Source organism: Telopea speciosissima, chromosome 2, assembly GCF_018873765.1.
Source record: "Telopea speciosissima isolate NSW1024214 ecotype Mountain lineage chromosome 2, Tspe_v1, whole genome shotgun sequence".
NCBI classification, from domain to species: Eukaryota; Viridiplantae; Streptophyta; class Magnoliopsida; order Proteales; family Proteaceae; genus Telopea; species Telopea speciosissima.
This window is the reverse complement of record NC_057917.1, coordinates 63,294,791-63,348,087: the sequence shown is the minus strand read 5'-3', so window position 1 is coordinate 63,348,087 and position 53,297 is coordinate 63,294,791. Positions and strand designations below refer to the sequence as shown.

Genomic DNA, 53,297 nt, shown 5'->3' with positions numbered 1-53,297 from the left:
AGATTCTACGTACATTTTAGGATTAAGTTTTTTCTTACCCCTTACTGTTCATGGTTCGGAGTTCGGACTTCGGAATATCCTTCTCCATTCAATCAGAGGATGTATGCGATGGATGAAGAGATTCTCACTTCACCTTGTTCGGAGAGAAAATATTCAATCTTTTATCTTTTTTTCGCTTATTGTACAGTGGTCGGACCTTTGGACTGGACCAGGCGACCAGCCGACGGTAATCCAGCCACTCATCTCACAATTATGAAGGACAGGTGAAAGTGAAGACTTCTCTTACTTTTCCCTTCCTCACGGAGTCACAGACGCACAATTCTCCGAGTTCGAGTGGGTAGAAGAAGACGAGAGAAAGGAAAGATGGGTTGTGCGAGTTTCTTCTACACCCTCCTTATCACCTTCTCTGTTGCTCTAATAACTTACAACATAATCATCTCTGCAAATGCTCCCCTCAGACAGGACTTCCCTGGCCCTGGCAACCCATCTTCTTCTTCTTCTCGTCTCTTCTCGATGGACCCCATCATCAAGATGCCGTTGGATCGATCCAAGACTACTTCGCAGAAGAGGCTCTTCCACACTGCTGTCACGGCTTCAGATTCGGTGTACAACACATGGCAGTGCAGGGTTATGTACTACTGGTTCAAGAAGTTCAAGGATGGACCTAATTCCGAAATGGGTGGGTTCACCAGGATCTTGCACTCTGGGAAGCCTGATAATTTCATGGATGAGATCCCTACTTTTGTTGCTCAGCCCCTCCCTCCTGGAACTGATCAGGTATCTCTAATATTTTTCGTTTTTTTCTCCTGTTTTACTTCAACCTTGTTTTCCATTCCTCTCCCCCCCCCCCCCTCTTGCTTGGAAGTTAAATTATGGAAATTTTATATCCCTGTTACACGGAAAAGTGGAAGTTTTATTCTGCCTTCAAATTCCACCGCCCCCTCTCCCCCTATTGTTTTGGTTGGAACTTGCAGTTAGTTTGTTTTAGTTTTATTTTCAGGGGTATGAATAAGATATTGTGGTGTCCTTCTAGTAACAATCCTGTTTTTTGGAAATTAGGTTTTGAGGTTTCTGTTTCTTATTTTGCTTCACTTCTTTAGCATAAAGATAGAACCGGTTTGGGTTTATATGTTGTAAATTGTAAGACATCCTTAATCAACCTGAATTAGAACATCAATGACAGACAACAACAATAACAATTCAGCCTTATCCCAACTCAATGGGGTTGGCCACATGGATCCTTGCCCTCCAATCAGCTCTGTTTGAGGTCGTACTTGGTACAAGGCGTAAACTATGCATTTCTTTCCTCACCATGTCTCCTAGGGTCATTTTTAGGCCTGCCCCAAGCTCTTTTAGTTCCTTGAATCTGAATCAGTTCATTCCTCCTTACTGGAGCATCCCAACGCCTCTGCTGAACATGGCCATGCCATCTCAAACAACTTTTTCATAGCTTATTATGAATCGCACCAGCTGAAAATAATTAATGGAACCTAACTAAAGTAAAACATTTTGTGATGAGAAATCATTAGTGGCTGTTCCACCTCAATACCCCAAAAAATTTGTAATAACCTAAAGCATACCGGCCAGAAAGTATTAATGGAACATGACTAAAGTAACGCATATTTGTGATGAGAGATTATTAGCGGTTGTTCCACCTCAATACCACGTTTGCAATAACACATATTTGTGATGAGAGATTATTAGCGGCTGTTCCACCTCAATACCATGTTTGCAATACATCCCAATGCACCAATCCGTCAGTAACCTCATGCAGGAAGACTGAATTACCAAAGAGGAAAATGGATCACCTCATTGGAGTTACAGTACATTGGAGGAAACGTCTAGCAACTATTTGGTGTGATAAATTAAGAAGTGCATCTACATGTGAAGATGCAAGGTTGCTTATTTGATGGAGTCAGTAGGTGTCAGTACTGAGTACCTCAGACCTGTGTTGCAAACCCCTCTTCACTCACTAATTTCGTGACAACTCTACACCATGGTAACTTTTAAAGATCATAATTTGGGGCAGTGATTATTACAGTTCATCTTTCTATGCTTCCATCATATGCTTAACTGGATTAGTGCTAGTTTAATATGCTTGGACATGTTGGAATTAGTCAGATACTTCTCAGATATGCTTGGGTTGAACTTTTAATTCGGATTAGATTGCGTATTGTTTCCCATATTGATGCTGGTAGGTAATTATGTATACTCATTTCATAATGTCAGGGGTACATAGTCCTCAACAGACCGTGGGCATTTGTACAGTGGCTTCAGAATGCTGACATTAAAGAAGAGTATGAAATGTTTGATCCGGGGCTAGATTTGATTATTGTTCTTCAATAATTTATTTTATGTTCGAGTATGCCTTACCAAATTTTGGATATGAATGTCAATTTTTTTGCACACAGTTACATACTAATGGCAGAACCAGACCATATTATCGTTAAACCTATACCAAACCTATCGACGGACGGGCTTGGAGCTGCATTCCCTTTCTTTTATATCGAACCTAAAAAATATGAGTCTGTTCTCCGAAAGTTCTTCCCTGAGGAGAAGGGACCTATCACTAACATTGATCCCATTGGGAATTCTCCTGTCATTGTTGGGAAGGTATGTCCTTCAATCTGGGGTATTTGCTAGGAATATTTTTTCCTCTTCATGTTTGCATTATGTCTTGACGTTTGTATCAATTGGGTTTAGGCATCTCTTAAAAAAATTTCTCCTACGTGGATGAACATTTCCTTGGCAATGAAGAAGGATCCAGAAGTAGACAAGGCATTTGGTTGGGTACTAGAGATGTAAGAGTTTCACCTAATTGTTCTCACGGTTTAGCTCCCCTTCTTCTTCTACTTCTTTTTCAATTATTGTACTTATCTAACGCCACATTCTTACCTGATTTATGTCATAATCTTTTTTTAAACTTATATATACAGGTATGCTTATGCTGTTTCATCTGCTTTGCATGGTGTGGGTAATATCTTGTACAAGGACTTCATGATTCAGGTGCTATGAGTTTGTTATCCCTTTCTCAATTGTTGTATAAAAAAAAAAAAATTTTAAAAAAGAAGAATCAGGACCACAAAGTATTCCAGTTATGACAAGTCAACCTGTTCTGAATCTTCTATGGTTCTAACCTCTATAGGTGTTAGGCACCGATATTTTCAAAAGCAACCTATGTGAATAGGTGTTTCTCATGACAGATGTCTTTCACCAAGAGATGGTCTTTAGATGCTAAGACAACTGAAATACTCTGTTCATGGTACACTAACTATCATCAGGCTAAACATCTAAGAATGGAATCCTTGCCAGCTTCACAGAGAATGGCAGTATGGGAAGATTGTCTAACATATCATACTCTCATATTTACTACCTAACAAGAAGTTTCCTGTTTCTGTGACATTAAAGCCTCCCTGGGATACAGAGGTCGGCAAGAAGTTCATAATCCATTATACCTATGGGTGTGACTATGACATGAAGGTACTGCCCTTATATCTGAGTTTTCACGGGTACCATGTGAAAAGTTATTACTAGTTCTATTTACATTTAAATACAAAGTTCACTTTTGACCTTGAAGTTGATGTTCACATAATAACCTCTTTGATGTATTACTTGATTGATGTCACTTAAACTGACATGTTCTGATTGCAGGGTAAATTAACATATGGGAAGATTGGAGAATGGAGATTTGACAAAAGGTCATATGACAATGTCGCACCTCCAAAAAATCTTCCATTACCTCCGGCTGGTGTCCCAGAAAGTGTGGTATGTTTTTCACCTTATTTTTCTGTGTTCTTCAACAACATTAACAGTGGCCTCTAGCTTTATTTTTTTTCTCTCCTAAGTTTGATAGGTGAAGAAAATAAGTGATCTTTAAATGAGAAGTGCCTAGCATACTCATGTTGTAGAGTTTGCTTAATCTTAATTTTTCCCTACTTTCATCGTGAACCGATCTGTATGGATCATGAAACAGCCTACTGAGAGAGAATTACTTTGGTTATTTGACGCCAACAATATGTACCTGGGTACTTCTGCATTTGATCTAGTAAAACTTCTGAGTAGTGTGTGGGAGGATCAAAATGGCTGAGTTGGTTTGAACTTCTGCTGAAAATCAAATTCCCAGTTAAGGCGCCTATATAAATGGTGCAGATGTTTATTGTCAGACATATGCTATGGTGTGTTGATAAAATGAAGGTCCATCGAAGGTTCCACCCAAGAGTGCTTCAGTTTACTTTAGGTGATCATAATGACTTGATCCACTCTTTTTTCTTTTTATGAGAACTTGATCCACTCTTTGGAGCCTTCATTATAGGATAAATGGTTTAGGAAAAGGTCCATGGAGTGTATGGCTATAATCACGCAAGTGGGTTAACTTTTTTAATAGGGTTTAAATTGGATCCATTCTATATTGAATGACTTCCCTGCAGCTCACCTATTAGGCTATCATTCTTTGTTTGGTTGCTGTCCTTGTGCTGTACCAAGTCTGTCTATGTTAATAATTTTTTGAGAAAATTGCTCTGACCTCCCCTGCCTTTCTTACAATTACTCACGCACCCCCTGAAGCTAACGGTGTTAGTAAAAAACCTGCTGTGAGCAAAATGCCCTTACTTATAAAAGGGCCAATATCAATGCAACCTTTCCCTTTCTTCTTCTTCTTCCTCCTCCTGCAACCCCACCTGCCCCCACCCCTCTGCAACCCCATCCACACAGGCCGTAACTGCAACTCTCCTCTTATTTTTCTTCTTTTTTAACCTCACCCCTCTGCAACCCCGCAATCTAAACCCTAACCAACACATGAAGACACCCATCTCGTTGTGTAGCAAAACAAAGCGACTGCTGTACCCAATCTCATGAACAGTTGCATAGCTCAAATAAAGGTAAAGAAAGCCCAGATTCATTTTCTAATGTTGAAATTGTGGTTTCTACTTCTAAGAAATACAGTGAGAAAACGGGCTTGAAGTCAAAATCGAAATCATGGAGCAGCTAAATCTGCTAACAAAATCAAAGATTGAAAAAACCTGAACCAACAAACAAACAAAAATTTGACCTTTTAAACCAACAAACAAACAAAATCAAAGATTGAAAAAACCTAACTGCTCACACAAAGAAATAGAAAGGAAAAGAGAAGGGGAACCAAGGAGGAGGTCGAAGATCTTATCAGCGATTTCTCTGGTTTCTACGATTTCAACTGTTGCTGTACTTTATAAAAATTATTTTAGTCCCAGTGACCTTCTAGGTATCTAAAATAAGGACAGGGCTTCTTCACATGTTTTTGAATGTTCTCTGATCGAAGTCCTTGTAGTTTCAGCGGTGAAGAGCAACAACAACAACAACCATAACCTTATCCCTACTCAATGGGGTCGGCTACATGGATCCTATAGAGGCTAAGATAATAGAAGAGATAAGAGAAGTAAAAGAAAGTAGAAGGAAGTGAAAAAAAGTAAAAGGAAGAAGAATGGAAAATAGGAAAGGAAAAAGTCGAAGCAGTAGTCAAAGCAGCATCCCAATGAACATTCCCCTACAAGGGGTCAGCTACACAGGTCTTTGTCTTCCAAACAACTCTATCTGCGGTCATACTAGGGTCGAGCCCCACCACATGCATATCCTTTCTTACCACTTCTCCAATAGTCATTTTAGGCCTGCCCTTACTTCTTTTAGCTCCGTCAAACTGAATCTGATCACTCTTTCTTATCGGTGCATCCCAAGGTCTCCTTTGGACGTGACCATACCACCTTAAGCGGCTCTCACGAAGCTTGTCTTGGATTGGTGTAACTCCCAAAGTGGTTCTAATACAAGTATTCCTTACTCTATCTCTCCTAATCTTGCCACACATTCTCCTCAACATCCTCATCTCCACTACACTTATCTTATCTATGTTACTCTTCTTAACCGCCCAACATTCTGCTCCATAAGTCATGGCTGGTCTTATTACTGTTCTGTAGAATTTCCCTTTAAGCTTAATAGGCATGCGTTTATCGCATAACACTCCCGATGCACCTCTCCACTTCATCCATCCTACTTTGATTTTATGGGAAACATCATCTTCTATATCACCCTCTTTGTTAATGGTTGACCCCAGGTATCTAAAGCACTCACTTTGTGGTAGCTGTCGCTCCTCAAGTTTCACCACTTCATCACTTCTCGTGGTTTGACTGAAGTTACACATCATATACTCTGTCTTTGTTCTGCTTAGCTTAAATCCTCGTGATTCCAAGCTTGATCTCCATAGCTTCAACTTTGCATTAATCCCTTCTACTGTCTCATCTATCAAAACAATATCATCTGCGAATAGCATACACCAAGGGACCTCATTTTGGATGTGTCTGGTTAAATCATCCATGATGAGTGCAAACAAAAAAGGGCTTAGAGCTGTTAAGAGCCTCAACATTAAATCTGTGATGGTAGTCTTTTTTTTGGGGGTGAAAAAAAAAACCTCTGATGTATGATTTAGTTTTATGTTGTAGGTAGTCAATTGTTGAAATGGATTGATTTTATATCCTCTTTCCTCTTTCCTCTTTCTATAATCTCGTTGTTTCTTGACCATTTGAGTGAGTGCATGTGGGGGAATCCACTGACTAAGGGCTCTGAGTCAACAGAAGGTGCTCTTCCATGGCTACCTGTCTGCCACTTGGAGCCAATATGAGCTTTTGCCAGGGATTGATTGCATGAAACTCATCATAGTTCCATGCTTCGGCCCTTGGCTATATATGCCTTCTCTCTTCCGTTGCCTTTTTCTTTCAGCCTTTTTCTGTGTTAGTAAACATTTTCAGTTTTAGGGTTCTATTATGATGTGGAAAAGTTTATGTTGGTTGATTGCCAACTAAGCTGCCATCATGTTGGTCTTAGGGCTTGTTCTGGCCTATTATGATGTGGAGAAGTATAATGTACTAATTCTTTGTTGCTATATTCAGTCAATAGTGCAAAGTGGGGGAGGGGGGGGGTGAGGCGAGACTAGTGGGGGTAAGGTATCCACAGGGATAAGTGGCGGGAGTGGGGAGTTGGACAGGGCGGAGATGGGATGTGGGACCGGCAGCAGGGGTGGGGATGGAGTTGCAGGAAAGGGGTTGGAGGAGGAAGAAGAAGAAGAAGAAGAAGAAAGACGAAGTAAAAAGACTTGAGGGGCAAAAAGGTAAAATCAACCCTATCAAGGGTATATGGTCAATAATAAATCGATTTTCAAATTATGCCGTTACCTAACCTTAAAACACTAACAGATTGGAACTGAGTGCAATGAAGTTTGTAAAGTAGGTGAGGTTTGAGTAATTGTCAAAAACACAGGGGAGGTTCGCGTATTTGTCAGAAAGGTCAGGGGAGTTCAGGTTTAAAGAACTGTCATTAAATGGCCCATTCAATCCTTTGGTGCTGAATGCAGCGCTTACCCAGAAAGTTACTGCCTTAATAGTATGTTCTGCCTTCTAACTCTTATCCTTCTAATCTTATTTGCAACTTGATTGTGACAGGTGACCCTGGTGAAAATGGTAAATGAAGCAACAGAAAACATTCCTAATTGGGGGGCATAAGGAATTTCACATTGGAGCTGTGCGGGTTTAGAGCATGAGTTGTGATGATGAATGGATACACTTCATAGTCACACATGTATCACGTTGAGCTTTTTGTGGGGTATAAACATGGGATTTGGTGCTTGGCTCATCACCACCACCTGTGTTGGGTGATGGGTAAGAAAAGCCAAACCATTGCTAGAACGGGTGATCCATCAGACAAATCTCTACCTCAGGTTGAGTTTATTAAATGACAAGATTCTGTACACCTCATTCTTTCCGTTGTAACACTACTTAAATCACTATCTTTCAGTTGTAACACCACTTAAATCACCATCGAAAGGGTGAGAGGCTCCATTTACGAATTGATTTTTGTATTTCTTTTGGAACTTTATGGTTTTATGATCCTTTGTGTCAAACAGACTAAATCCGTAGGTACATGTAGTTTACCCAGAATCAAACCCACCGATTTTTTATCGACTTTTTGTTCCAAAATTTTTGGAGAACTTGTCTGAGATGTGTCCAGTTGATTCCATACGTATAGATTGTCCACACCCTAAATTGATTTTGAGCCATGCTATACAATATCCATGGCATTATTTCATGGTGTGAGAATTAATTAAAGTCATTAAAGAGACAATATTTACTTCCCATAGGTTCCATCCAGTTCCAAAAAAAAAAATCCCCAAAAATAAACTTTTGTTTATGAAATTTGCCCATGTATTTATTCGCCATAGGCTTTTTTTGGTTGATTGTACATGAAAATGTGTATGGGGCACTGCATTCCTACCTCAGCCCTTTTCTTGAGCAGCGGAAAATACAAAAGGAGTATAAACTGAGCCTAAAAGTTTTAAGGACAGAGTTTCCCTCCACCCATGGTAATCCATTCCCCGTGGGTATGGGATAGGTGGGAAAGGGCATTAGAAGGGTATTTTTGAAACATACTAAAACATTAGGTTGGGTGGTGAACCATCCATTCTCTACGGGTTGAGAAAAACTGCCCAAAGTTTAAATGGCCAACAAAATTCTGCAAGAAAGGCTGAATGGGACGAATAGGTCCCTTGTTCACATTTCAAGTTTCAGTCTAAACTTCATTGACCAAGTATCAAAAAAAAGAAAGAACAAAAACCAGTGGAAAATTTAAAATTTTGATAGAATGTTTGATAAGAGATGGGCAGGGAAAATGACAATACATGGTATCAAGGCAACCCGTTACCATTCCCGAGATATCCATTGTACAACTAGGTGACCAAGGTGGGAAGAACTAAATGGTGACTATTGTACTAATGGAAGTTTGTCATTGTAAGGGTATTGATGTAATATCCCTTCATATGTTCTAATATAATCCTACTTGTATTAAAACTCAGGCTGTGAGGGACAATCTAATAATTAACCCATTTGACCTAAACTCTAGTTTTCCTATAAATACTAGCTGGAAGCAGCAGCCTGGGTATTCCAAACTTGATACACAAGATGTAATGCTTTAAGCAACCAATGCTTAAACCCTAAACCCTAACAGCCATTTATAGATAACTAGAGAGTAGCCACTATAGAAACCTCGAACACATCCAAAGATTTCATTATAATACCTCGACATATTCAGCCACAGGGCTTACAAAAAATGTACTGGCTACACGGAGAGAGATCAAGATTTGTTCCTATCTGTAACTGTAACAAATGACTAGTTCAAATAACGCCTACAATTTTTCGAATTGCAAAAGCATGGGATTTTCTTCCCTTCATCTTCATGGTTGAAATGGTAGTCATATGTTATCTCTTCTCCGGGGTTTATATCTCTCTCTGCAAAGAAAACAACCTGCAAGAGCACAAACCATAAGCTAATTTAAAATCTACGTATTACCAGTCACAGGAAACAATTTAGGGTAAATACAAGGTTTTGATTTCTAGCATCATAGACGAACTGGAAGGATCCAGTGAGCTGGGATACAAAATATACATGTAATGCCCAATTAGTGCATCCATGAAGCCAATCCTCCATGAAAGCACAATTTTCTGCAATTGTTTTAGATCAGACAATTTTTTGTTCAAAACCAATGAGGGAAAACACAATCACAAATGAACCTAAAATCTATTCTCAAATTTTATCAACAGAAAAATAATATTATGGGAGCTACAACAAAATCAGTTCCAGAAATTCAAAACTATGCCTTAAATAGGGTGAAATAGTGGAACAGGATTCATGTGCTAACATCAAGTAGTTGAGATGAGGCACAGTGAGTTAATAGCAACTTAAAAAAAGATGGCGAAATAGCATTAATAGTCTATCAAGAAATAGTAAAGCATCATATTAGTCCTTCATGATACCTTCTTTTCATTCCTCACTGAAATTACTTTGGCAACGCAGTTTGGCTGATCATGTAAAAGATAGAGAAAGTAAGAAATGCATGCAAGTAAATGTGTCAATGATTCAAGAGAAAGCACAGCTATGACAATTTAACAAAATGTTCCACAAGAGTGAGGGGTATGGAAGAGTAAATGTGTAACCAAGTAACGTCAACAGCCAGCATTAATGCATGGGTGGTAGAACAAGTTGATAATTTGTCATAGCTGAAGCACTCCAGGAGTTACTGTATAGTAAGATATCTGGGAAAAAGAGGATTACAAGGCAGGAATGGTTAACAAATCGAGCAATCCCTCCTTTGCGGGTGGCATCAATAATATGCTCTTTATCAATCCTAAAGAAGTAGCAAGCACTCTTGTACTGAAGCTTCCTTCCAGACTGATAATCATTTTCTCTTTTGTCAGCAACCCGAAGCCCAACAATCTCACCAACATACTCGACAACCTAGAAGAACATGATTACCTTATATTCTCAAAACCCTTATAATGTCAGGTTGTAGTACCAATTAAAGAAAACACTCCAAGAATGTTACCATTGAACCACGAGAGATGAACCGAGATGTGTAAAGACCCAGAGCATGTATACCAGATTTGTAGACAACCAAATGCTTCCATCCCTTCGCTTGTTTGTACCGGGCATATTCTTTCTGCATGAGAAAAAGGATAAAAGTTTACCAATATGAACATAACAAGACGACTGGCACACATCTTACTAAAATTAAAACTTTGAATAGTAGACATCATGATTAGCGACAAACTAATGAAAGACATCCAAGAGCCAAACAATGTGTATCCCTTCATATTCTGCATGCTTTCGTGGTAGCATTACTTCCCAAAACTGTTGGCAGAATCTCATTACACACAGAAAGCCATCTCATCTTTGATTCACCTCCTGTTTTCCAGCTCCTAGGAAATCGTCCAACAAATAATATACTATTCATCAAATCATTGACATCACAATGTTTAGAGATAAAGAAGCATGGATGAAGCAACTAGGGTCGATTGGAAGATGGAAGACTCAAGGAGTAATGATCAATAAGCTACCAGGAGGTTATGTAAACCAATGTTCGAAATTTTGGTCGAAATGACCGAAATTTCGCGAAAAAATTCGTTTAGACTAAGATCGAAACGAAACCAGGTGCAATACCTGGGTTTACCATTTTCCAGTCGAAATGCACAGTTTTGGCAAAATTTCAACCATGTTTCGGATTTCGGTCAAACCCTTTGTATAAACTGCATGGTTTCGATCGAAATTATGCGGTTTTGATGAAATTTCAACCATGTTTCGAGTTTCGTAGATATATACGCAAAATTAGGGTATCTGAAGTAAACGAAGCTTTAAGAAAGATGAAAGTAGGCAAGGCACCAGGCCCTTATGGGGTCCCAATAAAAATGTGGAAGAGCTTAGGAATCTTTGGTTATCTTGGCTAATCAAGTTGTTTAATAAGATTATGAGCACAAGGAAAATGTCAGATAAATGGAGGAGAAGCATTGGGGTCCCGATCTACGAAAATAAAGGTGATATTCAAAGGTGCAATAACTATCAAGGCATAAAACTAATGAGTCATACTATGAGGTTATGGGAGAGGGTTATTAAAACCCACCTAAGAAAATAAACTAATATTTCAGAGAACCAATGTGATTTTATGCCAGGAAGATCCACGATGGAAGCAATTTTCTTACTTAGGAGGCTCAAGGAAAGACTTAGAGAGGACAAGAAGGATCTCCAAATGGTTTTTATTGACAATGAAAAAGCATACAACAGAGTCCCTAGAGAGTTAATCTGGCATATACTAGAGAAGAGAAGGGTTTCAAGTAAATACGTCGACATAATTAAAGATATGTATGATGGTGTGGTGATTAGAGTACGAACTAAGGGGGGTCAAGGTAGTGAATTCCCAATTACAATTGAGTTACATCAACACATCAACAATCAGCCTTAAGCCCTTATTTGTTTGCGCTCATCATGGATGATTTAACCAGAGACATTCAAGATGAGGTTCCTTGGTGTATGCTTTTTGTTGATACTATTGTTTTGGTGGATGAGACAAAAGAATGGATTAATGCCAAGTTGGAGTTTTGGAGATCAACTTGCAATCAAAAGGTTTTAAGATAAGTAAAACAAAGACAGAATTTATGGTGCGCAACTTTAGTCACACTAAGACGGTTAATGAGGTGGTGAAAATTGATGAGAGGTAGATTCCACAAAGTGATTATGTTAGGTATCTGGGCTCAATCATAAATAAAGAAGATGACATAAAGGATGATGTTGTTTATAGAATTAAAATAGGATGGACGAAGTGGAGGGATGTGTCCAGAGTGTAGTGTGATCAGCATATTCCTTTAAATCTTACAGGAAGATTTTATAGGATTGTCATAAGACCGGACTATGATATTTGGTGTGGAATGTTGGGCAGTTAAGAAGTGTCAAATAGATAAACTAAGTGTAGCAAAGATGAGGATGTTGAGATGGATGTGTAGCAAAACTAGGAAGGATAAAGGAATGAACATATTAGAGCAGATTTGGGAGTAGTTCTGATACATGATAAGCTACAAGAAAGTCGTTTGAGGTGGCATGGCCATGTGCAATGGAGGCCTTGGGATGCTCTAGTACGGAGGAGTGACTTGATTCAGACTGAAGGAAATAAAAGAGCAAGGGGCAAGGCCTAAAATAACCATTGGAGAAGTGGTGAGGAAAGACATGCACAGCTTAGGCCTTGTATCATGTATGACTTTGAATAGAGCTGATTGGAGAGCAAGGATCCATGTAGCCTACCCCCATTAAGTTGGGATAAGGCTAAGTTGTTGTTTCGAGTTTCAGTATCGTTTCGCTAGTTTCAACTCCAAAGAGGGAAACTTCCTAGAAAACCTCAGTTTTTATGCTTTTTTGCCACATCACTTCTATATCTTTGTACTGAACAACCATGTATAACATTTGATAGGTATGAAATGGTTTCTAATTTTATATTTACTCATTCATAAAGCATATTTTAGTTGTTTTAATTGAATCAAGTGTGTTCTAGCAACGTATACTACCACCCTAGGGTCTAAAGCCAAACTAAAATTTTGGATGTGTTTTATTTTACAATCTAAGGGTTCCACTATGTTTAAAGGGCTTAAAACAAGGTTTCCTAGAAGTTTCGGGAACTAATTTGACCATTTGGGCTTCGAAACCATCAATCGAAACGAGCAACCGAAACCTTCCAAGTTTCCACTGAAATTCCAGGGTTTCGCGAAATTTTTCAGTTTCGAAACTAGGCTCAAAAGTGAAACCAAAACCTTAAACCTTGATGTAAACATAACAGAACATTGAAGAGAAATAGTAGCACAGAAGTGATTATTTATAGCTCGGTAATAGGACCAGTCTTATACTCTTATTGACATGATGTTAACAAATTCAATCACTTAACTCGTTCACTCCCTTGCTTCTAATCCCATGACCAATGTTCTTTAGCTTCAAAAGTGCTTTCATTTTAAATTCACTTAGAACATGTCCAAGATTTTTTAGACATGCAAATAGGCAAGGGAACATGATTACATAATTTCAACAAAAAGTTCTTTTTTTATTGTGAGGGGAGGGGGAGGGGGAGGGGGAGGGGGTTGTTGCTGGTTTGAAAATCCAAAGAAAAAAAGACGCATAGAAGGGGAAAATAAGCAAGGGTTTGATGCAGAAAAGAGAGAAAAACCTGTTGGTTTGTGGGTGCAAGTTTGTACCGAATCCCATGAAACAACTGGTAACAATCAAACAGTCCAAAACTGGGCTGACAAAAAAAAGGACAAAAAATTGAGCAGTCCTTGTTCGAACATAACAAGAGACCTCACTTAAAGGACACAAGTAGAGATCAACACAAATTACCAATACAGTGCATAACTTCTAAAGCAATCAGCCCCCTACAACCTACCAGATTCAAACACACTTGTTGACCAGTTCATTAAGCAGTAGAATAAGACCCAGAACAGAGTCCAAACCTTCTTGGGAACACTGTGTCCAATCATCCTATGAATTTGGTACGATATTGGAGGCTGTATTGATGGGCCTCAACATACCAAAGAAAAAACCAAGAAATCTATCTTGAATTTCAACTCTATCAAAGTTGCAGCCCAAAATCTACTAGTTTCAATATGTTATGTTAAAGAATAGAATAAATCCTGAAAACTCAACAATGTTGTGTATCTTGCAGGAATTTAATGGAGAAAACTCCAGATCAAGAAACCTATCTTGGGTTTCAACTCTATCAAAACTGCAGCCCAAAATCTACCGATTTCAATAGGTGATGTTAAATAACAGAATGAGTCCTGAAAACTCAACAATGTTGCGTACATCTTGCAGGAATCTAATGGAGAAAACTCAAAACAGAAATGAAGATTGAAGTGCTCGTGTTTACATTTGATTTCCATGAGAAACTCAACAGGATAGAAGAGATTGAAGTAATTAATAGCATGATTCAACAACAATTATTGCTTTTCTGGTTTAATTCCAACTAAACCAGGTCTTTTCACAGCATCCACCATGTGAATAGAATAAGGAAAGCAACAACTCTTATAGTCAAATCCAGTTCAATTTAATAGATGATCAAACATCCATCATGAATCCCACAAGAATTGCTCAGGCCCATATTAAATTATGAAAACCCTATATTCTAACTAGGGACATAAGCACACTGGGCAGAAGTCAGCCCAGCCCAAAATGTAAGGTTTTTTGGCTAGGGCCAGGCTCCTAATGCTGCCCAGTCCTCCTAGAACATCATGAGCCACAGGCTGGGTATTTAAGTTGTTATGTGGTGCGGTGGTGCCTACCTAGAGTATTATATGTGCTATAAATATAAGACAGGCCAGTGGTAATATAAGCTAAGGCATGTCACAGTTTTTTATGACATACAGAAATCCGACCAGGCCATCAGGCCCGTCCTATATTCTGATACTCTTCATTAAATGTATCTTCGTGATCCTCTTCTAGAGGCTCATCCCATAGCTTTTGTGAACCTTTCTACAGTCCTACTCATTTAGAGTAGCATAGTTTGTAGCAATAATACATCTCCATAGATTTGAAGGCATCGCCCCAAACCTCTGTCTCTTTGAGTGGCATGCGACATCCCAACTGAACAAGTGATATTTAGGTATCTTCATCCTTCCATTTCTTTGTATTTGCAGAATTATTTTAGCTATAGAAGCTAGAGAAGAGTTGAAAAGAAAAGATTAGAGAAAATAGATTGGCTTGTCTATAGTGACAGAGGCCGTTATTATTTATAGATTGGATGATGGATTACATATGGTATGCTTAGCTAAGGCCGAGTCAGAATACAGTCACAATCCTTAGCCTACATAGAATGTATCTAGACGGGCACGTAACCATTATCCTTAACACTCACCCTCACAATGGTGCATAGATATCCCTCATGCCCAACTTGAATAAAATAGGATGGAATGATTTAGAAGTCAAACCCTTTGTGGATACATCAGCTAGGTAGCCTTCTTAAGTGACAAATGGGGTGCAGATCAAGCCTTGTTCAAGTTTCTCTTTGATGAAGTGTCTATCAATTTCTATGTGCTTGGTCTTGTTGAGTTGGACTGGATTATGGGCTATATTGATTGCAGCCTTATTATCACAATAAATCCACATAGATACTTCAAGTATCACTCTCAAATCACTAAGTAATACTTTGAGCCAAATGAGTTCGCATACACCCTATGCCATCGCTCTATATTCTACTTCCGGCAGTCTTCTGCACTAGATCTAGATACTACAGGTTGCTTCTTGCTTCGCCATGTAACCAAATTCTCTCCAACGAATACAATGCCCTGAAGTTGAGCGACAATCATCAATGGAGCCTGCCCAATCAGCATCAGTAAAGGATTCCAACTTCAGATTATTGTCGTTCAACAAACAAAATGCCTTTTCCTGGGGCTGATTTCAAGTACCTAAGAATCCAGTATATTGCCTCGAGATGAGCTGTCTTCAGATCATGTACAAAATGGTTTACAACCCCTACAGCATAGGCAATATCTGGCCGGGTATGAGAGAGGTATATCAATCTCCCGCCAAGATACTGTTATCTCTCCTTATCTATTGGGTCACCTCCTTGACTTTTGAGTTGGTGATTAACTTCGATAGGAGAGTCTACAGGCTTGCATCTGAGCATTCTTGTCTCATTGAGGAGATTTAGGTCATACCTCCTTTGGGAAATGAAAATACCCTTGCTGGATCAGACTCTAAGTGGTCCTAAATCCTTGGTTTCGAACTCTATTGCCAGTTGAGTCTTCAACACAAAGATCTTTGCACCATCGTTGCCTGTACTATATCATTGACATAAACAATTAAGGCAATACGGCCATAGAGGGAATTTTGTAGTCTACACACTTTACCAATTGTGGATGGTGAGGCAAAGCCTGGAGAAATATCCATATACACCTCTTCAAGATCACCATTAAGAAAGACATTTTTCACATCTAACTGTTGAAGGTTCCATCGAAGATTTACACCACAAAATACCAGTGCTCGAATAGAATTCATCTTTGCAACAAGGGCAAACATGTCCTGATAATCAATGCCATACGTCTGGGTAAAGCCCTTGGCAACTAGTCTAGCCTTATTATCTTTCAATGGTTCCATCTACTTTCTGCTTTACAGTGAACACCCACTTACACCCTACTGATTTCTTTCCTTCAAGATGAGGAACAAACTTCCAGATATCATTTTCTTCAAGGCTTGCATTTCCTCTACCATAGCATCCTTCCATTTCAGGTTTGTGATAGCTTCTTTCCAGCCCTATGGAATAGACACAGAAGACAACGAAGAAACAAAAACACGGTAGGAAGATAATGATTCATAAGAGATGAAGCTAGAAATAGGGTGTTTGGTACAGGTTCTAAGTTCTAACTCCTTTCCTAATAGCAGTAGGAAGATCATCAGGTGAAGGAGAGTCATTACCTGGCATTTGTTATGATGGAGCTAGTTGAAGGAGCGTAGATGGACATGGTAAGTTAGAGATAGTCTTTTTTGTTCTCCAAGAATAGGTGAGCAGATCCCTTTTTCCAACAAAGCAGAGGGTTCACCCTAAACAGTGGCTGTTTGCTCCCCTGAAGTCGAACAATATCAATAACAAAAGGACTTGAAGCAATCTCTTCCTCAATACTCTCTCAATGACGAGAAGAGTGGTAGTAGGGCTCATTTTCATGAAAGGTCACGTCCATGGTGACGAAGAACTTGCGGGAAGAGGGATGATAACATTTGTAACCTTTCTGAAAAGTAGAATACCAAAGGAAGATACACAGGAAGGCCCGTGGAAGTAATTGTTTTTATATTTGTCATTTCATTTACTTAAGATATAATTCTTAAATAAGCAAATACACCCTATTTGAATCCAATAAAAATAGTTAAACAATAAAATTCCAAAAGGATAAAAAAAAGTCGACCCCCCCAGTTTGTGCTCATTGGCGTCTATAACTGGTGTTGCTTTTAATGTCTATTTTTGTTGTTCCAAGCGATATATATATTCCAGCTTGAATGTTAAAGTGTATCGTGGGTAGTGTGGTGTGTCATGGTATGATGCATGTTGTATTGTGGGTAGTACTTTAGTTAGAACTAGATTAGCTCTAGGTTAGCTTGTCAGTTGCTATTTTCCTTTTATATTTATAACTCCTTGTAAACAGACTCAGTGTCTTCTTAGGATTCCCTACCAAGAACTGTTTTGACTTGGCATAATATATATATAAGACTAGCCCACGATAGGGGATTCATCCCACCTCTCTCTCTCACAGTTCTCTTGTTCTTCTTCTTCTTCACAGGTTGTAGTTGCTAAGGTTTTGTCACATAAATCATATAATTGTAGAAGATGGCTTTTGTCTTAGACTAACATCACTGGTTTTTTCAAATTGTAAGCTAGTCCTATCATGAGTTTTTTGTTTTTTAAATTATTCAGGCAAAGAAGTTGGGGGTTATTTGCTAGGAGGTGAAGAGAGACTTTGAACCTTGGGATATGGACCAAAGTACAAACCCCACATTTCAGCAATTGAATAAAGCAAAAGTACATACTAATAAAGAAACAATATAATTTGATCCAATTAGCAGCATGGCGGTGTACTCTTTTGACATAAAAACTAAGGAAAAACTACATCTCATGTTTTTGCTCAGCTCAATCCAGCAAGTTGTTTCTATGTAAAACAATTCCTCTAAATAACTTGAACAAAGAAGTGCAAACGGCAATACTTAGCAACTTGAAAGTACCCGACAATCGTATTCAACATCTGAAGCTGGTGGCTTTAGAAACCCTCTTGTGGATGATTTTTGCCCGTTGATATGAAGCCACGCATTTATTTGTTCCTGGGGAACAAGACATCCACCATTGTCACTAGACTGCCCATGTTGATTATGTGTGAAACCATCCCTTCTGCGACCCTTGTAACCCTGTGGGGAAAGTTAAGAATATCATATTATATCATCATATGGATATTTTTCTTCTGAAGATCGACACACAGGAGGGGGTGGGAGAATACCTCTGTGCGTGCACAAGTTGTATCCTTCTGCCCTGGGCTTTCCGTTTTAGTGCCAACATGATGATCTTCATGAACACATTTGTGATGTGTTGCATGAAGCTCACATCTGCCATAGAAGCCAACCTTTTCATTATCAACACCTTCAACCTCACTTTGCAATAAACCCTGCAACAAGTACCATTAAAAGTTAACTATGGCATGCAAAAGAGCCATTTAAATGCTAAAGAGCTAAATTATTAAATTTGCTTTTTTATCGACATACATTTTTCATTCATGAAGGGGTTTGAAGTAACAAAACTATAAGAAAATTAGTCACATCATCACAAATGAAGCTCTTGTAAAAAAAAATTAACTAAATCGTTTCAACATAAGTAAATGTAGCCGACCGGCACGACCTTATTTAGTTGGGATAAGGCTGAGTTGAGTTGAGTTGTATTTCAACATAAAGAAGCTAATGGCAAACATCCCCAAAGAAGCCTAGACTGCGACAATTACAACTCAAATTAACCCCATTTGAAGGTTATTCATCAAGAACATCTCAGAAACTCTACGACTCTACAAGACTTCTAAATCTCAGTAAGGTATTTTAAGGAAATATCAAATGCGTAGCAGTGTAACTGCAAATTGAAAATCATGTGAGACAGTAGTACAGGCTAATTTGTTGCAACAAAAAAAATATCAGGTACTGGTTTCAAATCTCATTCAAGATGGCTACAGCTTCAGCTATTTGAATCAGTCTCAGAGGGCCATAAAGTTGATGGTACAAATGCTGCCCCAGCCCTAATGAACTTCATAAAATGAAGAAACAACAAGGCAGGACATATCTAACAGAGATTGTACCAGGGACCAACCATCGGTCCAGGACCCAGCAAAGAAACTTACAGGATGAGAATCATAGAGGTTTAGCCAACCAAAATTGAGAGAAGATTTGTCAGATTACTGTCATGATCTTTGATAGTAAATATTTCTATCTAGGTCCGAAGCACTACTCTGCCAAAGTTTCCTGTCTGGCTGAAATTTTTTCGATGAAGAACAACATAAATTAACATGCCACATGAAAAGAAGGTTAAAAGGTCAATATAATACTCTAGAAAGCCAAGAGTCAACACCTATAGACTTTATTAAGACTGCCAGAAATAAAAATCATCTTTGGGTGTTTAGTAATGTGTATAGCCTGTAAACACTCCAATCGGCTGATCTCCTGAGGCTCCGCATTTAAATTAATAGTTTCGTTAAGCCATCCAAGACAAAAAGACCATCTTTTTGTAATGTTCACCATATGTCTTCTACAGAAAAAGACAACTTCCACATCACAATAACAAGAAATTCAATCACTTATTGATGATTTGGAGGGGGAGAAATTATGTCTTGTGTCTAATGAGACACAGCCTACTATATTAATAATAGAAAAGAGAATATTCTAGAATGGTTACAAGACAGAATTACCCCTATTGACAATTCTACCTGTATCCATATTACAACACTCCCCCTCAAGTTGGTGCATAGATATCATACATGCCCAATTTGCACACAAGAGGATGAAACAATTTACATTTAACCCCTTAGTAAAAACATCAGCTAACTGGTCTCAAGACTTAACAGAGTGCAAATCAGTCCCTGTTCTAGCTTCTCTTTGATGAAATGGTGGTCATTCTCCACATGCTTTGTGCGATCATGCTAGACTGGGTTGTGAGCAATACTGATAGCAGATTTATTGTCGCAATAAAGCATCATAGGTAGAGGAGCATGAACAGCCAAGTCTTTCAATAGTGACTGGAGCCACATTAACTCACAAATGCCATGTAACATGGCGTGAACCTCAGCTTCAGCACTGGACCTGGCAACAACTGTCAGTTTCTTACTCCACCAAGTAACTAGGTTACCTCCAACAAAAGATAGTAACTAGATGTAGACCGTCTATCATCAAGAGAATTGGCGTAGTCAGAATTGGTAAAGGCTTCCACCCATAGGTGATCATGAGGTAAGAAAAGAATTCCCTTTCATGGGGCTGATTTTAAATATCGTAATGTATGAATCACAACCTCCCAGTGTGAAGTGTAAAGGTCATGCATGTATTGGATGTAGACCGTCTATCATCAGGAGAATTGGCTTAGTCAGAATTGGTAAAGGCTTCCACCCATAGGTGATCATGAGGTAAGAAAAGAATTCTCTTTCATGGGGCTGATTTTAAATATCGTAATATACGAATCACAGCCTCCCAGTGTGAAGTGTAAGGGTCATGCATGTATTGGCTAACCATGCCGATGGCAAAGGTGATGTCTGGTCGAATATGGGATAAGTAAATCAATTTCCCAACCAACCGTTGATATTGACTTTTATCTACAAATTCACCATTCTTACTAGAGAGACGAATACTGGCTTCAAGAGGAGCGTCTGAAGGCTTACACCCTAAAATGCTTGTCTCATATAACAAGTCTATTGTGTATTTCCGTTGAGAGAGAAACACACCTTGGTAGAACAGGCAACCTCGATGCCAAGAAAGTACCGCAGTTGGCCTAGATCCTTGATCTTAAATTCTTGACCAAGATATGACTTGAGACGAGAAATTTCCTCAGTATCGCTGCCGATAACAACAATATCGTCCACATAAACAATAAGAATTGCGATCTTAGATCCAGATTGCTTGATAAAGAGGGTGTGATTAGCATTGCTTTGTTTGTAACCAAAGGATACCATCGCACCATGGAATCTCCCAAACCAAGCTAGTGGAAATTGTTTCAACCCACACAGGACACATTTCAACTTGCACACTTTTCCATTAGTCTTCTGACTAGCAAAACATGAAGGAATATCCAAATAGACCTCTTCTTCAAGTTCACCATGGAGGAATGCATTTTTTACGTCCAATCACTGCAATTCCCACCCAAGATTGATAGCACAGGAAAGAATCACATGGATAGTGTTCATCTTCGCAACCAGGGCAAATGTCTCCTGGTAGTCAAGACCATAGGTTTGTATCGATCCACAGTCCCATACATATTTTGTTTGACAGCAAACACCCATTTGCAACTTACTGTCTTCTTCTAAGGAGGAAGACATACCAAGTCCCAAGTACCATTCTTCTCCAGAACCTGCATCTCTTCAATCATAGCTGCCTTCCCATGGATGTTGAAGAGCCTCCCGCTAGTTCTTAGGAAGAGAGACATAAGACAAAGAAGACACAAAAGCACAGTATGATGGGAAAAGAGACACATACGAAACCACCTGGGAAATAGGGTGTTGCGGACAAGTTCGAACCCCTTTATGGACAGCAATAGGAAGATCACGAGAAGGATCTGAAACAATAGGAGACTTAGGGCAGAAATTACCAGGTGATGGTGGATTTAATACAAGAGGATCTGGTTGACTAGGTAGGGTCGGTGCAACTGTTGCAGTGTCCATTTGCTTCCCACGAGGTCGACAAGTATAAACAATAAGTGTTAGAACAACTGCAATGGGTTGAGTCTCCCCTAGATAAGAAGAGGTGAAACTTCGGAACCAACAGGAGAATGGTCTTCACCAACAAGAGGAGGAATATCTTCACCAAACCATGGAGAGTCTCCCCCTAGAAGAGATGCCGGATAAAAATAAGGCGTAGCTTCATTAAAAATAACATCCATAGTCACATACATGCGGTGGAACGGAGGATTGTAACATTTGTAACCCTTCTGAGTAGGGGAATAGCCAACAAACACACATTTCAATCCACACGGTTCCAACTTACTAGGATGCTAGTGGTTTCGTGCATAACAAGTACACCCAAAGACCTTTTGTGGAATGAGAAAGGTATTCAATCCCTGGAGCGTTTGAAGAGGAGAACGAAAGTCAAGAACACAAGTAGGCATTCGATTGATAAGGTAGGCAGCAGTCAAGACAGCCTCACTCCAATATTGTGGTGGCAGATGCATTTCGAACATGAGAGACCGTGCCACCTCAAGTAAATGGCGATTCTTGCGTTCGGCTACCCTATTCTGAGCAGGTGTGTCAACACAACTTGTTTGATAAAGAATACCCTGAGTTGCAAGATATGCCTGGAACGCACCATCCTTATACTCCTTCCCATTATCACTACGGAGAATTTGTATTTTGGCATTGAATTGGGTGCAATCAAAACCGAGAAAAAGTTGAAAGCACACGAAGACCTCACTCTTGTAGTGCATCATATAAAGCCAGGTGACCCGGGTTTGACAATCAATGAAAGAAACAAACTATTTATAACCAGAAATAGAAGTACAACGGGTGGGGCCCCACACATCCGAATGGATTAACATAAATGGAGAAACTCTTCTAGAGCTTTAACTAAAGTGCCCACTAAAGGGTAGCCTAAATGTCTATGCCAAGGAAGTAAATCAGGAGAAGCAGCTGAAGCGGAAACGGTCTGATGAGCATGACGGTGAGATTGAACATCCTCGTCAAGCAAATAAAGACCACCCTGAACCCTACCAAAGCCAATCGTTTCCCCCTTTACCAGATCCAGAAAAAGACAGCGAGACAAGAAAAAAGTCACTTTACAATTTAGGTCGGAAGTGAGACGACTAATAAAAATAAGAATGGTAGCAAAATTCGGAACATGTAAAACAAAATCCAATGTTAAAGTAGGAAAGCACGTGATGGACCCCTTCCCAGAAACAGACGAAAGAGATCCATCAGCAATGCGAACCTTGTCTTTACCAGAACCATAGTTGTCACGGCGTCTAGGCGATCCAAGGCGTTGGAGAGGGGCAAAAAGCAAGGCAGCACCAACAAGCTGACCAAGGCATCCAAGGCACCCGCCAAGTCGACCAAGGCGCCTAGGCAACACTTTGACAACTACGACCAAAACAACGAGAGTACTTGGAAAAAGAGGCTGGCAGTATTGGTCAAGTGGTCAAAGGCACCGGAGTTGATAATCCAATGTTAAATTAGGAACCTGTAAAATGAAATCTAATGTTAAAGTAGGAGAGCATGTGAGGGACCCCTTCCCAAAAAACAGAGGAAAGAGATCCATCAGCAATGCGAACCTTGTTTTTACCAAAACAAAGAGAGTACTTAGAAAAGAGGTTGAAAGTACCGGTCATGTGGTCAGAGGCACCGGAGTCGATAATACAAGGACAGGAAACTGCACGATGCACAGTGACCCGCAAAATACATACCTGGAGATGCAGAGTTCGAGGGTACCAAAGTGGAGGAGGAGACAAAAGCAAGGTTAGCAGAGGCTGACGGATCCAATTTGGTTACCAAACGCCGGAGAAGCGTAGTAAGCTCATCCTGAGAGGTGGAAGGGGCCACCCACACTAGAGAGTCAATCGCAGTAGTCTTAGTATGGTTTGCCATGACCACGGTCTTTGCTAGAAGAGGCTGCGAACAACCCATGAAGCTTCCAACAAAATTCCTTGGTATGCCGTTCTTTCCCACAGTAATCATACCTGATAGGGTCTTGATCAGCAACAGAACGATCATTGGGGCGAGAAGCCCCACCTTTTGGCAGTTGGGAGGACCAAAAATAAAAGTCGATCGTTCTTGCAAGGAGGGAGGTAACATAGCAGCTTGACGACAGTCCTCTAGCTGGATCAGAGGGTAGGCCTGCTCCAAAGTAGGGAAGGGATCGTGGCTAAGTACTTGAGCACGTATCTGATCATACTCCACATTAAGCCCAGCGAGAAAATCATACACCTTTAACTTATCCTCACGTTGCTGAAAACGTGTAACATCGTCAGGGGTAGAGGCCTGAAACTTATCTTAGAAATCTAATTCTTGCCACAAACTGCGCAACTCAAAATAATATTGGAACAGCCTGAGTTCCTTCTGCTTGGACTCATGAAGTTTCTTTCGCAATTCATAGACCTGGTCATCGTTCCCAACCTGTGAATAGGTTTCCTGAGCAGCTTTCCAAATCTCAGCAGTATCCAACAAGAGATAGCCCCGAGCAAGTTGGGGCTGCATACTACTAAGAAGATAAGACATAACCAGGGAGTTAGCAAAACTCCACTTATCTTGTTCAACACCTTCAGTGGTAAGCTTCACCTTTGTGCCAGAAGATAACTCAGATATCTGCAAGAATCAATGGCGAGATAACAATATCGAGACCACATCAAATAATTGTTCCCATCTAAATGAACGGAGCATACAGGGAATGTAGGGAAGTCATCATGAGAACCAAAAACTTGCCCTTCAGATCCAGATGCAGCAGTAGAAAGATCCAACATCGTTATCAAAAAAAAGAGGGGAAAAAAAGCCCTCAATGGCTTAGAAAAGCAGCAGCGAGGGTGACGGAGATGGTGGAGGTGGTAGTGCTGACTCTCGGTGGCACTAGAAGGGAGAGAGAGAGAGAGGCGGTAGCGGTGCTAAGAGAGAGGTGGTGGCGGCGCTGGTAGAAACCGAGAAAGAGAAGAGAGAGGAGAGGCTCGATTAGGGTTGGAATCCCTAGGTCGATCACTGCTCTAATACCATGATGATTTGAGGGGGAAATTATGACTTGTGTCTAATGAGACACAGACAGCTTTATTTATTATAATAGAAAAGAAAATATTTTAGAATGGTTACAAGACAGAGTTACCCCTATTGACAATTCTACCCTTGTACCCATATTACAACACTTATCAATAAAAACAGCAGTAGATATCAGATTAATTTCCCCTTCAAACAACATTATAGTAGTTATAACTTATAAGTATGGGTAAAAATTGAGTGCAGGAGGCAGTTTTGATTTGCATCTCATGCTTGATGCTCTATAGACAACATTAAACCATAAACTGGATTAAAGTTTCAAATGAACTATGAACAAGAATATATGATAAATTGCTACTCTTATGCAGCTGAAGTGCTTTTGTAGAACACAAAAGCCTCAGCTTCTGGGGCAAGAAGAAACCTTCTGGTGTGCACACCAAGGATGAAATTGAACAGAACAATTTGCAACCCTGCACCGTATGCATGAGCCTCCTGGTCGGTTACACAGTGAGCAGACCTGTGTAAAAAAGCATTAATGATCATACAAGAAAATCAGTTAATATTAAAATAACAAACCAAGTATTGGAGCCATGATTTCTGTTATCCAACCAAAAAAAAAAGATTGATGGAGCCAAAAATGAAATAGAAAAGGACTCAAAAATATTCCATACTTCTCAGAAATTTAGTACATTTAGAAATCCACAAAATAAATTGTAGAACAGTAAACCGTTGTTTAAAAAAAATGATGGAAAATTCAATCCGTTGAAACAAACAAAGATCACCAGTTTAGGAACAAAATTCCCTATGAAAAAAATATGTAGCAATCCCGAAAATTGTATCAAGCAGAAGTATAGTTAATCACTTACGACATTTTTTCTAGAACCTTGAGCACCAGATACATCAAAAGCACTCATAGTATCAACATTTGGGCATCTTGTCCCAGGTGTCCAGAGTCCACAAACCATGTGCACCCATTGCATGATAGTTGGATCAATTACTCCTGCAGTTACAGTGTTATGCACTCGTGGATTACTTGAGGAACCATCTTTAGTGTTTACATCATCCATTTGGTGTTTCATATCCATTTTCAGCACAGCTTTAGGAAACGGTTTGGAATTTTTAGGTCTCACTGTTGGAACTAAATCAGCTTCATGCACAGAAATTAAAGCATCCAGAGCCCTAGACTCATCCTGCAAAGCTTTGGAGAGTAGATTGGAGTTCCCAGACACGGATATATTTATAGTATTCCAGGCCTTCAAAAGACTTTTGACTACACTCTTACTTCTTATTGCCCGCGTCATGGCCCCACCTTCATAACCACAGAGAACACACACCTGGGTTGCAGTAAACTATAACGATTAAAAGCAAGTATAAGCCAAGAGGACTTATAAAAAAAAAACATGCAGATCAGATTGACAAAATTAGGTCCAGCAGTAGTCACTGGACCTAATAAGAGAAAAACAGCAGCATAATAAACACATTAATAACAATAGACAAATATATGTACAGGAAAAGAATGCAAACAATTTCTACAAGAAAAAGAAATGCTCAAGTAAGCCAATACAAACCATGCAAGGTAGGTGACACAAATCCTGTTCGTGATTCCACTCCTATCTATTTCTCCCAGGTACTTTATCAATACTTCAAAACCAAGCTCCTTCAGGAGTTTCTTTCTCCTTCTCTAGCCTAAACTTGCACAATATCATTCCTCACTAGTGCATTCATCAGCCTTAATTGCATCTAGGTTACCCTTGATTACTCCTCACATTGTCACATATTAGGCACAGTTTCTGGTTTTACCATCCATCTATCACCATGGTTCAAAAGTTAGACCAAAATGTCGAGATTTTGAGGAATTATATTTGGGGTCGAAACGAAATAACTACTGAAATTTACATGTCAAAATTTCTGAAATTTTACCAAAATATTTCGGTTTCAAGGGTCAAAATCCCACTGAAATCCGAAATTTTAAAACTAATCTGTCACAACATCCTCATCTCAGCTACACCTATCCTATTTCTGTTGTTTCATGATTGCCATTCTGCTTCAAAAAGCAAGTGCTGTTGCCCTTTAATAAAATTTTCCTTAGTCCATACAACCTAGCTATGGATTTGGGTCTAGTGTGGCACATACATGATTTCCAAGCTCTTGAGGTACAACGTTGCAACTATACATGTACACATAAATGTACGTCTACGGAAGGAGATCAACAAAAGAAGCTGACTGCATCCACTTTCCACTTCCAATACAATTGCACTTTTGAGTCCTAATGAGTTGCCTTCAGGGTTTACTAGATCTTCCAACAGGATGCTAAGGGTTACACGTACTACAGGATGTAAATTTCATCCATATCAAATTATCAATACACATACTTTCTTTAGATCTCAGATCTAGCTTAACTTATATGACTCCCACCCAAATAAAAATCCATGTATATATTACCCACACACAGAAACATATAGACATGCATATGGAACAGCTTCTTATGTATCTTACCATGTAACATCCAACTTCTTGATACCTTTTTCTCCATCTTTTGAATAATTTTACCTATCTGCAAACAATCAATCATCCAAGTTCTAATCCAGCTATTTTGAAGAGGCTGCTTAATATTATCTGACAATTCCACCCTATATACGATCATATCCTCTATAAAACAATCAACAATGAAAATAAAATATCTAGGAGCCCCACAACATTTTTCTATTTTAGCCCTCTACCCCTTGGCATAGGTGGTAACATCTTGTGGAAGAAGGTTGTTTTTGCTTTGATTTAAAGGTGGAAAAGAGAAGAATCTTTCATAACAAGTTAAGGCTCTTATATCAAAAAGGAGTGGCTATTGATCCCTTATGCCATAGAGCATTTAGTTGAGATATTAAATGAGGTAGAGTACTTGAAGTTTCATTCAAATCGGGACTCTATTATTTCAAATGATGGTGCCACCTAGCCAGTGAGTGAATGGCTAGCCACCAGATGTCTTTACGAACTGCCAAAGCTACGTAAGAAAGCTCAATGAAGAGATTCCATACAACTGCTGAGAACTTAGGGAATAAGGACCACAGATTTGCAGTTTCCTCCTTCCCAAAATACAACTATCTATAGCCAAAATACCATCTCATAGTTGAACTAGGGTTGGTAGCTTCTCAAGTGGTGCCACCCAAGTAAAAGCCACCACTTAAAGAGGACAGTAGACAGTAGCAACCTCATTTATTGCATACAAATTTATTCCTTTCTAGTCCTTCCCATACCATCATCCTGTATCTGTCAACTTGGCTATATAGATTTTGGAACATCACATTACATTAATCTCTTCAAGAGGACTCCTCCAGAATACAGCATTCAATAGAATACATGCATTCATTAAAAATTGCAAGTTTATCTAAACTTAGGCAGAAGTTTTTCAGTCTTCCCCACCCCCCAACCCAATTCTGCACTCTTTCGGACTTCGAACTTTACCCTAGCCATGAACACTTTACAGCTGTCCATGATGTTCTTCCAAACTCCCACCATATGCAAGAAACCATCCTTCTTGGACCCAACCTCCAACAGGACACTCCGTACCACTACTGTTCTCCAAAGGCAGAGAATTCACAGTTGAACCCCTATAGCCATTTGCTAACTAATACCCACCAGCCTTTAGGCCCTAACTATCAAGTTTCAGCTAAATATACGAAACATCCTCCTCCCTATGAAGCTCTTCCATCCTCATAGCTAATTATGATAGTATGATGGCACGTTCAAGATAGACACCTAGTAGATCAGTATGCCAGATAGAATGATTTTACTGTTATACACCGTCCAAAAGGTAGATATCTTCTACTACAACCAGGAAATTTTTGTTGCCATCATCTCTAACACCAGATTTCAAACAGAGGTTAGACATGGATTTAAACACCATTAGGATCCACAGAAAAATAAGAAATTCACCCAACCTGCACCCAAACACCTAGATGCAATCTCCACGATCCTTATCAGCACAGAAGTACACCTGACAAAAGAGCTCAATCTTTAAGTTGAGCATGAGCCCTAAAACAGCTTTAAAATTTCTGAGAATAGCTCCCACCGCCATTGCTCGTGCTAATTCCAGGCCAAGAAGACTAGGTTACAAGGGTATCATCTGCATCCTAGAGATGATTGATCATAGCATGGCCTTGAACTCCAGCTTGTACATAAATGGTTCTTTGAATCATCTTGGAACATATCTGAAAATTAAGAACAGAAATGACAAGGGATAGGAAGTTTGTGGCAAAGTGATATAAATAAACCTATTAGCAACATAGACCCCCTATGACTCTAATTATCCCATTTTGCTACCTTGCAGAATATAGGATGAGTAAACAAAATCAAACATGTTTACTTCAAATCTAGCAATTTTAACACAGGTTACAAGAAAAGTTTTTCTTTTCAGTGTTAACTGATACTTCCAAAAGGACCTGTGGATACTAACAATATTTTCCAGGTGGCAGGACAAAGTATAAAAAAAAAACACTTAATTTGAGTGAAACTAGTAATGAAATCAGGAACTGTAGGGGGTAATGAAAGTACACAACCATATTAAGGGAAATAAATTTTAAGTTCCGTACAATGCGCTCAGAACTCGTCCTGCATGGTCTGCAGCTCCAATGACCTTTGGGTACTTTTGTGACACCATAGCAAGCCTGATGCACCTGCTCACAATGATTACCAATCCATTTAACATGAGGACAACGAAAAGAAACCATACTCAAAATAGAAATGAGTTTGGTAGCAATATACTCTGATGGAGCAGCGACCACACTCTAGCAAATCATTCATTTCATCTTTATTTGAGCTTCCACAAACACAGCAGAAAGCATTTACCTCCAAAACAGAGGCCAGGTACTTGTGGTCTTTAATGGATCTGAATCATACCAATGGGGGTAAATCAGATATAGTTGACTTTAGCTAAAGAATGAAGTTAAAAACATGAGAAATTAATAGAAGAATCTTTCTATTCATTGATTCAAAACCATATTGCTTACTTCTTGGCATTTACTTGACACAGTTCACCTGTGCATTCTTGACTATCTTCAGCATCCTCTAAATACAACTTCCCATGAGATCTACATTTGGTTTGCAATGTACATTTTGAAACCTTTGTACGACAAAACTTTGCAGAACCAGGATTCTTACCTAAGTCCATATTAAATCAAATGGTCAGAGATGAATAGGAATAACTGTAGTGCAAGGGATAATGGGAAATATAATAGCCATGTTGACCCTTAATGAGTAGATCATAGCACTTCCAGATATTTTTGTTTCTGCTAAACAATCCTGCACGGTAACCAAATTAATAAACAGGAGCCTAACCGGCTAACCAATGGCACTAACAAGACCAAATGAAGAGAAAATCTCAAGAGCTATCCTACTTCCAAAATAGAGCTTCAGGAATGGGATACACGAATCAACCAATACCTCTTCTTGTTAACTCATGAAGGCTACGCCTGCGAGTTTCCTTAAATCCTGGCTTCACTAGAGCACTAGACAATCTGTGTGGGTCACCATGTTCTATGTGATCTTCGTCATCTTCTTCTTTTTGCCACATGGATAGCTCCTCAACACAGTCTTCATTTCTACTGAAGCATGCTTTCTTTGTTTCCAACATAGAATTCCCAGGCTCCAAATCATCATTTATGACAGTTTTTTTACTTTCATTGTCTCTTTCTTTCTTCAAAACAGATACTTTAGTGTCGCATCCCTTGCTTCTTAATTTTGATTTCTTTGTCTCCAACATGGAAATCAGAGCAAGTTCTTCATTTTCATTGATAGTACATCTCCCTGTCCCAGCCTTCTTAAGAATCATGCTAAGAGAAACAATTTTTGGTGGCTTTGCTAGACCTTCAGCCAATTTTTCATTAAAAATAATGCCAGAATTTCCACATATTATGGGCTTTGCCTTTTTGACACAAGTATCCATGTGGGGACTGGAGAACCTTTTTATACAGCCCACTGAAGAGTATTTTGCAGCTTTATCAGTTTCCACGTGACTCGTGTCCTGCCCGTGGAACTGACTACTCATATTTTCAGAACCCCCCCATTTAGCCTTTTTTATACCTGAAAGTTTAGGTACTTCAATTAAATTAGAGCTTTCCTTCAACTGTTTCTGGTTATCATCTTCAGACTCCCTATGATGGACATCAAGTCCCTGCAGACTTCTCTTCTGAGTGAGAGTCTTGGAAGAAGGTATTGAAGAGCGTTTCCGTTTGAGACTAGAAGATCTACTAGTATGCGTACCACATGTAGGAGGTTGAGAAGAAAACTGTATCTCTTTAGATGAACATGAGTGCAGCTCAGTACCCCCAGCACATTTGGGTAACTGAAATTGTACCGAAGAAAGACCAGAGGGAGGAAAGGATGCATCCAGACTCCTCCATTTCATTACCTTCTTTTTCTTTCCAGTTTTCACATCCCTCTCAAATTCTTTCATATGGTTGATGTTGTCATGAAGTGAACACCCAGACATGTGTTGAATTGAAACCTTCTTCAATCTCAAAGGGTTCCTCATTTTAATCTCATCAACATTTGATGATTGAGTTGGTAAGACTGAGGATCCTCCCTTTGTTGAATCAACTTTAGCAGTAACAAGAGGAGTGTGAGCACTTCTTCCACTGTCTAGTGCATCATCAGATGACCAGCATTTTTCAACGCCAGATCCTTCATCAACAATGTGATCAGTCACATATCCAGGATCGACAGTACAAGAATCCATATTGTTAACTTCAATTGATACCTCAGTGACTGCGGGGGCAGAACACCCAGAACAAATATTTGACATTTGTTGCTCTTTAAGGGGCTCAGCTTCGTGAGAAGCACCTATATAACCTTTAGAAGCAGTCTCTACGCATTGATCTACATTTTCCCTACCATCCAGTTCCTCAGCTGGCATTCTGATACAAGTTCCATTATGAACCCCCATCACCCTGCATGAGACATCATTCCATTGGCTATCATTACAGTCCTCATTTACAGAGATTTGTCTCTTTACAGTTTTGCATTGATCGACAGCAATCACTTTTTCATGTGAGATCACATTAGCTTTATCAAATACTGATGCAACAAGGAGCGAGTTTTTGCCATCAACACTTCCAATATGTTCCTTGTAGGCACCAAGAGAAGATTCACACCTCGAGACACTTCCTGCTAAACACATTGAGTGAACACAACAGCTGCACTTTTCAGGGAAGTATGTGTGTAGTTCTTTATGAAAGCATTTTGCATGGTCTCCAGATGTAGCAATGTTGTTATTTTCAAGTCTCCCAAGTCTGAGAAATAACCAAAAGACAAAAACGATAAGCACAGGAGTGTGATTGAAGTAGCATGACGGGTATATTGACAACCATTTATCCTGCTTATCAAGCATCAACCTGGAAAATAGATGCAGATATATTTGTCAAAAAAAAAAAGTCCCCCCCCCCTTTTTCGGCATCCCGAGGTTTAGAGAGCAGGTTAGACAAGGTGTTATACAAGAGAGCATAAAGTCGACAGAACAAGTAAAAAAGAGCCATTACCGAATGCTGGTCCTGCCTATGTAGGGTTCTGGGAGGGGTGAGTTTGGAGTCGATCCTTCCCACTTTTTGCATTTTTTACGCAAAGTGGCCCCCCTCAAGACTCGAACCTGGGCATTAGCCCTGGCAGGCCAAACCTTTTACCATTGTTCTAAACACAACAAGTATCAGGGATAAATAAAGCAACATCCAATAGTAGTCACGTCACAGTACTGTCAGTACATGGTCAATATTTCCACAGGACTTCCATAGGTTCCATTTACCAGATGCACACAAGCAAGCACTACATCATGACCGGAACAGGGCCATCATGGAAAATGAATGACTAATGAGATCAAGAAAGGATGAGATTGAGAAGTGCCACTTTCTTCTCTCTCATGGTATAAGGATCCAAAATTATATTGAGAACAATTGGCTGATCCTGGGTGATCAAGTCTGGTGCATTGTTTGGATCAACTGATCCAGATCAGGATAGTTCACGACCAATTCAAACCCTTTTCTCAATCCTTGGCTCCTTGCTAACTGGTGCCTGAATAGCATTTATTCCAAAGCAATCATCAACAGTTCAGAGCTTTTAAGGCACTAAGCCAATTCGCTATATGTTATCAACTTTGAAATCTATTATATTGTCTGGACTCACTCCAGGTCTAGAAATGCTAAAACAAATTAAACAAGCTTCTCCCATCACATTGATCATCCCTTTCTTAATCCTCTTCAGTCTTCACACGATATGTATTTTGATGACAGACCACTCCTACAGTCGCCTGACATATTAGCAAATCATAGCCACTTCTTTGAGAAGGCTAGGAAATTTGAATTTCACTGCTTCCCTCTTCCTTTATATCTTTTTTTTTTTTTGGGGGGGGGGGGGTGAGGGGAGAGAACTAAGAGTAGTGGTAGATTTTATCTAAAATTCTGAGACGGTAGATTAAACAACAATAGAAGGGAAACAACCATGAAAAGCACCAAAACCTAAGACACAACAGCAGATTTGATGCAGATCAGCAGCAGGATAGGTGCTTTTTAAGGTACCAGAGGAAGAAGAAGCACTCTCAACTCAGTGCTGTAGATGACTTAAGAGTTAACTCAGTCCTTGATAGGCAATAGTTATGATGGGCTTTAGTTATCATGAGTTTACTTAGTCTTTTATTTATGTTTTATTGTATGTAGTGGGTTAGGCATGTTAATGTCAGGCCCATACTATATTATTGTGTGTACACCTCTATTTCAGTTTCCTATTATGTTTACTTTCCTTTTTAGAGTATGAGTCTTATTAACTCATTTATTTAGTTATTGTTTGAGCCACAAAACTCCCAATAATTTTGAATAAAGATTTTAATGGGTTTTTGCAACATGGAGCTGTGAGAGACGGATTCAGTTATTGTGGGAAACAGCAGCAACCTCAGTGTGACCCTGAGAGAGATCAGGTGGGAAATCTGATTATACCCCTTCTGCTACTCTTTTTCATTCTTCTTCTCCATTAACCCTTTAAGTCAGTACTGTTTTTAATTTATGGGTCAATACATCTGAGATTTCAGTCTTGATCTCAGATTCAACAACCACATGTCATTCTAAGTCTGTTCACGGTTTTAGTTTATGGTCAAGGTCAACTGATTATAGTCCCAAATTTTTGGAACTCTATACAACGATTTTCTGTCCCTGTTAAACCCTTAAATCCATGCTGCCATCTCATATTATTTGTTTTGGTTTATTATTATTGTCATTCACTATTTATCACTGATATTACACTTCAAGTCTGATCTGTCATAAGTCTACAGCATTGTTTAAGCTTTTCCATCGAGTCATAGTCCCTTCTTTGAGAAGGCTACGAAATTTGAATTTCACTGCTTCCCTCTTCTTTTTCTTTTTCTTTTTTTTTTTGGGGGGGGCGAGGGGGGAGAAGTAAGAGTAACGGACTAATGGTAGATTTTATCTAAAATTCCCAGGCAGTAAATTAAACAACAAACAGAAGGGAACACAACCATGAAAAAGCACCAAAACCTAAGGAGTAAGTGAGACACAACAGAAGATTACAACTGTGTGGGCTGGAGATTAGGCTAAACCATTCAACCCTAAAATTCATATGCTAGGGAACGTGGAAGAATGAGATAATCTTGGTCCAAGTTTCCTAACTTAGTAAACCAATTAGTTTCCCTCTTCAGACTTGTACCAAGAGACACAGTATTAACAGAGAGAATTGCTCTTTTGTCCAGTAAAGGCATCCGATTAAAAAAAAACAGAGATCTCATAACACAAAAAGCATTTAACAGAATAGCTAACCCACAATTGTTCAATGATATCCCTACGCCCTTCTCTTGATACCTTGATTCAATAGAAAGAATTGTTTTCTTTTTTCCTTTTTTCTTTTTTTTTTTTTGGGGGGGGGGGGGGGAGGGATGAATAACTGATCTACATATTTCATGACAATAACCTCACAAAAAAATAGACGCATTCCATGATTTGTAGGTCTACAGATCAAAAACGAAGGAAATTCAGTTACATGCCTCGCCCCTCATAAGAATTGAGGTGCCCATATTTAAGCAAATAGCAAGGATTCAACTAACAGTTATGACAATAGCATCCACCTTTTTTTTAACAAAAATGACAATTATGTTATTGAATTAAAGGGATAGGATGGCAACATCAAATTTATCTGAAAATCACCTCAGCAATGGGTGTTTATGCATAACAGGATCATGAGAAGGTGGACATTGAATGCCCAGGTCTTTAGAACATAATGCACTTCCTTGCGTAGCTACTGTTGAGAAATTGCACCAGGTGTTTGTACCTACATAGAAATTACTTAAATGAACACCCCATGTCACCACAAGAAAATAAGAGATCAATCATTTGGACAGCAGAATATTGTCACTCTTCGGCATCAGCACTTAACTTTTGTACAACTGTACAAATAATATGTGGCATTTACCTGTCAAATCAGCCAGCTTTTCTATACCACCAGGCAAGCCACAGTTAGAGCAAGATTGTAGTGGTTTAACTTCAGAAGCGTCCTGTTTAATGGTAAGATAAATCCCTTCCCTTATTTGTTCAGATGTCAATGGATCTTGAAAAGAACACTTTCTCTGCACTTCCATGCCAGAAGGGTTATGAATCCTTCCTTGTTCTGGATTCATTTCTTGGAAAGCAATCTCATGCTCTTGCTTAGACAACTCAGCCATGTGCCTCAAAAGAAGTAATCTCAAATTGTCGTCCAGTGATTGTTGGTTTACATCAATGCCCTCCTTGTTTGACAAAGGTATTGTTGGACTAGGTCTAGAGATTGAAGTAGCTGAAGAGACGCCCATACAAGTGGTAGACAAAGGGATACCTGGTCCAGCACTCACAGGAAAAGAATGTATGGGTCTAAGGAAAGCATTCTCAAGTTGGCCATCTCTTCGAGGGAAAGAAACCTGACCATTCGGATTGGAGGGAGTGTTAGCATCAGGCAGCATGCCAGGTGACTGACCCAGATAAGAAGAGGACAACACTGCTGAATTACTTGGAAGACAATATCCACCGATCACTCCATTAAACAGACTTGAATCCGCTGTATGCTTACCTTGAATTGTAGAGCTGCCTTCAAGTGAGAATTTAGGGCAATTATCAGTAAGTATGACCCCTTTACCCTTATCTGTATGATTATGGAGGCCCAACCAATGACTATTTAATTGCTTTTGGGTTCCATTGCTTCTGGTCCATGTTAAATTGGCTGGGTCACTTTTGGCAACATGAGATTCACCACCGGGTACCCTAGGCAAGAAATGCTCAACACTATTAACCATGTTATTAACAGTTTGAGATTGGATGGCCCCTTCAGATGGGGGTCTGAAGTGTTGAAGAAACACTGAAATTAGTGAATTCTTATCTGCATCACCACTAGATAATTCAACAGCATCTATAGCATTGCCACTTCCAAGAGCATGGTTTCTGAAGTTCAACTGGCTTTCTGCCTCCCTCTGATTGAAATTTGAAGTGTCCAAAGGCATGCAGCGGATATTTGGCCTAGATCCTTCAGTTACCCAAGGATTAACCACTGCATCAAATAATCCAGGACTATTCATCTAAACAACGATGTGCAGCCAAGAAGGAAAAAAGAAAAATTGGAGATGTCAATACAAACAAATTATACATAGTTAATGATTGGACCAGGGGAAAAAAAAAGAAATAAACATTGTTCAACTCACTGTTATTAATTACATGTCCTTGGTATGGTGCCTTCTGGGAATCGCCTAGAGTATTAAATGGCTGAGGACCCACAGTTGACAAAATTGAACCCCCCATTGTATGACTATGCTGAGATGGTTGTCCAAGCCTTAATTCAATGTTTGAGGAAATGGCTTCTCTACCCACAACAAATCCCTCCAGTGAACTGTTACATCTTCTGGCATCAGAGACAATCCCAAGGGATTTTGTACTCTCCAAACTTGGATCGGAAGTCAACAGATTGCCAGCCTTACAAAGATCAATGTAGTCAGAAATCGACCGATACCCACTGTCTTGTCGGCCTACATTAACAGCTGTGTTTGACAGCGGCAAACCCCTGGACAAATGATTTTCCTTCATTATCTGGCCATCTGCTGCCGAAGCAGGCAAGATGCTATTTGAGGTGCCAATCAAGCTATTAAAAACAAGATCATGTCCCTCCTGAGCATTCCTCTGCCATGCATTATGCAGAATAGTATTAGCTGATTTTTCTACGACACTCTGTCCTGTACGAGGATTCCTAGGAGATACAAAACTGTTCCTAGTTTGACCACACCTTGCTATCCCTCCAACTGAATCAACTGGCAGAAACATATCAGACTTAATGGACATGTTTGGCACAGTTGCCCTGCATTTCACCAAACTACCAGTTGCTGAAAACTCTTCAGGCCAATCCCATTCACTATGCTCGTCTGGAACTCTAATCTAAAGCAACAGAAAATAATCCACATCAAACGTTTTTTTAGGTGCTTCAAATAACACGACAGTAAAAGATACAGCTTAAAAAAAAAAGATGACAAACATATTAGCTAAATTGTAACAACTCAATCCAAAACAAATATTAATGAGAACTAGGAAATTAAGACAGAACTAGAGCAACAATCTCCTAACTCCATGCAAAGCTCCCCACTGATTCTGCTTTATGCCCTCTCCAACTTCAAAAAATCCTACATGCCACTACGAATCACAATTGGACCATCATGTGACTTTCTATGGTAGCCCTCTTTCTTTGTGATAATTAACAATTTTATTCTTGAAATGGAAATAGTAGTACATAGGGGTTTTACTGTAGCCACCTTTTTCCATCTATAATCACTAATTTTAGGCAGAGCGGGGAAAAGACTAATAAGGATAAAAGATTAAAACAATGCAATATCCTATATACAACCTAAAAAAGTAGTGGGCAAAAAAAGCTTCAGTAAAATACCTAACATCAAATCTCACTGTGAAAAAGAAAAACTAAAAACTAAAAAAGCTAGATGTCATGTTCTTAACTACCTCAGATGCTACTAGTTTCCATTTGTAACTGACCCTGCAGACCACAATTGATACACCATAGCTGCAGGGGGAATTGAGGATTCACTTTTCAAACTTTTGCCAGGTAGGACCCCAACCCCAGAATTCTGCTTTTTAGTTTTTATATAAAGCCAATATAAATTAACAACACATTCCATCACAGGTACCAACTGTCCTAGTCCTCATTGCACAGGTTATCAAGAAATAGCATCCTCCAAGTAATCTACTACACGTAAATCGTCATGAATAGAACTTCTGCAAGTCTGGGCAGTGGGCACACATGATAGCATAATTGTGTTACAGACTTACAACAATTCATATCAAACTTAAGAGTCACACTAAAAGAGAGGCACGATCAGGTTAAGATGCTTTTCAACCTAAAATCCAAAAGGAAAAAAAAAGGGTTGTATGAAAATATCTTACATCATGTTTCATCACAGAAAGCATTTATTCAAACATAAATTTGAAAGGTTATTAACAAGATAACATTGCACTTTTGTCGTGTAGGAGACAAACCCTGGTACATCTACTTTCTACATAAGCTGATATAATTTTAACAGCAGCTGCTGGCACCCAAGTGTGAAGTAGGATTCTCCAAGTTCTTAATCACTAGCATATTTACGTGTCTGGGCACGTATAATACCATAATTATTTTGACAGCAAGTTCTATTAAGCAAAAACAGTTAGAATAAAGAGGGGAACACATATAAACTGAAGGTACTTTTCACACACAACACACATAAAAACAAAAAAAGAGGGCGAAAGGGCGGAGGGAGACAGATGCTGCAGATAAAGATAAGAGGTTTTCTTTCTTTCTTTGACTACGCAGAGATGGAAAATTTTATTAATGTAAGAGAAGAAACAGACAATTACAGCAGCATGAGTTACTCAAAACAAAAAAAAGTTCGTCTGTTTGTAAGTTGCAACCAAGAAGATTATGGATATAATTTGTTACCATATTTTTTTTCCCCTTGAATAATAACTGTCAGTTATTTAGAGGGTCTACATATATAAATTTGCAAGAACCCCTGATTCAGGGTAACAATCTCAGTTCAGAGGGTAGTTTGGGAAATTCTCAGGAAATGATCTATGGATCTCCCAAATTCTGCTTTTACTGGTGTGCGGCTGCGTGATATGGTGGGGGCGGCGTGGCCATGACGTGATTGCTGGAGAAGGAGGTGGAGGAAGAGTGGGAGGATTTTATCCTGGACCTGGATAGGTAAGGATTGCGAGCAAGTCCCATCTCACGGAGGAGACGCTTGCAGCACTCTTCCACGGAGGAAGGCCGACAACCAAGTTGTAGTTGAAGACAGCCATGGGGCCTAGAACGGGATGAATAGGAAATCTATTTTCCCCTCAGAGAACATCTGCCCATATCCATTGATGTTTAGCCTAAAAAAAAATTCCCTTCACCTGCACATTTTGGCTGGAATACTGTAATTAGCAGCTCTGATACGTACCTTAGAATAAACAAAACCAGCAAAAGCCCTCTCACCATCAACACAATCACTACCACTGGAACGGTAGACGCGGGCTTTGTTATGAATGGAGCATGGTTCAAAAACGCGTCTCAAACAGCCATCTCGACCAGGTCGAGTTTTCCGAGTTCTCGAGATCTCGGCGAGACAGTGTACTTTTTCTTTTTTTTCGAAACTATGTTTCGGTGGGCATATGGCCACAATTGGCTCCAAAACTTTGAGGGAATCTTGATTTAGTCTTAATAAACATATTTAAAGCTTCAAATTGGAGGGGGGGGGGGAAATCCAATTTGATGTTTTGGATTTGCACCCTTGGTTGGCAGTAAAGGCCGAACCCTTAATGTAATATCGCCTATTCTACATATTGTTTGAATGATATGAGACATAATTGGCAAGTAAATTATGCAATAATGGATGAAGACACATAATCTTGAATAATTATTTAAGAAATAGTTAAAGACTTAAAGTTTCTATTACAAACCACAAGATACAGTGAAGTGTTCACAATGCATATCACATAGACCCAACCCAAGTACAATGAATAGTACATAATTCACAGTGCATATTACATAGTCCCAAGTCCCAACAATACAATACTATGACTCTAGGAGTACTGAGGAGGTCAAGATTCTAGAAATATTCGAGAGTTCTCGAAATATTCGAAATCTCGATCGAGTTTTTCAAAATATTGCATTTTTTTATTTCGCATGCTACCTCATCTCGACCAGGTTGAGTTTTATGAGTTTTCCGAGATCTCGGCGAGTTTTAGAACTATGGAATGGAGAATAAGCATTTTCCTCAGACAATTCTGCAGCTAAGAATGGCTGCCGGATCTTCAAGAAAGAGGCAAATTTAGAGGGCAAACTTCAACAAACATGCAATACATTTGGAAAATAGACTTCCATTGCAACTGTGATTCTAAATCATAGTTATCTAGGCCACCTCCAACGTCTTGAGTCGCCTAGACTCTATGACAACTATGTTCTAAATTAAAGAGCCATTCTTTTTATAACTGAAGACCCGGTTCTATCCAAACAGAAGACCCCAATTAATCCACGAAACTCCCAAGAAATTACTTTTTATCCCAGGTTCTAAGCAGTAAAGATCTCTTCAACTCGCTCCCCCCCCCCACCTACCTTGCTGCTGCCGTCGAGCACTTCAAATTGCTCGGGATTAGTAGTAGCTCTCACTCTTACTCAGCCTCTCATCAAATTGAGATTACCACCCCCACTATGTTGAATGATGAGTTCTCCAATTAATTTATCAGTAACCATTAAATGTCAAATTTTATAAACAAATTGAACAATCTAATAGATCTGCAGAGATGTCGGATTTTATCAACCGAGTTGAGGATCGAGCAATAGATAGAAATGATACTTCTCTTTGAACCTCCTGTGGAAGAATGCATCGGGACCGCATGGCTTCAATTAGGGATTTCAGATGAACAGGGAAGGATCAAGAAATCAGAAGATGGGAGACGTGGTGAATGTTCCTCGGATAGTTTAGTTTTGGTTTTGCATTTTCGAGTCATCATCTAAAGAGACGGTTTCAAATGACCATATTACCCTCAAAGGACAGTTGAGGCTGTATTTTTTTATTTTTCTGATGATACCACACTCCAAATAAAATGACACTTTACTACATTGTAGCAGAAAGCTATAACCATCTGATATAGGGTACAAAAGAAGGATACAACTTTACAACTTAAGTTGTAACTCAGTCACATACAGATTTACCCCAAAAAAAAAGCACTATAGATAGCCAGAAAGGAAATAAAGGCCAATAAGGCAATGTGAGATCCCAATACCAACCGAAGACATTTCTAAATGACATAAAATTCAAACAGACATACCCCCAACTTATGGAAGTAGAGTCGTCTCCATTGAGCAACAGTTTCTCCATTCTCTAAGCAGACAGCATCCCCAGGGTTAACAGGACGTAATCCTGAATGCTGCAAAATAACAGTGGTAAAAATAGTTTTCTATCCCATGTTAGTACATGTTCAATTCTGGACAGAGAGATGCAATTGTGAATAACAAATTTATTTGGAACCTAAAAAGATTGAAAAAAAATAGAGAGGTCAGTAGAATTTACCCCACAGAACTTAGCGATAGACATGTGCAAGTTATGACATGAGCAGATAACACCAAGAAGACCTGTGTTGCTAAGCAGTAGATACCCAGCTTTTCAAAATTAATTAAAAAAACAGTCAGATGGTATTAATGATAAAAAAGAACATCCTCGCAATTTGAAGTAGGAAGGAAGACTTGCTTCAAATACTCACTTTTACCCAAGCAAAATACAAGTGGATGCCCTCTTGTGAAAGCAGACGAGGGATCTAACATAACAGCTTTCGATTCTGATGGAAACTTTGGTGAAGACTCGATGGTTGTTTTTTTAAACAAACAAGAATTGCCAGGGTTTGCACTAGGACACCCTTGTCTCAGATTCATTCCCCTCTCATTACTGCAAACTGCATGATCAAAACCTGTCTTGGAAGAGTCTGAACTCTGAAGATTCAAGTTTGCCGGTTGAAAGTTATCACGCAAATATGAAGCACAACCATAGTTGGTAGTTGAGGCCACCCGTGATGGGACAAACTCGGCTGCATTTCCCATGTTTCCATTGTCTTGCCGCTGATTAAATTGCATAATAGGTGTAATGGGAACTCCACGACGGGCACCACTGGCCGCAATATTGCTATCATACTCAGAAAGCTTACTAGCAGCCATGGCTGATCTTGAACTTGATAATTGCTGAAACTCGCATTGCAACTGTGGTGATGACCCAGAGAGGAGGGCTAAAAATGAATTTGCCATGTCAGGCTTGCCTGACTGGCTGGAGCTTAAGTCCAGATTATTGAGCACCATGGGTTCGTGTATGACTCCACTGTCTGTAAAGCTAAATTCATGTGCACCAAAGGGATGAAAGCACTGAATTAAATTTGCCTCTGTCTGCAGACAAAAGTGATACAGATTAAGGAACAAAGTAACCATCTATAATCATGAACAATAAACGCATCACATGCCGTACAAAAGCAGAAAAAGTTACAGTGGGGTACCATGAGATGGACACTACCTTAAGTGACAGACCTCATCTAATACTGAACTAGGTGGCCAATATAACAGCACTTCAATTGCATGGATAGTAACCAGTGATACGGGATAGAGTACAAAATGTCAGTCCAATTTCATTTATGCATGCATCTAGAGGGTAGAAGGGAATGCGAATGTTTCTGATCCTTCACAATAAAATTAGCCCTATCCTGGTTTGTTTTGGACCAGAAAACCCTTCCTTTTTCACTGTTAGCTGATTCACCACAAGAAAAATCCAACCTGATAGAATGTATCTATCCAACCATATTGCCTTAAGAATGGCAACTACATAATCACTCTCTTGATGCAATAGCGGTCCAATCCAATCATGCTACAGGAACAACCCTACAACCAACAGGAGACAAGATGACCACACTCCACCACCAGCATTAATGTGATCTTCACCGGCACTATCCAGCTCTACACCTACCCAGTCAACCATGAAGGACTAGATAACTAATCCTACGATATAGCAAGAGCCATTATGACCCAATAAACTAACATTCCTTCACCATTTCGCCCAGTATTAACCACATTCCCCTGATCCTGTTGTCCATGATACCATATCCTACTATTAACCGCCATTGAGGCAATCATTCATGCATGTCATCATCAATCATAAAAAATAAAAAAAACGTTAGTAACGAGCATCACAACCCTAGATTGTCTACAATACCTGGTTCCGAGGTCCCTGCGATGGCAGCGGTGATGACGAAGGAAGCGATGGAGTCATGGACGGCTGCCAAGTGGAGCTGCATTTGATCTGCCAAGAGCTATCCATCTCAGAAAAGCCTCAATCTCTTATCCCTTCTCCATCTAAACACCTAGAAACACAGAAACTCTCGGGATTTCTCAGTCTCTCGGAAGCCTCAAACAAATAGAAAAGAAATGCAATGGAAGGATCGTCACAGAGCTTGGAAGCAACGAAAGAGCAATAACAAAGAGATAAGAAGTGCGAACGAAAAGCGATTGAGAGATTTTGGTTTGGTCCACAGCCGCAGAGAGAGAGAGAAACTAGTGAGGAGGAGCCGAGGAGGAGTGGTTCTGACTTCTGAGAGATGGGGAAGAAGAGGCGGGGGAGGTCGAATGCTGAAACGCAATGTAGTGGTTCGAGGCGCGGGCATAACTGTCGCTCACGAGTTGACACGTGTGACTTCTGAGACACTGACCATCCAATACTCAGATCAGAGAAGAACATTTGATCGATAATCGTCAACCGTCGATTATGATTACAGCTGGTTGTCTGAAAAAGAGGCTCCCACTGGCATTGCAGAGTCTCAGTGTACAAATGCTTCAGTTGGGGCCTGGGCAGACGAGATGCTTTTTATTTTTTATTTTTTTTTGGTGAAAAGGGCACACGAGATGCCTATGATGGTCAGGAAATGGTCCATAGGAAATGCTAACGCGACGCTTAAAACTTAAAACTTAAAAACCACTGTAAGTATGACACGTTGGCAAACAAGTGCTTACTCAATGTAGATTTTGTAAATGTACCATACATGAAAGAATGGGATTGATTATACATGAGAGAATGCCATAGGTCTAATACTCCAGCGCGAGCGTGGTCACACGCTCACTAATTGAGCGTAGCAATAAGCATTTGTTATCCGAAAAAAAAAAAAAAAGCGTAGCAATAAGCATTCTGACCATGCTCATTAATTGAGCGTCGCATTCCCCGATGGGATGGCCGATGAATCGATGATTCATAATAGAGCATATGTATAATTTTTGGGTAAATTACACGGACCTCCTTAACGGATGCCTAAATTATATTTTCCTTGTATTTCAAAATTATAGATGTAACCCCTGATACCCCTGGAACCTTAGATACAATGTATATATGACCAAATTGCCCTTTGTGTATCCATTCCGCTTTTGTGTTGTGTAGACATCGATTTTTGTCACCCCCCGATTGACAATGATGAAAACGGGACACGGACGATGGACGATGCACTTTCCCTTTTTCTGGACCTAAGATACTTGACCCATAAGCCCAAGAACCATTATGAACACAAAATGGCCTATTTTAAGCCCAAAAACAAGGGGAAAGTGATACTGCGCTCCCACAGCGTTGTAGGCTCCTTCTCACGGTACCATGGGAACGTGTACTTGATTTCTACGGTGCCATGAAGAGATGTGACATCAGCATGCTGACGTCACACACAGCGCCATGGAAAAATCCCCCATGGCACCGTAGACATCTCCACAGCGCCATAGAGGACTTATCTGGCCAGTGGTGAGGGTCCCCCTCCCCCTATAAATAGGAGGGTCTCCCTCCCTTATTTTTCAAGGATTTTTGGGTAGAGAGACCCTCCCCAAGTGATTTCCACCCCTCTTTTCTCCATTTTCACCCTTCTTTCCCCTCTTTGTCTTATGACAGTGTGAGTGAGTGAAGCCTTCTCTGGCGTGGATAGATCCTTTGATTATGCCTCCAAACATAGAGTATTTATGCTCTTAAGCGTTGTTATCCCGTCAGTGTATGGCTAACAGTTAAAACCCCTTTAATACAGACGTTATTTTGTCTGTTTGCTCCCCACCAAATCACTTGAAAGAGCCGTTGCTCTGCCCAGAAGGAATCGGTGTCAGCCCGTTCGTCCATCTCCCCTGAGCCAAGGGAATATAATCGTACAGGTATAATTACTGCATTCTCATCATTTCAATGTAGTCCTTTCGTATTTCATCATTTTAGTATATGTTTTTTTCATATATGTAATGTAGTTTATTATGTTCTAATTTAATTTACAACGTCTAAATGTAGTTCATAATATCCCCCATCCCCGTAATAAAAGAGAGAGAACATTCGTCCTTATGTAGCATCTAATACAGAGAGACCGGCTTCGACAGGGCGAGGTGGGTGCATAACACCTTCCCACACTCGTAACCTGACCCCTTACCCGAAACCTCTGGCCAGACTTTATGGAGTCACGTAGCCTGATTCCGTTCACAACGGATAGGGCTACACTTAATGGGTCCTAGGCCCTAACCCTAGGTGGCCACTTCACATTATGTTAGCATATTTTAATGCATGATCCCAATCCCCATTTATCAATATTATACATTGACAATATTATCCATACCAATACAAACGGACGCCAAGAAGGCTGCGAAAACCTCGTCAGAGACCGAGGACCACGGTACTTACAGTGGCGACTTCACTGGGGACAAAGTTGACAAACGTCCACTTCGAGGTCAAACTTTCTAAATAGATGCTACCAATAAATGATAGAATGTTCTCTCCAAATTCTTGTGTAAAAATAAAAACAATAATAATAAATACCATAATATGTTTGTCTGGCTAACCCCGGTGTGTACTAACCTCATCATGCATAGTGCTCGAAGTGAAATCAAACGGCGAGGGTACTCCCTGTCGTGCCTTTACCCCCGGGGAGGTGAGGCACATCATACTAAGAACTCTGAGATCGGATGATAGCCGCTTCCTGTACCACTTTCTTGCACACACACACTGTATGGGAACCCCTCTTACCCCCGTAGTTAGTCGTTGGACCCCATGAGTAGTCATGGGTAATTTGCGGCGAAACTACAGCCCTTGATATTTACTGTACGAGTTTAGAATCACCAGCGAGGGTATTCACTAGTGTGTTGTGGAGTGCTTTCGCCACTCAAAAAAGGCACTAGCTCGATTACTCTGAGTTTGTGCGACCTATTCTCCAGGTATATCAAAAGAACCGCGTACCTACAATTTGCGACCACGAGCGATAAGTATATCGGTTCTGTCAAGGGTGACCTTGTTCTGTCCTATGGAAGCCTACCCATTACATGCATCATGTAGGAAAATAGACCATATATGATTAGGGTACGACACAAACTAACCTTTGTTAGCTGTAAGAAAGACCGAGTTTAGGGTCACTTGGCGATTAACCTGGATTCGATACAAGATGCCACCAAAGGTAAGGAATTCCATAGTCCCGCGACGGTCCCTCGAAGAAAAATGGAAGCCCACTTCCATATGATGGAACCTTACATGTCACTCGAAATAAGGGCATCTCATGTTGACCCCAGACACAATCGTCAGTAACCCGATAACTAGGATCTTTCTTTTGTTTGTATTTTTATGTTGTGTCCAAAAATGCTTGGGCAATGACGGCATTCAAAGCCCGCATTCAGAGAGGTCTAACAGAGACTCTGATGATAGCTTCGATTACTTAAGCCAAACAAAAAATTAAAAAAAAAAGGTTATAAAATTAAAAAAAATTAATAATAAAAAAAATATATATATATATGATAAAATAAAATGGTAAAAAAAAAGAGAAATAAAATAAAAAAATTTTGCTGAATAAGATTTATTCCTTCTTAGGACCTGAACTGGATCTTTTTCTCTTTTTCGTAGAAACACAATTCCGTCCTTGCCCATCTGGATCCGACGCGGTCGAAGGCTGACTCGGGCCAGCCCACTATTCTTCTCAAGATCTCCGACCTCTTCTCATTCCTCTAGTTCATCAGCCGAGATATCACTTGTGAGTAACATGGATCCTACGGAGGACCACTTGTCTGAAAGTCACGTCGAAAATCGAGTGGCTAGGCTGCAAGCAGACATGGCCGAAATGCGGCAACTCATGGCACAACTGGTGCAGTCAGTCAACGAACTGTCTAAGGGCGGATCCATATCTGGGCTAATAGAGTAGGAAGTCCGAAAAACCAACTCCGCGGCCCCTAAGACTCCGATCAACATACTAGTAGAAGAACGGGAGGACAGTCACCCTACGGACCCTCCTGAAACTGAAAGGGAGAAGAAGATGAGAGAAAAAGTAGCCGAACTGGAAGTGGTGGTCAAGGGTAAAATCAAAGAGAAAGATGAGGAGGACCTGGTGTTCTTTCCCGAAGAAAAAATCCCTGAAGATTTAAAGTGGAAGTTGGACAAGTTTGACAGGTCAGGCGATCCTAGGGCACACCTCAAGATTTTCACCACCATCGCTAGATCATGGGGACTCTCGGAGAACCAAATAGGGCAGGCATTCTTGTATTCTTTGGCTGGATCTGCCTTAAGGTGGTTAACACAGCTTGATCACACTCAAACCCAGTCATAGGCCTCCGTGGTTAAAGCATTCACAAAGTAGTACTCATACAATACCTAGATGGATATTACTCGGAGAGAGTTGGAGACCTTGAGGCAAGAACCAAGTGAAGAGTTTTCAAACTACATCATGATCGAGGTTCAGAGAAAAGGCTGCGAAGATGTGGAACCGCCCTACTAAAGAGGAGCAGGTCAAGATATTGTTAGAAAACCTGTACGGGGAGTATCGTGAGAAGATATACTACCAGCATATCAAGATATTTGATGCTCTTATGACGATTGGGAAGAAGATTGAAGACAAGATCTTCAAAGAAAGGCAGAATCGGAGTATGACTCGTGAGGCCTCAGGAGGCTATTCGGGAAGGAAGAGTCCAAGAGCCAAAGGAGGAAATGTGGCAGGGACGAGCAACCAAGGGGCAGAAGTCCAAGTGGTAACTGCAGGATCCACCCCTCTTGTGATCCAAACTGAACCTGAAGCACCTAGAGGACTTTTAACTTCGAAGGAATGACACCCTCGTTGTTATTCACCAAACTCAAGAAGCATGGAATGATCAATTCAGTTCCCCCTAGGCCTGTGGATTTGAGCAACCCACCTGCCTGGTATAAGCCCAATCAGTACTATCATTATCACGACCAACAAGGTCATCACACTGATAGATGCATATTTCTTAAGCATGCAATCCAGGATTTGATCGACGAGGGCAAAATTGAACTTCAGAAGAAGCAGCCACCAAATGTCACCATAAATCCTCTGCCCAACCATGGAGTAAACATGCTTCAAGAAGATGCTAAGCATATAGATCGTACCGCTTTGATTCATCCAGTCGGGAAGAGGAAGCTAATGAAGGCGCATATCTATATAGTAATGTTAACCAAGAGACTTAAAGAGGAAAAAGAACCACAGACTCAACAGGTGATGTCTCAGGAAGTGGATCAACCCGATTCCCCTTTCTATCATCCAAAGTCAAAAGGTGCCGCCTGGGTGGAATACCCGATGCCCGCATGGAAAGTCTCACAACCACTTGTGAAGGGGACTTATTCTCCGGAGTCATCTACAGGGTCGGTAAACATGTTGCAGGAAGAAGCACAGTTCCAAGATCCTACTACATTGATCCAGCCCATCCCATGGTATTTAGGGAAAGATGAGCAATCACGTCAAGTGCGAGCAGAGAAGATGCAAGTTTACATTTATTGCGCCAGAACTAACTGTAACGGGAATATCCGAACAGGTGGACACCCATGTGATCACGGCAGAGGCATAGCATCCATCAATCGGCTCCGAAAGTTGGATTTCTTGGAGTTTGGATTAGAAGGTCTTGAGTCATTGACACCATTGCGCAAGTATGGCTTCTCACCATTCAAAATATGTCGCTTGGTCCCTGAAGAAGAAGTAGGGAATGAAATCACCAGAGTCACACCCTAGCTTCTCAAAGCAGTCTCAACACTGGCTATTGGTCAAGTTCTATCAGAAGAAGTCTCTCTTATCCATAAAGGGGAAGATACTGATGATGGCTCAGATGAGGTGGATGACCAAGAAATCCACGAAGAATGGATAAAGTATGCCGAACGGAGACCGATGATGGATGATGAAGGAGTAGTTGCGATGGATTGGGTGAATAACATTGGGAGCGATGATAACAGTGACTCTACCAACCTTATCCAACCCATATCGTCAGATGAGGATGAAAGCAAAGGGGATGAGGAGATATCCTCGCCAGAAGTCCCCAGAGGTAATTGGACTGTGTCTAGAGAAGATTTTGAGCGCTGGAGTATGAGTGTGTTCTACTAGGTGGCTGACATACTGGATGTTTCCACCAATACTCAAGAGATCCTTTACAAGACCACTACTCTATTCCCAGACCTCGTATGCATCAATTTCGTAGCACGTTGTGAAAAAATGGTGATGCCGAATGAGAATGATGTACTCGCTCGGACCCTCCATGAGTTGTAAAACATGACTTAGTTAGCCAATGCTTTGGCTCGGGACCTATTTGGAACCCCTCCTGAAGATCTGGCCATGTATTCGGATTCATTCTCATATCTGGATCCACCCCGTAGAAGTGAAACATGGGATGCATGGATCAATGACATCAGTCTCGGAGAATTTCAGAATGACCCTACCAGAGGTATCTTTCCTATGGACATCAATGATGAAAGGGAAGAGCAGTTAGAAGAAGAACAATCATCCGAAGAAGATGAAAGTGAGCAAGAATCTACATCAGAAGAATCCGATGATGAAGAGTCTGAAGGGGAAGAAGAAACAGAGGATGAGGAACCTTAGCAACCAAGGACGCATCTGGAAAAGTATGAGAACATCTGCGGACCCACACCATAGGCTTTGTTAATCCAGGTGAACAAGATCCATCGGGATGTAGAAAAGATCCAGGAAATGCTTATGAGAACGGTGGTCTTGGATGATAAGTACCAAGAAGAGCTTCAACAGCTGGAACCCGTCAAAGAACAGTGGACACTCCTTCAAGCAATTCATTACTTGGAGAACTCTGTAAAGCTAACTTTAGCTTTGGCACAAGACCTATGTGGGACCTCTCCTCCATCCCCAAATTGGGGCAACAGAGAATACCATGTGTGGGCAAGAGCGTATGACGATTTCCATATTTGCCATGTCAATGAAGAAGGAGCAGTTAATGACCCAATAGGGAACATCCACCCAGTTATTTTAAGCCCCGAAGAGAGTTTCGAAAGTTCAGGTTCTCAAGGGGAAAGGAAGGATTGCAACTTCTACAAGTTATTGGCGGAAGCAAGAAAGATGTACCAAACGGCTTTGGAAGCCTTTCATACCATTAGCCAGTTGATACTAGAAGATTCTCACACAGTCCAACAAGTTGCTAAGAAGCAGAAAACCCTATCAAAAATCCTAGATCAAGCCCGAAAGTCTATTGTGGCCTTGTCCGATGAAGGAGCTGAAATTTCAACTTGTCCCAAGGGTCCCCTTATCATCACTGATAGTGACAAAGAGGATGACGACTTTTGTCCAGTCCAGTTGGTCATCAAAGGAAGAGAGTCAGAAGTTGCGGAAATCAGGAGTGGTCGAAACTTTAAGAATAAGGATTTGGCAGTGGAAAAATATCGGTCTAGCCAATCAATGACGGTCGTTGAGACAGAAAATCGAGTATTAGACCAATTGAAGAAGGCCCAAGCCAACATCTCAATCTGGGGATTATTAATGGCATCACCAACCCACCGAGAAGCTATTTTGAAAGCTCTCACCAAGGTTCAAGTACCCATAGAAATGGGACCTGAAGAATTATCTCACATAGTGGGGGCCACTTATGCCATTTAGTCACTCTTTTTCTTAGAAGAGGACTTACCCCTGGGAGGAAAGAATCACAACCGGGCACTCTACATTACTGTGGAATGTAACAAGAATCAGGTTCCCCAGGTTTTGATAGACAATGGGTCAACCCTCAATGTAATGCCTCTCAAAGCAGCAAGATGCATGGGTTTATCTCTAGACAAGATGAAGTAATCCAGTCAAACCATCAGGGCATACGACAATTCTAGGAGGGAGGTAATCGGAATTCTCACCACCAATGTCAAGATCAGGCCAGCTTGCTTTACCATAGACTTCCAAGTCATTGACATTCAAGCATCCTTCAATATGTTGCTTAGAAGGCCATGGCTGCATTCAACAGGAGCCCTGACGTCAAGTCTCCATCAGAAGCTGAAGTTCATACATGACCAGAAAGTGATTACCATCTTCAGAGACCCAGAAATGGTGCACACTTTGGCTAACATTGAAGTAGGTGGTTCATCCTCGCAGGAGGTACAACTGGGTGGGTTTAAAATCGACCACATTCGCACTACCTTTGCAAATAAAGAAGATTGAAGTCTAGGGAAATTCTCGATGATATGGAGCAAGGCCTCTGTAAAGATCATGAAAAAGATGAAATACTTTCCAGGACTGGGATTAGGAAAGAACCAACAAGGGTTGCCAGCATTCCCAGAAATACAGGCCAATGCTAATCATTGTGGATTAGGGTTTAACCTGAAAGACCCAAAGAAGAAAGCCACAGGACGGAAGAACAGTGCAGCGAATGGTACGCCGTACTTCAAGACTCTGAATGGATACTTCGTGAAAGAGGGAGAAGACTTCCCTTATTATGGAAATCAAGAACCATATTTTAATCGAGAGCAAGTCGAACGTCTACCAGGACTTGAAATATTCTTTGAGAATGAAGTGGATTAGGTGGCTATGGAATTGGATCAAGCCAGCAAAAAAGAAGCTCAAGGAGATCGTGGGATCGGTGAGCTGTTCGAAGTGGCAGTGATCATATAAGAAGAGGAAGAAGGACCAACACCACATATTCTCATACAACCTCTCCAAGGATCCATAGCAAATTGGGCAAGAATGATGGAAGATTTCCATATTAATGAGTCTAAAGTTATAACCAGCTCTAGCATAGTCCTGTCTAAGTCTGTCCCTGAGTCTGTATCTGAGTCCCTTGGAAATGTCCAGTCTATTGGGTTTGTCTGTACTCTTTCCCTTATCATGAATGAAATTGCTAATTCTGAGTATGTTTCTTCTTCTTCTTCTTCCTATTCTTCTGATGATGATAATATCCTAGAACAGCGTAATCTATTAAAACAATTGGAGCAAAGAAGAGAACAACCCATCCGAGAGGACACCCATCCCATAAATATAAGGACCGATCAATGCCCTCAAATTATCAAAATTGGTTCTTCTCTCAATGATGATGAAACATCCCAAATGATCTCTCTCCTCAAGGAATTTAAGGAAGTCTTCGCCTGGTCCTACAAGGATATGTCCGGCATCGATCCAAAGATTATGCAACACGAATTACCGATATATCGGATGCTCACCCAATCAAGCAGAAGTTAAGGAGGATGCGGCAGGAATGGAGTGAGAAGATCAGGGAAGAAGTCATCAAGCAGTGGAATGCAGGATTTCTCCAAGTAACCCAGTACCCCCAATGGTTATCCAATATTGTCCCGGTCCCTAAGAAAGATGGGAAGGTCAGAATGTGTGTGGATTTTTGTGACCTGAACAGAGTCAGTCCTAAGGACGATTTCCCACTACCCCACATTGACATTTTGGTGGATAATACTGCAGGTCATGCTCTACTGTCCTTTATGGATGGTTTCTCAGGATATAACCAAATCAGTATGTGCCCAAAGGACAGGGAGAAAACTGCCTTCACCACACCATGGGGAACATTTTGTTATAAAGTGATGCCTTTTGGATTGAAAAATGCTGGGGCAACATATCAAAGAGCGGCCACGACTATCCTACACGATATGATACACAAAGAAGTAAAGGTGTATGTCGATGATATGATAGTCAAATCTGTTGACCAATAGGGCCATTTTATAGCCCTCAGAAAATTCTTTGAAAGAATCAAAGAATACAAGCTAAGGCTGAACCCTCAGAAATGTGTGTTTGGGGCCAAAGCAGAAAAACTGCTCGGGTTTCTTGTCAGTGAAAGAGGAATAGAAGTGGACCCTGACAAGATAAAGGCCATCACAGAAATGCCACCACTCCGGACAGAAAAGGAGGTATGAGGGTTCTTAGGCTGCATCCAGTACATCAGTAGGTTCATATCTCGGTTAACATCCACTTGTGAACCTATCTTCAAACTCCTACGGAAGAAAGAGCCGAAAGAGTGGAATGAGAAATGCCAAGATGCCTTTATGAAAATCAAAGAGTATTTACTTTCTCTTCCTATACTTATCCCTCCAGTGTTCGGAGAACCTTTGCTCCTATATTTGTTAGTAGGAGAAACAGCGGTCGGATCAATGATGGCCCAAGTTGGCAAGGCGGATGGAGAAGTGCACGTAATTTACTATATGAGCAGGAAATTGTTGGAGTATGAAACTCGATATGCTCCTGTGGAGAAAACCTGCACGTCACT

At 40.2% G+C, this 53,297-nt stretch overlaps 2 protein-coding genes across 3 annotated transcripts; one reads left to right on the top strand and one right to left on the bottom strand.

The window, feature by feature from the left end:
* The first annotated feature begins 288 nt into the window (after positions 1-288).
* LOC122651479 (hydroxyproline O-arabinosyltransferase 1) lies at positions 289-7,866 on the top strand. The gene is made up of 8 exons (XM_043844873.1): positions 289-777; positions 2,230-2,297; positions 2,412-2,613; positions 2,704-2,801; positions 2,937-3,006; positions 3,409-3,480; positions 3,652-3,765; positions 7,461-7,866. The coding sequence occupies exons 1-8, from the start codon at positions 364-366 to the stop codon at positions 7,518-7,520; spliced, it is 1,098 nt and encodes a 365-aa protein (XP_043700808.1). The 5' UTR covers positions 289-363; the 3' UTR covers positions 7,521-7,866.
* Positions 7,867-9,059: 1,193 nt separating this feature from the next.
* Positions 9,060-43,335, bottom strand: LOC122651477. Of its 2 annotated transcripts, XM_043844871.1 has the most exons (19): positions 43,051-43,333; positions 41,564-42,233; positions 41,374-41,462; positions 41,132-41,230; positions 36,487-37,210; positions 35,232-36,335; positions 34,967-35,090; positions 30,213-32,059; positions 29,780-29,930; positions 29,535-29,658; positions 29,363-29,446; positions 25,646-26,113; positions 25,201-25,296; positions 18,354-18,518; positions 18,085-18,264; positions 10,394-10,507; positions 10,123-10,305; positions 9,825-9,869; positions 9,060-9,315 (listed from the first exon to the last, which is right to left on the bottom strand). In XM_043844871.1, exons 1-19 carry the CDS (start codon positions 43,153-43,155, stop codon positions 9,181-9,183), a joined length of 6,507 nt encoding a protein of 2,168 aa, XP_043700806.1. In that variant the 5' UTR covers positions 43,156-43,333; the 3' UTR covers positions 9,060-9,180. The 2 variants fall into 2 exon arrangements, 1 of the variants encoding a protein (XP_043700806.1); XR_006331464.1 differs by lacking the exons at positions 9,060-9,315; positions 9,825-9,869 and having other exon boundaries at positions 10,255-10,305; positions 18,067-18,264; positions 43,051-43,335.
* Positions 43,336-53,297: the final 9,962 nt, after the last annotated feature.

What these genes read in the sequence shown, in the direction of transcription:
- LOC122651479 (XM_043844873.1), top strand. Translation starts at nt 364, where the DNA reads ATGGGTTGTGCGAGTTTCTTCTACACCCTCCTTATCACCTTCTCTGTT. An exon ending in TTTGGTTGGGTACTAGAGAT is followed by an intron (nt 2,802 to 2,936) that starts GTAAGAGTTTCA and finishes TTATATATACAG; the next exon opens with GTATGCTTATGCTGTTTCAT. An exon ending in ACAAGGACTTCATGATTCAG is followed by an intron (nt 3,007 to 3,408) that starts GTGCTATGAGTT and finishes GTGACATTAAAG; the next exon opens with CCTCCCTGGGATACAGAGGT.
- LOC122651477 (XM_043844871.1), bottom strand. Translation starts at nt 43,155, where the DNA reads ATGGATAGCTCTTGGCAGATCAAATGCAGCTCCACTTGGCAGCCGTCC. An exon ending in CTATCGCTAAGTTCTGTGGG is followed by an intron (nt 41,231 to 41,373) that starts GTAAATTCTACT and finishes GTTATTTTGCAG; the next exon opens with CATTCAGGATTACGTCCTGT. An exon ending in TCATCTCTCGTGGTTCAATG is followed by an intron (nt 10,306 to 10,393) that starts GTAACATTCTTG and finishes ATGTTCTTCTAG; the next exon opens with GTTGTCGAGTATGTTGGTGA.